The sequence below is a fragment of the Labrus bergylta genome, chromosome 22 (genome assembly GCF_963930695.1).
Source record: "Labrus bergylta chromosome 22, fLabBer1.1, whole genome shotgun sequence".
NCBI lineage: Eukaryota > Metazoa > Chordata > Actinopteri > Labriformes > Labridae > Labrus > Labrus bergylta.
The window spans coordinates 20,102,902-20,163,585 of NC_089216.1; the positions used below are offsets into that span (position 1 = coordinate 20,102,902).

The 60,684-nt window shown below is 40.4% G+C and overlaps 7 protein-coding genes, 1 long non-coding RNA gene and 1 pseudogene across 10 annotated transcripts; 2 read left to right on the forward strand and 7 right to left on the reverse strand.

The window, feature by feature from the left end:
- Window positions 1–2,534: 2,534 nt before the first annotated feature.
- Window positions 2,535–4,226, forward strand: LOC109992805 (prostaglandin D2 receptor 2-like). Its single transcript, XM_020645572.3, has one exon. It carries the CDS (start codon window positions 2,735–2,737, stop codon window positions 3,848–3,850), a length of 1,116 nt encoding a protein of 371 aa, XP_020501228.2. The 5' UTR covers window positions 2,535–2,734; the 3' UTR covers window positions 3,851–4,226.
- A 1,622-nt stretch (window positions 4,227–5,848) lies between these two features.
- On the reverse strand, window positions 5,849–10,920 carry si:dkey-165a24.9 (probable G-protein coupled receptor 132). Its single transcript, XM_020645640.3, has 3 exons — window positions 8,838–10,920; window positions 7,921–8,742; window positions 5,849–6,825 (listed from the first exon to the last, which is right to left on the reverse strand). Exons 2-3 carry the CDS (start codon window positions 8,526–8,528, stop codon window positions 6,417–6,419), a joined length of 1,017 nt encoding a protein of 338 aa, XP_020501296.2. The 5' UTR covers window positions 8,529–8,742; window positions 8,838–10,920; the 3' UTR covers window positions 5,849–6,416.
- A 1,782-nt stretch (window positions 10,921–12,702) lies between these two features.
- Window positions 12,703–18,628, reverse strand: LOC136177400 (UDP-glucuronosyltransferase 2B15 pseudogene; annotated as a pseudogene).
- Window positions 18,629–19,730: 1,102 nt separating this feature from the next.
- Window positions 19,731–24,393, reverse strand: ugt5g1 (UDP glucuronosyltransferase 5 family, polypeptide G1). Of its 2 annotated transcripts, none has more exons than XM_020645631.3 (2): window positions 23,979–24,393; window positions 19,731–22,841 (listed from the first exon to the last, which is right to left on the reverse strand). In XM_020645631.3, exons 1-2 carry the CDS (start codon window positions 23,991–23,993, stop codon window positions 21,258–21,260), a joined length of 1,599 nt encoding a protein of 532 aa, XP_020501287.2. In that variant the 5' UTR covers window positions 23,994–24,393; the 3' UTR covers window positions 19,731–21,257. The 2 variants fall into 2 exon arrangements, with proteins under 2 accessions (XP_020501287.2, XP_065806708.1); XM_065950636.1 differs by lacking the exon at window positions 23,979–24,393 and adding an exon at window positions 22,938–23,949.
- A 470-nt stretch (window positions 24,394–24,863) lies between these two features.
- ponzr4 (plac8 onzin related protein 4) lies at window positions 24,864–28,777 on the reverse strand. Of its 2 annotated transcripts, none has more exons than XM_065950637.1 (4): window positions 28,627–28,777; window positions 27,055–27,171; window positions 25,624–25,778; window positions 24,864–25,386 (listed from the first exon to the last, which is right to left on the reverse strand). In XM_065950637.1, the coding sequence occupies exons 2-4, from the start codon at window positions 27,158–27,160 to the stop codon at window positions 25,267–25,269; spliced, it is 381 nt and encodes a 126-aa protein (XP_065806709.1). In that variant the 5' UTR covers window positions 27,161–27,171; window positions 28,627–28,777; the 3' UTR covers window positions 24,864–25,266. The 2 variants fall into 2 exon arrangements, with proteins under 2 accessions (XP_065806709.1, XP_029135480.1); XM_029279647.2 differs by having other exon boundaries at window positions 27,055–27,168; window positions 28,627–28,739.
- A 173-nt stretch (window positions 28,778–28,950) lies between these two features.
- Window positions 28,951–38,656, reverse strand: LOC109992818 (cornifelin homolog B-like). Its single transcript, XM_065950830.1, has 4 exons — window positions 37,058–38,656; window positions 35,326–35,432; window positions 35,044–35,198; window positions 28,951–30,744 (listed from the first exon to the last, which is right to left on the reverse strand). The coding sequence occupies exons 2-4, from the start codon at window positions 35,423–35,425 to the stop codon at window positions 30,583–30,585; spliced, it is 417 nt and encodes a 138-aa protein (XP_065806902.1). The 5' UTR covers window positions 35,426–35,432; window positions 37,058–38,656; the 3' UTR covers window positions 28,951–30,582.
- A 23-nt stretch (window positions 38,657–38,679) lies between these two features.
- On the reverse strand, window positions 38,680–41,163 carry LOC136177477 (uncharacterized). The gene is made up of 4 exons (XR_010665089.1): window positions 41,005–41,163; window positions 40,802–40,858; window positions 40,445–40,531; window positions 38,680–40,332 (listed from the first exon to the last, which is right to left on the reverse strand). It is a non-coding gene; the product is annotated as an uncharacterized lncRNA (long non-coding RNA).
- Window positions 41,164–43,124: 1,961 nt separating this feature from the next.
- Window positions 43,125–46,641, forward strand: si:dkey-112a7.4 (uncharacterized). Its single transcript, XM_065950480.1, has 3 exons — window positions 43,125–43,421; window positions 43,753–44,106; window positions 45,063–46,641. The coding sequence occupies exons 2-3, from the start codon at window positions 43,926–43,928 to the stop codon at window positions 45,140–45,142; spliced, it is 261 nt and encodes an 86-aa protein (XP_065806552.1). The 5' UTR covers window positions 43,125–43,421; window positions 43,753–43,925; the 3' UTR covers window positions 45,143–46,641.
- Window positions 46,642–49,280: 2,639 nt separating this feature from the next.
- Window positions 49,281–57,761, reverse strand: cldn7a (claudin 7a). Its single transcript, XM_020645616.3, has 4 exons — window positions 57,224–57,761; window positions 54,446–54,610; window positions 51,619–51,703; window positions 49,281–50,418 (listed from the first exon to the last, which is right to left on the reverse strand). The coding sequence occupies exons 1-4, from the start codon at window positions 57,444–57,446 to the stop codon at window positions 50,250–50,252; spliced, it is 642 nt and encodes a 213-aa protein (XP_020501272.1). The 5' UTR covers window positions 57,447–57,761; the 3' UTR covers window positions 49,281–50,249.
- Window positions 57,762–60,684: the final 2,923 nt, after the last annotated feature.

The window sequence follows — 60,684 nt, forward strand, 5'->3', positions numbered from 1 at the left end:
AACAGAGTTTTGACTGAACATGAGTCCAGTTCTGCTAAATGTTGCTTGGTGCTGCTCTTGGTGGATCAATGTCTGGTCTTGGTAAACTTAATAATAAATAGTAGAGTCTACACCTGCTCTTTTCGTTATGTATCTTGAGATAACATTTCTAATGATAATAAATTGGTGCTATACAAATAAAGTTTGAGTGATTGAAGATGATATAAGACCTGACTTGTTACTCCGTGAGGTAACTTCTGTTTTGCTTCATTTCATTTTTTCAAGTATTTTTCTTCCCCTTCACTGTACTACCCATGTTTTAATAACACCATAAACATGTACTCCAGGTTTAAATCTAATAGATAAAAATAAATAGTTACATACTACTCACTACACACAGATGTCTGTTAAGTAGTAGTTAATTCGCCTCATTATGTTCTCTTTTATAATTGCCCCCTGAAGTCGGAATTCTGCCTTGAAAACTTGTGGAACCTTCAGAAGCCCAAGTTGAAATCCAACATGGCTGCTATGTGCATCAACAGTAACGTCTAAGCTGTAACTATAGTGTTTATTAAAAACATTGTTCTCTTTTTGTTTAATAAATCAATCACACTGATTTTGTCATGCAAGTTCTATCTGTGGACATGTTGTTGTGTTATTTCTGTGCACAGAGTATCATGTAGTGTGTTGTTATCACCTGGTGTCAGCTAACAAAACAAAGGTACTCCTAGAGGCGTCCATGTTGCTTGTCTGACTTGTTGCACACTCACAACAAGAACGCGCTCAACTCCGCTGTGACGTCATTACCAGCTCCGACATCCGATTTCCGAGGTAAATGGAACGCACCATCACTCCCATGATTTTGATTGAGAGCCCCCTGGTGGTGGAATGTACAAACTGTGCATTCAATGTCAAAATATACTGTGCATTATACAGTATAATTGACATGTTTCCACGGCAACGATAAACATTTTGTGTCTGTAATGGCGGCTTATCATGGCGGCTGCCGTGACAAGACACTATAAAATTACGGCTTTCCCCGGCTATGATAACTGTTGGAAATATTTGAGGGAATGTACATTTTTAACAAAGAAAAATATAACATAGGTTTAGTCCATTTTTTATTAATTAAAATATTTGAATGTAAAAATTGTTGTAAAATTCTACATATTGTACCTTTAAGAGAGAAAAGTACATATTTTACTGTTATTATTATGTGCTGTCCGTTCTTTACCTGTTGTTTTAGTATCCTCGCTTCAGTGAGTATGTATGCTGTTGACGGTAAATGGTCATCAACACTTTTCTGAAGACAAGCAGCAAAAACTTGTAAAATGTAAAAGGTCGTTGTTTTTTTTTCCAATAAGAATTTTATGGAAAACTACAAAAAACAAACCAAAACAGACAATAAAATTAAAACCAGAAAAGGCAGATAAAGTAGGACATAAAATACCCCATTTCCTCATCATGCTCACTTCAAAGTTTTATTAACCAGCCAGAGTCCATTACATTTAAATCCAGCCTCAGCTTGAATGGGAATGTCCAGTGCCAAAGGTCGTTTTGAGGATTTTGTACTTCTGAAGAAATCACAAGACTAGAGCAAAATAAAGTCAAATCATTGCACATAAAGCTCTATAAATGACAGCACTTGTCTCCTCATACACTTTCTATTCAGAGGCCAACACACCAAACAGGCCTTATTTAAACTAGAAGACTGGTCTATAAGAAGTCTTGTCAGAAGAGGTTGTTTTGACACCTATAGTTGCAGTGTGTTCAAGTTCCCTTGAGGTTTTTTGACTTCCTATTATTGTTGTTAAATGCTCATGAGAATAACACTGGGTTCTGTCTGATTCAGTGACATGAACAAGATCTAAACAGAGACACACAATAAGGTAAGGGATTTAACTTAACAACGAGTGGGGTCTGCATGTTTGCATAAGGGCTTCAGTAAAAGTTATTTTAAGCAAGATTCAGTTTCACACATTTTCTTGAAGGGAGACAGATAAATACACAAGTTTCATGTTAACTCTTTGAACATCTGTTGTGGATTTACTTTAGATTCATCTTTATCCTGCAAAAGGATGATTTGCAGATTTTATTCCAGATTGGTATTTTGTCCATTTCTTTCTGCTTCTACTTTTGTAGATCAGTAGCTATAAATTCTATTATAGTAGCTATAATACACATACTCTTAGAGCTTGTGTAAAGTTCTTGTACTTGTGAGCATGAAGTCGTCAAAAATGATGTCATTTGTCAATTCATCTATTACCTGAGCCTTAGGCTTATTCCTACATGATTGATTATACTAACAATCAGAGATATTAAAGTACAAAATGGCATTATCTGGTACATTATAAGATCTGACAGACTGAACCCTTGTACTAAAAGAGGAAGTGAGAAATGTTAAAGATAAGATCTCTGGTGCTACAAAGACTGCACATACACACAAAAAAAGTTTAATTTGATGCAAGATAATGGCTTTGACACAGACACAAATGCTGTTATTAAACAAGTTAAATGCAATAAAACCCAGTTATCCTTTACGTTTGCAAAGATGGATATTTATGCATTTTATTACACATGTATTTCTAAAGGGACATTTACAGTAATGTGGTAGAAGCAAATGTGGTCACTTTAGAAAGTGCACTTAAGGCGACTAACTTACATGTTGTTATCTATGTTGCAGATCTTTGAGCTTAAGTCTACGTCTTAGGTTACGTTTTATCACCTTGGACGACCCTTTAGTGTTTCCTCCAAGATGGTGTATTGTCCTTTCTACAAGGAGGCAAACTTCAGCGGTATCCCATCCAACCAAACAACCAAGGCCACGTCTATAAATGTGTTCACCATCACTCTCCATGGCTTGTTCTCTTCCGTCGGCATCATCGAAAACCTCCTCATCCTCGGAGTGGTCGGCTTTCACGTCCGCCGCTCTGTCATCAGCGTCTGGATCCTGAACCTTGCCGCCTCTGACCTGCTGGCCACCGCCTCTCTACCCTTCTTCACCCTCTACATGGCCCGCGGCAACACCTGGACGTTGGGCACGACCTTCTGCAGGATCCACTCCTCTATCTTCTTTCTCAACATGTTTGTGAGCGGCTTCCTGCTGGCGGCCATTTCTTTGGACCGCTGCTTGGTGGTTCTGAGACCCGTCTGGGCCCAGAACTACAGGAATATCCAGCTTGTTGGGAAGATATGTGGGGTGATTTGGGCTTTGGCTGTTGTCTTCACTATCCCCTTCTACATATTCCGGGATACCATTGCCCTACCTGATGGCAAGATCCAGTGTTACTACAATTACGCTCGGCTTCTCCCAAACGAGCCCTTTGACCTGGGACACCTGTGTCAGCAGCGAAAGGTGGCCTTGGCCTTCATGAGACTCTTCCTAGCCTTCTTGATCCCTCTGCTGATTATAATCCTCAGCTACGCTGCCGTGAACCAAGGCTTGGCACGCCGAGGCTGCCGACGCCCTTTCCGTTTCGTCCGTCTCGTGGTGGCCGTGGTGGTGACCTTCATACTCTGCTGGGCTCCGTACCACTTATTCATCATCATGGAGGCGGTGGCGCCAAGCAGGCATCCTGCACAGAGATTTGCAGGCGAGGCGCTCCCATACGTAGCGACCATTGGCTTCCTTAACAGTGTCCTTAACCCCATCCTGTATGTGTTCAGCTGCCCAGACCTGCGCAACAAAATCCGTCATTCTCTGGGCGCCGTGATGGAGAGTGTGCTGGCTGAGGATCTGGCAGAATTGGCCCGACGCCGCAGCACCGCTCGGTCCCTTAGCACCAATGAATTCATGTTGAAGCAGAAAAATTCTGTCAATGCCTTGGGTGTGAAAGACAAGGAGACAGAGCAAGAAGAAACTCAGAATTAAATAAACACATGGTAACTTCAAGAGCAGTTTTTGTTTGTTCTGTCCTGCATAGAAGCAGCTTTTCTTTGAAAAGGCCAAGATCTTTATATGTTCAAGAGAGACCTTTAATTGTGATTTCGTTGTCTTCTTACCATCATTTGTTTTTTTAGCTTAACTTGGTTATCGATGCTGATGCAAACCTTGATCCTATATCCTTCAAAAAATGTTTGGACCCAACGCTTCCTGCACAGATGTTTTGGATAGAAATATCTGCAGTCGCTTTAAAATTTTACACCACTTTATTGTGCTTTGCAAATTAGCCAAACTCAACAGCGCTGAGCATACAGTATATATGTCCAAATAAGGCTTGGTGATGGATGAAACAGTCAGATTTCAATCAGACCAAATATCATAGATATTCTGAATAATGGATGTTGAAAGTGACATTCAGAATATATATATATATATATATATATATATATATATATATGTATATATATATATATATATATATATATATATTCTGAATGTCACTTTCAACATCCATTAATTAAAATCTTAACAGCAAACTAGGTACGGGTGTCAGGGTGTTTTAAAGGTCGAAGGGCCAACTGTTAGTAGGTCTTAGATCCAATGGCCTTTTTTTATATGAGGCACTTATCAGTAGTAAGTATACTACGCACAATAGATAACAGTCAGCACGGTCCCTGTTTGGAGCAGCCAGCTGGAGTTCCTACTCTTAAGCCAACCTATCTACCACTACTGCAGAAAGGGTCATGTGCACTTGGTAAAAGTCCCTTCCTGCAGCTAAATGTACAACAGCCCTGTTTTCTATGCCACATATCAAAATAGTTTCTTGCTTGTGTTTTTCCACTGTTCCTGGTCACCATACATATTTCAATGCAGAGTTGCATTGCAGAGATCTGTTCATTCATATTGGCCTCAGATAACAGATAACACTTCACATGCAATTCTGAGACAATTGCATGTGAAGTGCCGGATGCCGGTAGCCTAGTGGTTAGTGCACATAGCCCCATTTATGGAGGCTAGTAGTCCTCTAAGCCAATAGCCTGGGTTCAAATCCAAGCTGTGGTTCCTTTCCTGCATCTCTTCCCAATTTCTGACTCTATTCACTGTCCTTGCTATCTGTTATCTGTTATTTCTTGTAATTAACCCTGACCCAAACAGCTGATCCGTGGTGTGGTTTCCCAGTGGAAAACACTGTTTATGTCAAGTTGTTGTGCTACACGTAGTACTTTCTGTGTGGCTAAAATACGTGGTTCCTGTCACCCTTTCTGCAGTGGTACTTTACATAGCTTCAGTTGTTTGTAGAAACTCAAACTGCTTCTCCAAACAGGTGCCATGCTGACTGTTGTACTATGTACTATGCTGAGTGTACTTGTTAGTGATCACTACCTCCCATATAAACCCTTTAGAAATACTACTACTAATTACTAGTGTGCAAATGTAAATTGTGTTGAGGAAATTCTGTACATTTCAAGAGTTACAGGAATTCCAGGATATGAAAATGTACTGAATACTCACTGTGTTTGTGCTTGGAGTGAGCTCTTTGTCTCCAAATGAGTAACCTGCTGAAAAAAATAATAAAATACAACAGCAAATGTTTTCTTATTTTGACTTCGATGCTGAGTAAATGTACATCATGCTGAATTACCCCTAGTTAATGCTACTATTTAGTTTTCCTTTGGTTAAGAAAGTTTGAACTAATGTAACTGTTTATTACTGTGGTATAAGAAGCTAATTTGTATAAATTGTGGTCTTTATTATAGTCACTAATTTTGCTTACAGTAGAGAAAATGTGTCTTACATATTGTATTGAATTGTATACTTGCTTTATTGTCCATGCATCACTGTGACATTTCCAATCATTAAAACTAAAAAGGAAAGTACTCTGGGTTTTGCAATGTGACACTTGTTGCATGATGAATATACCACAGTCATGTTTGTGTTTCCGTTGCATTTCACACCAATTCTTTTCTCAAAATAAGTGACAGCAAACACCTTTTTACACATCATTTTAATTATCGCAGCAACAAAAAAAGAGTTTGATTGTGAAATGGCCACAATGGTTGTTTTCAGCAAAACTGATTTTATAGATAAATCGGAAGAGTTGTGTTTCATTTCTTTACAAAAAACAATTCTAAGTTTACTTTGTGTTGTAAACAGGCAAGGGACATGGTAAAGTGTATTTTGCAAAATATGTGACCTTTAAGGCAACATTGGATTATATTTCCATATTATAGAAGAGTGGATTTATGACACTTTGGACATAAAAGATTTCCATTAATTTATGTAACAGGACAAGAGTTTGCTTGTTGAGATCTGGGTGCATGTCACACATGAATGTTTCTATTTTTTTTCCTTTTTGTTTTACTCTGAGTATTCAGACCATGAGAAAGTGTAAGCTCACATAGTGGAACCCATTTAGCGCTGAAAACACTATGAGGCAAATGAATGCAACAAAAAAAGAGCATTAGCTCATAATATACAGAGACTAAAAGTGTTTTTCCACTGGGTGGCACAATTTCTCCAGTTGGTGGGGAATCCAAGCTACATTGCTTGGAGATCATTGTGCCCGGTTTGACTCTCCATCTGGTCTTCTGGGTGAGCTCTCGTTCTCAAGAGTTATCTTTTTGGGTGGGTTTTGCCCCCTCCCCAAGCAGGGCAAGGACTTTTGCAGCTCTGTTCGAGCATCCGAGCACAGAAAGATGTAGAAGAGGGGATCCAGCAGGGTGTTGAGGCTGGTCAGACCGTAACAAATGCGATGGATGAGAAAAATGGAACGCTCTAATCCACACGGCTCGTCAGTCAACAGCAAGGACACAAATCTGTATCCGCACACGAGGTGATACGGTCCAAACACAACCATGAAATTGACAGTTATCAAGACTAGGATGCCAACAATTTTATGTCGTTCGTGGTCAGAGAGGGAGGGAGATCGTCGTAGTGTCACCCCGATGTGGGCTGAGGTGTACCTAAGGGAGAAGCAGATTTGGAGAGAAAAATGATGAGCCATCAGAACAAACAAAGTGGTCAGTTCAGCATGACTGAAAATTTATTTTAATCAGCTTTATCACATACAAGTAGCTCAGTGACTCAGTATCACAAAAAGTCCACTAGACTCGTTTCCTCTACACGGTTTTGTTTTTTTTCAATTTGACAAAAAGACATTTGTCAGTTGTCAGCCAATCATAAAAGGACAGCTTTGAGTACATTTTTTCACACCAGTAAGTATGTCTACAGTGATGATCAGATTTAGCTTTTCCACTGTCATAACATTATGACTACCTTTGCAATATAAAGCAATCCAACTGACAAGGGGATAATTGTATTATTTATGCATTCTTGAAGTGGTAGTGGGTTGTGGCTATGTACTGTACTGAAAGGTGTTCCTCATATTTTGCCTCCCTTGTGTATGGTACTGGAGTGGGCAAATGCTATTTTAATATTGCACTCATTTGTTCTTTGATGTTGCCAATTTGCATACACGCTCCCACCTCTAAATGGGATCTTGATTAAAGGACCTAAATGTGTTGAAAATTTTAAATTAGGTATTTATTGGCAACTACAATTGTGTCTTGGAACGTGAATGGAAAATTCATGAAGCATTCTCACACTAGGTGCAAATGGGGTCCTTGAAATGGTCACAATGCATGTTTGATTTTAACTTGAAGTACTTAATTAGTCAGTTTCCCTTTTTGCTGACTTGCAAATGTGCTGTTATTAATTTACCGGTAAAAACTGTACAAGGGTGAAATTTTCTTATGACTGCATACATTTAGGGGCGTGGCTGAGTTGACTGACAGGTGGGTGAATAGTAGCTGTTTACCAGGAGGCTTAAGGGCTACATGAACTTCACCTCTTTGCCTGTGTGTAGATTTATAGACAGTTAGGTTGAGATAGCATTTCCAAACGGCTGATACTATTGTTGGGCATCATAGTGCCTCTTCAGAAACCAATTGGTGACGGCATTGACTATGTCCATGTTTTATACAGTATATGGTAAGACACATTAAATGGCATATATAATAATTATAGGCTGCAGCAGCATTATGATGACTGGCACTCACCCAAGTATGGTGCATGGCAGCAGAAACCCAAGGGCCACGGTGGTGATCTTGAAGCGGGCGTATGAGGGGCTGACAGGGTAGTGCTCTAGACACAGCAGTCTATCTGGATCAAACACTGTGGGCAGCAACCCACTCAGGGAGAACAGGAAGGTGAGGGTCCAAACTGCCACCCCACTCATCGCTGCCACCCTGATAGTCCGCACCCGGCGACTGCTCAACGGGTACACGATAGCAAGGCACCTGTCCAGTGCGATCAGGCACAGGAACATGACGCTGGCATAGATGTTCACATAAAACACGTAGCCCACCAGCTCACAGGTCAGCCGACCGTAGGGCCAGCGGTGAGCACTTTGGAGATAAATGATCCACAGTGGCAGTGTGAGCAGCTGGAGGAGGTCTGACAGAAGCAGGTTGAGGATGTAGACCAGCTGGCAGCCTCCCCCGCTTGAGCGGCCCAGGTGGTACAGTCCCCAGAGTGACAATAAATTGCTCGGGAGACCCAACGAGAAGATCAGGCTGTAGATACAGGTCAGCCCAATAGTGTCTGTGTCCAAAGGGAGGTTGCAGCTGTCATTGGACATGTCTCTATTTTTCCAAACACCTTTCATGGAAAAGTAGAGCTGACTTTACGCAGAGATTCGAGAGATATCTGCAGGATGATGAGTAGATGCATGAATACCCATTCTTTTACACAAAGCAAAAGAAAAATACAAGAAATTTCAGTAATCAGTTTGACAAATCCAATCAGTCATTGGTCCATTGTGTAATACTGATTTCTGCAGCAATAAAGTTTATCCAGGATCCATCAGGGGAAACAAACACCTGCAATGAAGAGCAGAAGCATTTTCAGATGGTTTAGTGTCAGCAGCTGCATGAGCAATCAAACCATAACAATCAAACTTAGACATTTCACTCACCTCTCAGGACAACGAGAATGACAGCTGCCCGCTCTGCAGCTGGGTGACCTGTACTAAAAGAAATGTCGGGAACACCGTGTCTCGACTAAGCCTTGTCTTTTCTGTGATCGTTTCCTCCACAGGAAACCCACTTCTTCAGCTTTAAAGGCAACATCCTGAGGCAGGAGAACGCCTTTCTACCCCAGAAACAAAAACATACACTCTCTCCTTCACTCTGTGTCAGTCTAACTCCAGCAGTAGACAGGATGATGAAGGTGGACAGGGGCTGTGAGGGGAGGAACTGATGGAGGGTGTCCACTAATGCCCTTTAGATTACACGTTGCTGGCTACATGCCATTAAACACATTAACATTACGGCTATTCTTTGGTTAAACATGCGTTTCAACACATCAGAATATTGTTTTACCTTTGTTCCAAGACAAGATTGGGAATGCAAAAATTTGGTTTCCCCAATGTAAACCATGAAATTGGCCAAGCTTGATTGTTGTGTGTTAAGTAAAAGAATACATTCTTTAGTCAGAGGATATATACCTTGAGGGGCAATTGCAAAGGTAAAATAACTATCTTTATGCACCTCTAACTATCAAGTACCTTAAAATTGCATTCATTTGGAACTCAGCCATTGGTGCTCCAAAGTATATGGGTGGGAAACAGAACCATCCCTACCTTCTTTTCCATTCCTGAACAATGCCATGTGTTTTTTTTAAAACCACTGCTGTGACATATAGGTCAAAAAATACAAACAACAATTGTCTACCTTGTCAGGCAAACTGGGAAAAACTGCTATCCAAAGAATCCGACAAAACACATGTATATGGCAGGGATGGGATTTCTCTTGAAAACATTTCCCCCTGAAGTGAAAATGACTTATTTTGTTTGTGCAGTTTACAGACAGTCAAATGGTGCCATTTACCCAGGGTGAACTTTGTTCAGGCACTGCTGGGAGGAAAATATTCTAACACAATTGAAATTGTTTGGGTACAGAATGGTTACATTGAGACAATGGGTGCTAGGCAGTATTTTTAAAACATGGTTTCAAAGGGAGGAGGGTTGAATCACTCACTTTGTTTCCTTTATAATGCCACAAATCTCTGACTTATTAAATAATCCAAGCCTGGATCTAATAAACTGACCAAACCACGAGACAACATTCCTCCCTGTTGCTTCAGAATATTGCATCTAGGTTTCCATTAGAATATGTGGCCATATTAAACACACAGGGACAGAAATGAACTACATAAACAACCAATGAGGATGCAGCACTGTTGGCTGCATAACTGGTGGAATTCCATTATGTGATAAAATATGGATTTTGTACAAGACAAAAAGATTGGGAGTAATGTTTAAACTATAATTTAGTTTTTACCCTACCGAAATTAGAAGGTTATTAAGATGTCTCCCCATTACTGGAATCCATTATTTTACTGTTGTAAGTAGTGTAGCATCATGACGATAGTTTTAAAACTGTCTATAACTGTCTATATTTATTTATGATTATGACGATTACACTAAATCCGAGGCCTCTTTGGATAGCTCTTTGTGAACTACTGTCAGTAGTAGATTTATTGCATTAGTCCAACTTAAACTGAACTAAAGAATTGTGTGTAAGCATGTTAGTTCGACCAAAATAATTTTATTAAGTAGGATTAAAACAATGTGGTTGGGGGTTATTTTCTCTTACTGTATGTGGATGTACCTCAATCTGCCAACAGGCCTAGGCAGTAGCGGAGCGAGTGTGGGGGCAGAAGGTACGGCAGCCCCGGGCCCACTGTTGTCTCAAGGAGCCAAATTTAACATGCATTTTGTTATTTAGTTTAATTTTTGAATAAAGTTAGTTTGACTAGCTCTGAGTCTCTCTTTTCTTTTGTCGCAATCAAGACACACAATGTATTTTGTAGAGCAGAGAGTGGCCCCCCTCCACTGCCAAGGGGGTTCTCAACTTCAGCAGCAAACAGCACCAGCAGGGTGCTGTGGCCTGTTTGTAATGTCATTGATTCCACCTCTTAGCACCCCCTTTGCTGGGCCCCCGCTGCTGTCTGGAGTTTTAAAAACCTAGTCATCTGTCTGCTTTATTTCTGTTTACCTCGCAGTTTTTCTAAACTAAATAAAAAAAGTTTTCTCATTGACAACTCAACAACTCAACCTGGCAAGTCTCCTCCCGTTGCTAGCTCCACTAACGTAAACGAAACTAGCCAAGCAAATAAACATGTTAGCGAGGAGCACCCAGCTATCTCCGTGCAGGAAAGCGACAGTGTTGATGAAAACTTAATTGGTAAATTGTTTCATCATGATTTGAGATTATGCTTAGATGCTGGTCTTTTGTTTGTGGGTGCATGTGTTGTAGACCGCCGCGTCTGCTTGGTTATCGTACTGTATGAACGGCAGGCCATTGCTGTCACACTGTTTACAAAGTTTGTTGTAGTGCTTGGGTTGACAATGTGTGGTTTTATTGTATTGTCTGTTTGGCTGTGTGGCTGGATGAGTGTCCAACTTCACTGAATGTTAAACTGTAGTTGCCTTCTATCTTTGGTTTCCCGTCCAGCTAATGAAGTCTGCTTTACTTGTTTAATCGGTGGAATATGCGCACAGACATATCAGCACTTGTTCTGCTTAAACATCAGCAGGTCACTCACTGATAAGTCCCTGTCACTGTAATAGCACCCTTTGTAATCTGCAGCGGCATTTCTCTTCGTCCCGCCCCGTCTTGTATCTCCATACAGCCGATATTATACCATAAATGCTATACTATATTACTATATAGGCTACAGCATATGCTATATAGCCTATAGACAGTTTAAGGGCCCACTATTGGTCCCCGCCCCCTCTGCAATGAGCCATAGGCTCCGCGCCTGGGCCTAGGTGCTCCACAAACTCTTTGCCAAGCTTTAACCCAGAAGTCATGTTGTTGTTTTTTCATTACTTGTTGTATTGGTTATGCTTGTCATCTGGGTTTTATGTAATTTGTTTACCTGTTTACCACCAACCTGCCAAGGGACTACAGATGGAAATTAGCCTATGGCTATAATCTAACACATTTACATGTTTATGTTCATTAATGTGCACTGTCCCTATTTAAATAAATAAATACAAATTAAATGAATACAAAATAAAACTGTATACAATGTGTAGAAGAAAACTGGGGAGAAATTAAAGCGTGGAGTACATACAAAATATGTTTTGTCGATTGTTCAGTATGCGACCTAATCAACCAGAAGAAGGTTTCAATTGAGCAAGTTGACAGGTGACCACAAAGCGGCAACCTCCGGTCTTGAAAAATGAAGCCATTGCGGAAGTGCAAAATTCTGCAGTTTGTCGGGTGTCTGCTTGAGGCTGGCTCCAGGAACCCTGGAAGTCACATACACATGACTGGCAAAAAAGTTTTTACAGCATAAATAAACAGCCTGGTACAAAAAACAAAATAGGTCTGATTAGTTATTGTCATCACTGGCACACACTGTTCAGGGGGTGATTTTTTTTTAATGGCTCAGTTTTGATTTTGAAAACGATATGTGCTATCCATAGTTAGGTGTGTATCTGACATGATTGACAGGTGGGCGTGATGTAACGGTTTGTCAAGAAGCTTAAACCCAGCCTCAGCTCCAGCTCTCAGCCTGTCGTAAGGCTGACTGAAAGTTAGGTTGAGACAGGATTTCCAACATGGCGTCTGCTGCCGATGAGCCCCGGGAACCCCTTGCCTTAACAGATGGCTGACGTCACTCAGGTTTTGTCCATTAATATTACCGGTCTATGGTGGCACTGGCCACCTCTAATGGAGTCAAACATACTTCTGTCAATAAATCAATTCCTCCCTGTGCTTGCATGCTGGGACAAGGAAAGGACTCCAAATGAATGGTGTCGACTTGACTCAACTGTTCATGTAAATTTATTGAGTTTGTACTACTATAGTATGTGCTCACAGGACAAGAATGGCAAAAAACAAAAAACACATACTGCTTGATTCACATGGGTCGCCAAAGTCAACACAAATTAAAGTCCGTAGCAACGTAGCAAAATGAAACTTTTTCAGTTTTAGAGTTCACAATGCAGTACCAGGAGGTCGCTGACCATATGTGTGCCATATCGAAGGGGATTTCATACAATAGTCCAAAGGGTTGCAGGATTTTCTGTTGACATGTTACATGGACAGAACATTATTCTTGCATTCAAGCATTTCAGATTATTTGTGAGAGATTGGGACATTCCACAAACCAGCTGGCTTTTCCTTCCACAGTCAGAATATTTCTCAGGACTCAATATATTTCTTTAGAATATGTTTTACTCTGCTTTCATTTTTATTCTGGATCTTTGGCAGCAGATAATCCTGCAGAATGCGACTGATGCCCAGACAAATACTACAATGAGGATGATAATAAAAAGAGCAATATCTAGGCAGTGATAGGAGTACCAAGGCAGACTAAAACCTGCTGACTGAAGATGAGCAGCTCCCTTGTTTCTAATGACGTACTCAATCCAAAATATGCTGGTGTCCATTAGTGACATTGGCAGGTCCCTGTGCAGCTGAGAAAGTTGCTGCATGTTGTTACGATAAGAGGGGGCCTCAAGGACATCCTGCAGAGTCTCCAGGAAGACTTTCTCTGTAAGTGCTCTTGCCTCAACGTGTCGAGCTGCCCCACGGAACTCAAGCCGGATAACATTATCAAACTGGTCAAAGAGGAGGGGCAGGACCACAACAGGAACTGTTCCTGTAAATGGCCTCATACATGCCATTGGTGCCACCATGGGCTACAAAGGCACGAGTCTTGGGATGGCCAAGGAGGTCGTTCTGAGGGAGCCAGTTCACCAAGAGCGTGTTGTTCCCCAAGAACTTTTCACCAGCAAACTTCCACACCACCTTCTGAGGGAGCTGAGCAAAAGCAGCAGCGATTGCGATTGTGGCCTCACGAGACAGGACTGAAACGAACGTCCCAAGGGACATGACTACCACCCCATGCTCCCCAGAGCTCTGCATGAAGGCCTCCAGCTCAACAGGGAGGGGATTAGCCTTCTTGCACTGGAACCCCCCTATGTAGACCACATTGGGCATTGTGGGGCGAGGGAACTCAAAAACAAAATCTGTTCTAATCAACCATAGATCAGCTGCATACTGCATAGACAACAAGTCAGAACCAGGTGAATAATAATTCACAGTCTGTTTTGCGATTTCATAATTGATTTCATACAGCAGAAACAACCCCCACCTAACAAGGATCTAGTCGTAACTTTGAGGGGAAATTCTTAGAAAAAGTCCTGATTCTAAGAATTTTCTTAGAACTTTGTCACTAGGAACAACTTTTAGTACTTAGGAAGCTTTGTGAATACGGCCCCAGGAGTTTTGTGCAAAAGCCTTCAGCAAACTAAAGGAAAGTATGTCTATCTTGTGCTAATCTAAGTGTAGCTAAATCGTTGTTGATGGTAGCAAACGTATTCATTGTAAGCAAAACTAATGAACTGAGTATTCATTGGAAGTTAAGCTAATGCCTTACCTGTCTTATCTTGTCTATTTATATGGCTAGGTAGTGTTGGTAGTGTTCAAAAAGCCTGTTTTTGCAGCATGCTTTAAACAAACTATGTCCTGATATACATAGAATTTCTAATCACATCATAAGGTGGGACCAAATACTGTCACTTACTGTAGCACAGTGGAGTATATGCAAATGATTTCATGTAAGATACATAGTACTGATGATGAAAAGCAGTGATTGGTCTTGCTCCTAATTCAAACAGAATTGAGCTAGCTTCATCTTTGAGCAGCTCTATGATTGATGCATAATGCCTGATTTCAACAAGTGGCTCCTTTAGCCTATAATTAATGTCATTAGATATACCTACTTCTGTGACTACACAGCGTTATTTCAAGATGTCTTCCCCTCCTGTTGTTGAGTCAGTGTTGAATGCCTTTAAAAAAAAACATATTTCTTTATTGATCGTCCTACTACAAAGTTATTCATCACTTTATCTCCAGCTCAACTTCCAACTGCTGCTCATTTAACTACATCCAGTGTCAGTTCTTTAATTCTGTCCCTGCGATTGTCTTCACATGGCTGGTTTACTGCACAACCTTTACAGTCTGATGGATGTGGAAAACTTTCAGGCAGAACTGGGCCGAAAGCCAAACTGGGACACAGTCAGAGTGTGTGAGACGGGAGTGGCAAGGGAACGAGGGACGGAGGAAGCATGCGAGGTCATACAGTGGAGGGAAAATAAAGTGAGCGCTGGTGATTACAATAAGCGCACAAGTCACAGTTGAACAGTCATATCAGTGAGCTGCAGCCTTTCCCCCTCCTCCCCTCCTCTGCCTCTGTGGAGTTAAACAAACCTGAGCCAGGGAACAACAGCTCTGGACATTACGGGTCATTTAGTACAAGTGTTCACAAAAATATATATTCTAATCAACCTTAAATTTAGTTTAAAAAACATTCATTTACAAGGTGATTGATCTCTTGTTGCCTCGTGCTTTAACAAGAGTCAGTTCAGTTGACATGAGCAAAGTTCATGTTTAGAGTTTTTATTGTACACATCAAGATTTATGTGTGTATCATTTACTATGAGAATAACCATTGAGATCGTCACCTAAGTAAAAATGACAAGACGATATAGCATGCATGCTACTTTTACTTATGGTGAAGCACAGCATAATCTTCAAGAACAGCTTGAAATAGTCATGTTTGCTCAGAGCAGGATTAGCCAATCAGAGATTTAATCTCCAGCACACACACACACACACACACACACACACACACACACATCCCCAGGTCCCCAGGACAAACAATCCATGCATTTTATCAGGGATATGAAGAAAAACCTGTTCAATTAAACCTGTAGATGCCACATTAATACATATAACCAACTGAAAAATTGACATGAATGTATAAGTGAATTGAGAGGAAGTAAGAAAAAATTTAAATGAAAGTCAGACTAGATCAGAAAGAAAAGTCTGCTGCAGATGAAGCACAAAATAAATCCATATATGATCGATTGCACAGTCATTCTGAATGTCACAGAAGTACAATGATTCCCTCTGTGACAATCCAACAGCCATTTGAGACTTTATAGTTTACTTATTATTCACATCAGAGAGCCCAAAACCTTTTCTCGTAATGTATTTCTTACTTAAATAAGATAAGATCAACTTAATTGACCCCACGGAAAATGTGGTTTTTACAACAGCTCAAACAAGGAGGAAAATAGCAAAAAGTTAAAAAAATAAATAAAAATAAACAGGAGCGCCCATAGCCTATTGGTAATGTTGTGTACGCCATGTACGGAGGCTCTAGTCCTCTTGAGCTTGAGTCCGACCTCGGGCGCATAATCCCCCCCTCTCTGCTCCCAACATTTCCTCTCTCTCTTTAGCTGTCGACAGAGGATTAGGGCCACGTTAAAAACATTAAAAAAATTAATTTACGAGAATAAACTCGTAAATTTATGAGTTTAAGCTCTTAAATTTTAAATCTCTTAAAGTTTAAACTTCTGTAGCACACCCACGATATGCCGTAGCCTGCGGTAGCACAGTAGTGCTAAGGTGCTAATGTTTATGCTCCCCTCGGATGGAGCCAGTGGCTGCATTCCCAATATGGTAAAAGAGGCGGGACATTTCCGAGAACCGTGCTGAGCAACTGACCAATAACGACTTGGCCCACGTGGGGCTCTGCAGTGGGGGCTCAATAGAGTGTAGCTGACGGACTCAGAGCGTAGAGGGAGCAAGGAGGAGCAGTACATGAAAACAGACACTTTTTTCGGAATTTATCTATTGTGAACGTACAAAAGTAGGTACATAGATTAAATATACAAACCCCAAAAAGGGCATAATATGCTCTTTAAAGACAAAAATGCCATTTTTTTGTTAAAATTTAAAAACAAACATTTTTAAAGTAATTCAATATTAAGAATAATAATACTGTGGTGGTAAAATAGTACTAGAAATATACACTATGTAACCTTTCACTTTTACAAACTGAGGTATATCATTCATCCTGACTCAGAACAATACTGACATTTAAACACAAGCTCAACACAGACCTACCTCAGAGGCAGACAAAATAACTATTTCTGAACATTTTAACATTCCTCCAGGCAGAAAAAGATTTTATTTGAGGAAAAAAACAAAGGCGATAGAACATCCTGTAATATAAAATGAATGGAGCCGTGCAGTAAAGGGACATGGACTGGAAAAAAATAAAGGAAAAAATAGTTTCTAGATGGCGTCAGAAACCCATTCTCTCAAGAACATTTCTTAGTGGACTCGTGAGAACGTTTTGTGTGTTAATAAGAAAGATTTCTGTGCTCTCGAGAAGGTGTTGAGTGCCCATTAAGAAAGTATAGCATGCACATGTGAAACTCTTTGGGCTATCTTACAGAGAAGCTAAAAGACAAAATGGCAGAAACTTTCAAGGGCACACCAAAAGTTTTCTAGTAATCAAGAGAAGTTTTCTTGTGTGCACACAATATTGTTTATGTGAGCAATAGAAACTAACAGAAAACTATCTCACGCTCACGGGATAGTTAGTGGGACGCACAAGACAGTTTTCCATGCACACCTGGAACTTAATCTTCTTTTTAATGTCTTCTGCCGATGCCAAAAAATGTGATGGATCATGACATCTTTCAGCTCTTGTCAGAAATTGGGCCTGACCTTTAACCCAAAAACAATGAATCACACATGCTTCCATTTCTTTAAAACAAGCTTCTAAAATCCTTCATGACAGAATCCTACAAATGTCTATGACATGTGCTTGCAAATGTTTCTGCTCACTCAAGTTGACAGAGTGTTGATCACATTACTTTGGTTCTGTGATTAAAATAGTTTGAGGCTCTGTGACCCTGACAAATGGGAGTTGCAAAACCTGCTGTAAGGGGCCTTATAATGCTGCCCTGGCTCTGCTCCAAAGCTTTCCTACATCCTTGAAGAGTTTGGATGAAATCCCTTGAAGGGGTGGTTGGGTGGAAGCAAGAACATGGTCAGCTGCCATATCTGTGCAGGAAAACAAAAAATACTAAGAAAGTGTATAGCCATGAAAGTAAAGGAGTGTGACAAGTTTCCGAGTCATTTGTCCAATATACGTACCTTCACACCCCTCCCTCATGGAAGTGTTGTCCTACTCAAAATCCATCTTGGTCTCGACACCACTTTTTGAAGGTCTCGGTCTCGTCTCGGAATCAAAAGCATTTTTATTCGGTCTTGTCAAGACCAGTCAAGACCCCCACTGACAGGTTATTTTTCTACTTCATTACTTTGATATGAAGGAAAACACCCTTTTCTAAAAGAACAAAAAACATTGCAACCTTCCCAGTGTTACGGTCCAAGTGAGTGACATGCCTGCTGTACCCACCAGATGATGATTTGTCTGTGATATTTATAATCTTTGCTTGTCTCGGTCTCGCCCTGCCTCGGTCTTGGTCTTGACTCAGTCTCGATCCCTAAATGTCATGGTCTGGTCTCGGTCTCGAAGCACTCTGGTCTCGGTTAGTTTGGTCTTGACTACAACACTACCTCATGGACATGGACACACAATGTGCATCCTGGGAAGAACACCATCCAATGAATCATTCCCTGTATATCCAGCAGGGGGAGACAAAGGCACTCTTAATGCTCAGTGGTGGTGCAGCAGTGTTCCAATATATTAGATTAGATCTTTTCAAAATGAGACTTTGCTTTTTAAACCAAATGAAACGTTTCTTCTCAGTTATTATAACCAGAGAAATGCTACAACAACACCCCAAACTTGGGATTTGACCACTGCTGCAATTGCATTTTTTGTCATTTATCATATATTTTGCAAATATAAAAAAAATCCTGAATTTTAAATCAACTTCTAAAATTAATTTTGCACAGTTTTCTTTCAGACTAAATCAGACGTTGGATGCAGCTGTACTGTGATTATGATATTTTGGGGAATGTCTCAGGTTGTATTCTTTTTCTCAGCTATCCAAGTCTCTGGTTTTCTAACTCTGTACCTTTGTGTAATCTGTGCATGTGTGTGGCAGGTGTTTCTCAGTGGACATGATTAGAAAGTGTTAACATTTTATTTTAATCTATTGACAGAGAATTCCATCATGTGGAGATGTGTCATCATGGATGAATTCAGGGCTGATTGAAACAATAGATTACACATGAGCCAATTTCCACCATATTAGTACACGTTTCTAGATTTGTAATATGAAGTGCATGGTGCAAAAAAAAAACACATCATAATTGATGTAAAGCAAACATCCACATTACTGCAGAGGAAGCCACTTAGAGTTAAATCATTAAAGGGGCCAGAGCGGCTGGTGTTGTAAGACTGGACAGCATTTAGATGTCGAGGACTCTCTCTGCTTTTTTTTTCACCTTTGTTGCCATGGTGATCAGCTGAATAAGGAAGTGCCTAAAAAACAAACAACAATTACTTCTGATTTTCCTTGTGGGAGTCTTTTTCGACATTCATTGCACCTTTTCGGAGTTGAACTCAGTTCCAAAAATCTGAGCAAAGCCCGCGGGACGCTTGCTGGTTCTGAACCTTTCCTTCCCTCAATTGTTCTGTGTCATGACACGGCTCGTTTCAGTCGTAATGACAGTGTTCACATCCATTGACTCGCATGCCCTGCATGTACTATCACATGTTGACAGCTGTTTACTAATAATCAAAACACATTTTCAAGGTTCTTCTTGGACACACCTTACTTCCTTGCACGCGTTATACAAAACCAGGCCTGAAGAGAGCAGTAATTAAAATGAAGTTACATAAAACCCATCATGCATTCAGATTGAGCTCTGGGACACAAAGAAGTTTCCATCCAAAATGTGTTTGTGTATGAGAAATTATCTTATCTTAAACTGAATGTGAAGAGTTTTTACATGTTATGGTGCAGTTTTCATTCTGATGCCTTTATATGACTGAATGAACCATCAAGTACAAAACTGGTTAAATAGGTTTTATTTTGAATGATTGATATCTGACCACAATCTAACAAAGTGATTTGTTGAAAGATAAAGTTGTTGTTTCCAAGTGTTCACATAGTTTCAGAACAAGCAGCAAATGAAAAGTTGGCTGGTTAAAAAGGTAAAATACCCTTTTTTGGTCTACAGGGGTCGCCAAAATTAACACAACATGAAAGTAGATCTATACATTGATGTAGAGGTCATGATGAAGTGCCATAGGTGGAGTTAACGGGTCTGTTGGTTAAAATTCAATCTCTTCTCATGTGGGTTGCAAGTTTTCCTGAATAGCTACAGGATCAGGCTTCTTTCTTCTTCTTCTTTTTAACCAAACACAAGTAAAGAACCTTAGAATTCAATCTTCACAATTAAATCCACCTTTAGTTTAAACATTGTTCATCTTGTCTTTTCTTGTAATTTTTTTGTTTTCATGGCAGCATGTTCCCGCTGTTTTGGTTTCATTTGATCTGTTTATACTGCTGCTTGATTGGTGTGAACATAAAAATAGTTTAATCAGCCAAAATGGTTCTTTTCGAAACCCAATTCAAACACTTGCTAATAAGCTAAACTAGTTAAAAGATGAATCAAATAAACTGTGTTTCGTGCATTAAATACCCTACAGTCTCAAGTCTGCTTTGAGAATGGGTTGGATTTGGATGTCACCAAAGATTGGATTTATGACAAGTAAGACTCAATGGATTTCCATATTTTTTTTTGTGTTAAGTTAATTTAAGCAACAATTAATACACACAAATATTTCCCAATTTTGTCCTTCTCTGACTGAGTTTTTAGATCATAAGAAACTTAACAGTGAAACTTCAAGAGTGGAGCTCTTTCAGTGCTGGATGTTAAAATACTGTAAGGAAGAAATAATACAATCAGAGGGAGAATAAACTCACAATATATAGAAACTAAACCTGTTTTTTCACTGGGTGGCACAATTTATTTGGTTAAATGACAGGAGTCTGGTCTGAAGTGAATCCAAGCTATATGTCTTAAAGATTATTTTGTCCAGTTTGACGCAAACATGTTGGCTCTGTGTGTATCACCTTTAGCAATGTTTTAGAACCACAACTGGGAAGTTTGAATGAAACAATACAAACCACCATTTTCTTCCATGCCAGACAAGTACGGCTGGAACTGCAGACAAAAAGATGTCTGATGTTAAAGGTCTGCCAGATACGCTAACCCAGATCCAAAGATGGACTATTTCTACAGGCTAGTTACTGTATTCTATTGTCTGAAACTGCGGTAGCCCTTAAACAAGGAGATTAAGCATGCAGCAAAAACAGGCTATGTTTACATGTTTTTCATCAAGAATCACAGTTAGTGATACAACTGTTACTAACTTCTTTCAAGTACGATCCAACTCTAATAATTGAGACAATATTCAGAGGTTCCTTTTTGAGGGACTGTGATACTCCCCATCAATCAGTTTTTCCAACAAAACTCAGAATATACTCAAATATTTACTAAGAAAAAAAAGTCACTGAGCATTTTAAAATCAGTTACTCTGCCTTCCTTTTCCGTCTTGACTTGCAGAGAATCCTGCAGAATGCAATTAATGCCCAGGCAAAAGCGACAATGATAATGATGAAGAAAACAGCCACATCTAGACAGAAATAGGAGTACCAAGGCATACTAAAACCTGCTGACTGAAGATGGGTGGCCCTTTTGTTCCTTAGGACATACTCAATCCAAAAAATGGCGGTATCTATTGGTGATATTGGCAGGTCCCGATGCAGCATTGAAAGTCGCTGCATGTTGTCACGGTAGGAAGGATTGTTAAGGACATCCTTTAAAGTCTCTAAGAAGCCTTCCTCTGTAAGTGTTCTTGCCTCAACGTGTTGAGCTGCCCCGCGGACCTTAAGTCGGTGAACATTGTCAAACTGGTCAAAGAGAAGGGGCAGGCCTACAACAGGAACGCCATGGTAAATGGCCTCATACATGCCATTGGTGCCACCATGGGCTACAAAGGCACGAGTCTTGGGATGGCCAAGGAGGTCGTTCTGAGGGAGCCAGTTCACCAAGAGCGTGTTGTTCCCCAAGGATGAAGGCTTTTCACCAGCAAACTTCCACACCACCTTCTGAGGGAGCTGAGCAAAAGCTGCAGCAATTGCGTTTGTGGCCTCACGAGACAGGACTGAAACGAACGTCCCAAGGGACATGACTACCACTCCATGCTCCCCAGAGCTCTGCATGAAGGCCTCCAGCTCAACAGGGAGGGGATTAGCCTTCTTGCACTGGAACCCCCCTATGTAGACCACATTGGGCATTGTGGGGCGAGGGAACTCAAAAACAAAATCTGTTCTAATCAACCAGAGATCAGCTGCATACTGCATAGACAACAAGTCAGAACCAGGTGGGTAGTGCCGCTGGAGCAGATCTGAATAATGAGGATTCAGTATAAAGTGCAGCTGATAAAAGCTTTGTAGATAATGTAAAATATTCTTGGTCCTTTCCAGAAAATTCATTTGATCATGAAGTTCACTTCCAGGCACCGGTACATAGGACAGAGGCGAGGGAGCTATGGTGAAATGGGCCTCACCAGTATTAATCCAGCGAACGTTAAAAACCATTGGCAGCTTGAGGTAACTACCCAACAGAACCCCTATAGTCAGGGCAGGGTCTGTTAACATCAGGTCAAACTTGGCATCTTGCAGCTCCTTGATAAAAACAGTGTCATCTAACATTTCAGCAGTTGCTCCTGCAAGGATTTTGTGGCCCTTATCCAACATGGATCCTATTAAGTTGTTTTGACAGAAGGTGCGTATAAAGGGCATCGACTTGCGGCATTCCATAACATCTAAAAGCATTCGATTGTAGGCATTCTTGTCCGTATCATCCTCCATCATACGTCTAGTAATTGATGTGAAAAATGTAGAGTTTTTAGGGATGTACCAGCTCTTGGCAGAGTACAGGACAGTGATATCATGGCCTCTGGAGTGCAGCTCTTTGAGGAGGACCTCCATATTGAGCCAATGGCTGCCATCAACAGGTACTACCAGAATCCTGCTGCCATCACAACAAGTGGGCCTGAGCAACAGGAAGCAGAGCCCTATCAGGAATACTGGGATTATCTTCGACATTCCCTATGAGAGACAGAAGACAGAAATGGTTAAAATTGTAAATCCCAATGATCTTTAGGTATTATAGCTCATATGTCTTGCCTATCATATCATAATTACATCTTGCCCATGGACACATCAGGCATGTGTCTGCAGAAGCTTGGGATCTAACCCCTGGCCTTCTGGTTGAGAAACGACCATCTCTTCCATTGAGCCACCATTAAAGTAGTTGACACAGGCCAAATTACATCGCACAAATGTGCAACAAATTTGGAAATGATGTAAACTCTGAAACACACCCAAAAATCCCAAAACAAAGGCAAACACACAATACCTACAAAACATAGCTAAACAGATATACTTATTTATATTTTACTATTTTATAAGCATCACCAACTGGTACCAGGCAATAAACCTTGTGTGACAAACATTCGATTAACATGTAGTTTACACATGATTTACAGGTATATTATTCATAATTATAATGCATGTTTTCTATCTCCAGGTAGGAATGCAGAAAGTGATTTTACCTTTTCCTCCTTCATGCAAAGTCTAATCCACAGTCATATGCAGAGGACTGTCAGAGGTTTGATGTCTTACTAAAAGACCAGTGTCCAGTTGTGAATGAACAACATAAAAGTCGTCTGACCAAAAAGCCTTGTACAAATAACCACAAAAGAACTGACAAAAAAAACCCAACCATACGTATCTCAATCTAAGAAAAGTTCTACTACAGTATTTGGACTAAGAACTAAAAATAGACCTACTTCAGCGCTTACTCACACTGCCGCCTCAACAGCAGATTTTATTTAAACAACAGAAACATCAAGTCAAGTTCATTTCTACATCTTTAGCTTTATCAGGAGTTTTATATTGTACTTGTTCCGAAGGCTCAATTGTGGCAGATAAAGAGGGGCGAATTACACATATTGCATAATTTATATATGAAAAACAAACTTCTTACACTCAGTTATCAAGTTATCTCCCACAATGAAATCCTGAAAGCTTAAAAACATCTGGTGTATTCTGCCTGTCCTCAGTTAACCACCACTCTCTTATCTCTTGTTGACTGTTGCCTAACTCCAACAGGCCAAGATCAATGTTTGATACAGGTTTCGCAATGCACAATTCTTCAATTAAAAGGTTAATGCAATGCCTCACCTGGTTGGTGTACATCCAGAAGTTTGGCTTTTGCTCCAGAGCTTGAGTGAGCCAGGACGGTATGTGGTATGTGAGTTTCCACAAGGCTTTTACACAGACCCTACTCTAACAGTCCAAAGTCCAGTATATACAGGTTTCGCATTTGGGACAAAGGTCAATGTGAAAAGCTCTTCATGAACATGGTCTAGTACAGATCAAGCATTGAGTAATTACTTGAGTTGCATTACATTAAGAGCATTAGGGTTCAAGTCCCAAAGGAGCACAACCTTATTAGGATGGTTTATGAGAATGTTTTGTTTTTGTCTCAAGCTATTAGCTGAGTTTGCGAAGAGCTAGAAAGATTACATTTTCCACAGCTGGAGGATTTTGATCCCGATTGGGCCAGTGGTGGAGCTATAATCAATTATCTAAATTGTGAAGTTTGGAAGGCCAACAAATTAACCCTTGAATTTGATAGACCAAAAAATTGACACATATGCATCTGAACTGCTGTTGCAAAAAACCTCTTTGAGCATTAAACCCTGTACCTCAATGCAGGATTATTGGTCCAGACCAGTCCAAAACCATGAAACCAATCAGAGACAAGGAGATCATCTAGAGTTGTTTCTGGAAAACAAAATGTATGCATTGTCTCTGCAACAAACCTGGTTTAATTAAACCGATTGAAAAATGCTAAATCTATAAAATGGTTTTATTTTACAGCCAGTGTAGCATCCTCCTCCATTCTCTTTTGTAGTTTAAATGAGTGACGTGGGGCATGGAACGTCCCCTTGATTAGCGGATCATTTGGCCTAAATTCATTCATTCTTTCGGCCAAAGACTTTTTACCAATGACAAGACTGTAGTATAACAGAGTAAAGCCCCTATGTATACATACTGTATATATACACACATATATTGTCTTCTTTATTTATATTTGGCTTCACAACAGAAACATCCCCTTGTATATTGCTGTGCAATCCAACATCCACAAACTGCAGCATTAAATTAGCACTAAGTCGATCGACACCTCGTTATAATAATCGTAAAAAACAACTTAGGAAAGATTGAATGCAGGATTTTCATAAAAGACAGCCTCTTATCTCTGTTAGTGATGCAACATTTACGACCCACATGTTCTGATCTGTAATCAGTTACTCAGTGACATTCCTCAGGCAGCCTTACAACAGTTTACAAAGAAGTCTAAGTACCCCTCACCCTTTTACTGTTAAAAAAAGCATTTTGATCTTGAAGTCTTGATGAAGCTTCAGAGGACTGTGATGACATTTTTGTGAATAATGATGATGTTTTATTTTCCCACATTCACGAGGGTAATAGGACTCATCCTTGTTTTGATTTCTCTTGCTATTTGGCACCAGGAGCAGGGCCCGCAGCAGCAGGCGTACACACAGTCCTTGAAAACCGTACCCTGTGAAGAGAGACACAGTTAGGCATCATCTTATTTTTACAGTCATTAATTAATGTGTGACCTTACAAAGGAACATAGTGCACTCTAAATGTGACGTTGGAAACACAATGTTGAGAACATGACGAGACTAATCAGAGATCACAGATACGTTTGTGTTGACTTCTATGCAGGTAAGCACTGACGCAGTTGAGGCCCACTTAATTTATTATCGTGAAAAGGATAGCATTTTGTCCATACCTCAATGCCATAGCGTTGGCGCACTGAAACCCTGAGGGCTGTATTGATGGGTGGTATGAGTCCACAAGCGTCAAGCAGAGGTAAACACAGACACTCTCCGGCCTCATGTGCCGTCTTACAGGCGAAGCAGGGAGAACACCAACAGGAAAGGCAACCTGAAAAAAACAGCAGCAGGAGTGAGCTTAACGTCGAATAAATATGCAACAGTCTGAAAGGTCAAAATCAAAGGAAACAACAGAATAGACTGTGTGCTGTAAAAGGAGAAGATGCTGTCTATTCAATTTACAAGTTAACAGATGTGGAGGTGCCTTAAGTCTGCATCTTTTCACATCACATATTGCCAATTTGACCTCTAAACTTAAGGTGAAGTTGGGATTTTATTATAGAAATAAATCCAGCTTTTCCCTCAGAGCAAGGAAACTTTTGGTTTCATCAACCCTCCTTCCTTTGTTGGATTATGGAGATGTACTGTACATGGGTGCCTCGGCCAAATGTTTACAGTCATTGGACACCGTGTATCACTGTGCGTTGAGATTTGTTACTGGTTGTAGACGCTTCACTCATCACTGTGACCTGTACACTAACTCAGATTGGCCATCTTTGAAGGTTCGCAGGCATATACACTGGCTGAAGTTTATTTATAAAGCTCTTCTTAGTTTGGTGCCTTCTTATTTATGTTCAGACCTTCAAAGAACCAGAAGCCACTATGCCTTGCGTTCCTGTGATGTCTTTAAACTGTCTGTGCCTCGTGTCCGCACGGAGCTCGGGAAAAGAGCGTTTAGTTTTGCTGCTCCCACCGCATGGAACTTTCTCCAAAATGACTTGAAAATGGCGGAGCTCATTTCGCTTGAAACCTTTGGCTCGATCTTAAAATATAAAATACGCGAGACAATTGGACAGTGCCTGTGTTTCTGAATTGTAATCCTTGATCAAGATTCTGCACTTTATCTGTAAATCAATTTGCACATTGTAAATTGTTGTTCTCTCCTAACTTATTGTCTCTTTATCATGTAATGCTTTTTATGACGTGTGCTGCTGCCCTCTTGATCAGGTCACCCTTGTGAAAGAGATCCTGATCTCAATGAGGTTATTTTACCTGGTTAAATAAAGGTTAAATAAAAAAATAATCATAATCCTTTCTAATGCCCTTCAGAAAGGAAGCAGGCTGCAGGATCCTTGTCTAATTGGACAACACGACTGGTTCCAAAATAGAACATATGCAAGTCTACAAAATCTGTTTTTTTAAATCTTCTTCTATACTGTTATGATGTTCATTTGGCTGATTATGGTCACAGAGTAAACATATGGTGGATTATACTTTATGTTGTTGATACAGGATATCTACACTCGTGTCCAAGAACAGATAAACTCCGCAGAGAGGTCGTTCAAAAGTCGAAGGGCCCAGATGAAATACTGTCACTGTAAACTCACACTGGGGAAGGTCTTGAAGGCAGTCACAGATGCCAGACGTCCATTGGTTGGAAACAGAGTCCATGATGAAGGGCCTTGGTTGTGTCACAACCATCTTCACAGACATGGCTTTGGCTTCTGACAGAAAACATAGATCACAGTAACTGTTGCAAAGAAACTTTGCTTTGTGTTGAAACTTGGTGGGTTTAACATATAGGCGAAGACTTTTCTTGTCAAAAATATTTGTACTGTGTGTTACATATATTCTTTGTCTGAAGTAAAAGGAAGCATCCTTAGAAGGACCCAGCCTGTGTACCCTGTGTAGACTGCTCAGGTCATGCTGAAATTACACAATCCTGTCTACGGAGGATATCCTGTTTTCATCACCAGCTGTTCCTGCCCTTACCCAATGGTTACCAAAGAATGCCCCGGTTGCCTAGCAACCTCAAAAGCTGCTTCAGAACTACCTGACATAACCATCCATTCTCTTTTACCACTTTTTCCAGTTTGGGGTCTGTGGAGGGGGGGGGGGCTGATATATTACATGATTAAATTATTGTATTATTGTAAAGATAATTTAAAGTTTCAAGGCCCCTTTCATTTTTAACGTGAGTACTGCTAGCTTTTTGACTGAGTTTATACCAGTTAGTTAAAATTTAAAAAGAAGTTGTCGCTTCAAAGTCTACCTCTTTGTGTAAATTGGTGCACAATGAATCTCAGGATATGTAAGACCTTGAACATTTAACTAGATGAAGTCCCTGCTATAGTCAGTGACAGCTGGTGCAGTGTTTTCCAGAATGGGCACAATTTAACATAAATAGACCGTGATGCATATCTTAGTTAGTTAGCTTGATGCTAACACTTACTGGGAAATGCAATGAACTGGGTAGCAGAATTAGCATCATGATAATTTTAATTTACGTTTCGATCTATTTTATCTCACAAACAAAACCACAGGCCCTCGTACTGACAGGCCCAAACACAAAAAAATCACAGCTGACTCACTCTAGCCTGGTCTGCTGCTCTGATCTATCTATGCTCTGATCCAGTGCCACTGCACAACTCGCTCTTTATGTCTCAGTTAATGGGACGTATCCTCTGCTGCCTCCATTTGGGTGGCTGAGTGTAATGCGTCCATGCACTCATTTTTTCCTGCACTCCTCGAAGCTCCTATCTCCTTTCTCAATATCTCTCTAACTTCCTAAAATAAAATATCATTTTTGATATGTAAATTGATATATAAAGTAGCTCTCTCTTGGGGCACCGGTGCCCTAATGGTTATTTTGTACCCAATGTGCAAAGGCGCAAAATAACCACTAGGTTACTAGGAACGTGGTCCGTCCTTGAATCTAACCTGTGTCTCCTTTCCCGCATGTCATCCCCCACTCTCCCTGATTTCCAGCACTATTCACTGCCCTGTCTCTCCAATAAAGGCATACAAAGCCCCCCCCCCCAAAAAAAAGTAACTGTCCCTTGGAAAAATACAACCCTTAAGCATAAAATCACAATCATGAGCTCTGTCCTACAGCAGATTTGCATGTTCGCAATATTTCAATGAATCTTGCATAATTGCAAGTTTCTCTCATGTCCTACCTGTTTTTGTGTTTTGAGGAAGAAGGATCAGCTATGAATGGATTTGTAGAACAACGATGGATCTTATAGACTATCTGCAGAGAAGTGAACGGATGCTTGTCACTGACTCGTCCATCCAGTCTGACTTGTGTCAGACATCACATCAGACGTCAGTCGGACATCCCTCTTTAAATGTGTGTTATGGTGAGACGCACGTTTGAAGAGTACAATTGTTTGGAGACATGTGTGTGATAAGAACTTAAAAGAATGTATGACGCTTACTTTACAGTAACATACAGTATGTCCCAAGGCCTTCGTTTGATTGCATTCACTGAGATTCTGTATTTTCACAATGTTGCTTTTAGACTCACAGCAACTTTTGATATTTTATTGCAACCGTTCAACTCAAAATATTTGGATTTTAAAACAATTCTGGTACAACATAAAGAAAGTAAGAATAATAAAATATGTTACAGTGAATATTTCTGACTTGATATTGCAGTATAAAATATTGCATTTGCAAAATTCTGACAAATGTCAAATAGTTTGGTTGCACTTTAAGGTAAAACGCAAATGTATAATCTGATGCTCTTTTAATATTGTGCAAAAAAGTTCAAATCCATCAATTTCGATACATGTACAGTATGTAAAAGTTTTAAATTTCATATCGTGTCTGCCAACAAACTGGCAACTTACTTGATCCCTTCTTCTTTTTTTTACCACCTCCAACATGATGAACTTAAAAGACTAAAGAAAAGATAGAAAACAATTTAATTGATAAAGCATAATTCCTTACACATTTTAACCATGTTGCACATTTGATTTGAGAGAAAAACACAGTTTACAGTATCAGCTAAGCCTAAAGTCTAACCCCGTATCATCTCCATGCACACAATTTTCAACTAGAGTCTGCAATAACATTTAAAAATGTCTTGGTGAAGAACTTTTTAGACACAGTTTAGAGAAATTCTTCATTTTTGTTTAAATTGTCGTGACATGCCTGCAAAGCAATCTGTAAATCAAATGCACTGACAGTAAAGACAACAATCTGGTACGTGCAGATGCCACAGGTATTTCAAAAGTCTAGTCAGCCATCCCATCAGGACTGAATGAAATGATCGGCTGGCTTATCTGCCTGTCTACTCAGACTTGTCTGAATGTGCACACTCATACCATGTTAAACCAGCTTTAACTAATGAGCTAGATGTATCAGAATGGAAGAGACAGGTAGCAGGTTAGGTTATTAACAATTTCCCTTTTCATAGTGCAATTCTGCTACAAGGCCATAACGAATCTCTACCGTCAATACGGCTTAGAGAGGCTTCCAACTGTCATTGCAAAATTTGCAAATATTAGGCTGCTGCTTTGGTTTAAATTAGGGAGCCCTCAGGGGCCCTCTTCTGGTCTGAGGCCCCAAGCAGTTGCCTGCCTTGCCTGTTGACAAGCAGCGCCTCTGTGTCCGCCTGGTCCTGTTTTGTCCCTCTGGTCCAGTCCTGGTTGTCTTGTCCTCGTCCATCTGGTCGTCTCTCGTCTGTTTGGTCATGTTTGTCTGGTCTGGCCGACTTTCTTTGTTTGGTTTGTCTTACAAATGTCTTTACTTTTGACCGGGGGATGGTACCCCTCAAAGAGGAGCCGTGAATTGAAAGAGTAAAAATGATGTGACCCACCTTCTTGTAAATGTAAAGCAGCAAAAGTGTACAGGAGTACAAAACGAGCATGGATCGGTGTAACACTGACGGCTGTGGGTACACTTTTAACCATGTGTTTTTAAGTTTTTGAATGTACATATTTTTAGACTTTTATCAAACTTCTTTCACTTTATCTGGGGTCAAACTGATCTTTGGCGAGCATTGTGTTAACAATGGTAACAGGGAGTGTCTGTAGGCCAGAGGAAGTGTGATTAAATCAACTCCTTTACTCTGGAGGGAAAGCTGCAGCACAGGCCAGAGAAGAAAAGGAGCGCTGCATGTACTTTATCTAGACCAAGTGCGCCCCCTGCAGGGAGGTCAGAGCAGTGTATCTGGCTGAGGAAGAGGAGGCGGCGTGGGATGCTGCCCTTCTCTTCAGCTCTCTGGAGATCTGGAGCCAAGAAAGCGGATAGCAGCAGCATCCGTACAAGCAGTCGCTCCACACACTCCCCTGTAAGACACAGAGAGAGAGAGAGAGAGAGAGAAAGAGAGAAGCCTGAGCACAGGTGGGAGGCTCGAAACAAAAGATGAACATTTGCATTTAGGTTTGAAAAAAAAAGGCACGTTTTCTGATGTATACAATGCAGCAGTTTTCTTTTCTTTTCTCCTTGCACTCTTGTTTGAGCTTAAATTTAAATCACTTTAGATTAACTGTATTACCTGAGGTAAGTTAGGATACAATTCAAAATTTGCTGAAGTTTTGCTAGAATCATTTTTATTCAGATGTCAGACAAACAACTGTTTCTAAAGATTGGGATACCCAACTTCAATTTTCAAAAAAGTCCAGGAAAGTAAAAACTCAATATAGACAAAGCAGTTGCTTGAAGTAAATAAATAACAGCGTTATTGTCAGGGTAACAGTAAAAAGTGTGTTTATCTGACTCTGTATAAGTACATATGAGAGTTTCTCTGCTTTAGGAACAGCAGCCAGGATACAGAGGTCTTCAGTAATGTTGAGATGGAAACATCGGTGGGTGAGCTTTAATAAATCAATAGTCTGAGAACGACAGAGAGAGGTCAGATTCTAGTTGTTCTATCTGCAGTATGAGCATATGATCCCGTCTCCGTGATACTGAGTCAGCAACGCAACTAAGATATGAGAAGTTTCTGTCAGCTTTGATTGATGACTGGTACTTCTAACTTTGTCACAGTCAAGAACCCAAAATAAATCAGCCTTTGATTTTGGCTTAATAAGAATGATCAACAACAATAATCTACATATTATTTGTTGCACTACAAATCATGCAGTTTTGTACTGAATTCACTGCTCACTGTCCACCTTCAGTTTAGAGTTTTAATTCAATTCTTTGATTCTGACACAAATGTGTTATGTGTGGGAAAAAGTATTGCACGTTTGAGGGTTTACACACTTTTCTTTCTTGAGCAGCTCAGCACTACACTAATGTAGCAAACACTACAATAATGTTTGCTTTGTAAAACATATAAAAGGCTGTTTCTTCAGTGTGCTGTGAAAATCTCATCTGACATTCACCCATGAGCTCTATCCTAATTAATTTAGTTTAGAAAGTCCAATATTAAAAAATAAATACATCCTAATCTTTTACTGGCTGAGATAAAAGTTTTTTTGGGGGGGCTGTCATGAAATGTGGATTATTTTGTCAAAACATTTATAATATTTTTTTCAACACCAGGCTTTAGCCATGCTAGCAGCTCTTGGAGGCACATTGATGCTTTCAGCTAAATGCTGATGTCAGCATGCTAATGGACAAAAATTATGCTAACATGCTGATAGGCATGTAAACTGTAGTTATTGGATGTTAGCATGCTAGCTTTGGCTAGTAGCACTTACCAAATCACCAAAGGCTGATCCAAAAATACATACACATTTCCTGTCTCTCTACATGTGTCAAAGAGAGGCCCAAAATTCCCCGACCCCAAAATATGACCTAGCAGTAAGGTCTCACCCCATTAACTGAATTCCCCCCTTTACTAGTATTTCTGATTCCGATGTACAGTAGCCGCAGATCAGGTTCAAGACCAAACTATGGCTCCTCTCCCGCTTCTTCTATGTATCAATTACGTTTTTAATTATTCTGAGTTGTGATCAATCGACAAAAAGCCTTGAGCCGTGACATTATGGCTGATAAAACTAAACCCAATATCAACTTCTTAAAGTGGAGCCATGGTACGAATTTATGATGTAACTATTCTAAATAAAAAATCTCTACTTAAAGCTTCTGTGAGGAGTTTTTAAGTGTATGTAAAAAAGACTGAAATTCATACTGATAAGACCTACAAAAGCAGACCTGACCATCAGAGACAAGATTGACTACTTCTATATGGTAATTGTACGTGTCTAAAACTAGTGCTGGGGGTAGGTAAGAGACGAAGACTCAACAAAACGCTTCAGGAACAGCCTTTGTTTGCAGTTTTTACAGCAAATAATTACAGTGAGATTTGCAATTGACACAGTATTAAAATTTTCATCTAAAAAACAATTCTTACAGAGGTACAGGAAAAGATCAGCCTAGTAATATGAAGTATCACTTTAACCCTAACCCAAGAACTTAGAAGTTGTGAAAAGAGATATTCAGGAATTTGCATCAGCTTTAGAGCAATCTGCCTGCACGGTGTCATTCTCACGTTACACACTTTTTCAGCACTGTCTCCTCTTCCATCCATAATTGCTTTGCTTTGCAAACAGCCTACATGCTTGGACTTGTTTTCACAAGAACTATTGGCACCTTCCTCACTCCTGCTCTGCAGTATTGACAGCGATCCACTGCCCACTCCACCTACAGAGAAGCCAACATTACCAACCACCTCCTTCTCTCCGATGGCAGCTCTCCAGCCTGTCCTCCAACCACTCCCACCTCTTGTCTTATCTCTCCTCGTCTTCACTGTCCCAGAAAGGATTGGCTTGGCTTAGCATTCATCAAACTCACTCACTTGGCAGCCCGGTATTTGCCGTTTGCATGACAAACATCTGTTTTGTGTTGGTTGTGTACACTCGTCAGTGTCGTGGACCTGATGTCTGTTGAGATCTGTGGTCATGCAGGCAGATATTTGAGTATTAACTAAGTGTGAAAAAAACAGCACCTGAGTAAACGAGTAGGTGGGAAGTCTTAGCAGCTTGCTGTGTATTAAAGGCAGTGATAGTTTCTTGTTTATTCATTAAGTTATGTGTGACTGTAGTAAAGATTTGTATTGCCCTGATTTCACTGCATCACTATCTGCATTTTAATAAGATTGATCTGATGTTGCGTTGCTGAAGTAATAACCAGCGTCATTAAGCACCTCTCCTTGATGTTGCAGCTTTTTCTCCTGTGTGCTGTTATTGTGTTCCATCACTCCATTTCCTGAGCAGTAATTGTAATCTTTCAAAGCTCCTGCAGCTCTGTGTTATTGAGCTGGGGACAGTGTGGCACCAGTGTAAGCAATCTGAACGTTTGTTTTTTTTATCACACCTTCATGACTACAGGGGCCACTTTGCTCGGCTGATACAATACAATCACATCTTTAGCTCTCAAACAACACCACCACTTTAACTAGGAAAATCAACATATTCTTAGACATATTCTGTCAGATCAAAAACAAAATAAATGCCATGAATGCATTCAGGAAGAAGCAACAAAAACCAAAAGTCAGTGTCAGAGCTATTAAACCGTTTACTACGATTGCAGTTTTCTTCTTATTGGCCAAAAGCTTCCCTGAAATTGGCTTCACATGTTTTACAGTAAATGATATTGGATGGGTCCAAAGTTGGCTACATTTTACTCATATGGGCTCTATGTGGAGCCCATCAACATTTACTGTACCAGGGCCAACTAATGTGGGGCCCCCATCGACATTCTGGTCATTGATTGGACTTAAGTTGGGTATCCCAGATGGGCCTAGGTGCAACTCATTTTGAGCCAACTTGGATGTTTGGCTGTCATTGGCAGTAATACTCCTCATTGGAAACAATGGAAGTCAATGGTGAACAAACCACATCTATTGAGCTCTCACTGTCAGCAGGACACATTTTAGGCTTAACTTAGGCTATAAATGCTGTGGTGTTTGGCATGGATGTACATCATAAACCTGTCCCTCTACAAAGAAACGTTGATAAACTAAGATGTGTAAATTCCCCCCAAATTACATGAAACACAAAGTCAGGTAACAAAAGAAAATCTCAATCCAACACTTCCAATTCCAGTTTGATCAAAATTTGGACAAAAATTGAAAACAAAAGTCCACCCTCTGGACTGAAGACTAAGCCCTTACTAAATCAGCACACCATCAGCACACCATCAGCACATCACTTCTATGTGTGAGACTGCATGACTACATGAGCTGCTGTCAAAGAACCCCTGAACATACAAGTAAAAATGATGAGTGTGGATGGACAGATACCTCACACAGCAGCCTTTATTGGGGTGTAGATTGGTTTTAAACTCTGCAATGTGCTTACCTTTAGAAAACACACTTAATCACCATTAATGATACATTAAATCAGAAAATATGGCTGAAGTTTGATGCCTCCAATCCATCCAATACATTTCAGTGACTTGGAAAATCTAGACCAAGGAGTCTTGGGGGACTTGTGCAGGAACTACCCCTTCCTAAACCCTCCCTAACCAATGGAGCTTTTTGAATCTCAAGTGTGTTGATCAAAACTTGGATCTAATATCTTATCTTATAAAAAAAATGATCCCAAAACTATGACTTGGCAAAAAGTTGAGAACATAAAAACAAATGGCTATTTATAGAATTTCAACTGGAAACTTTGTATCTGAGCTGTGTTCACCTTTATGCCGTATCGTTCTCTTACAGATGCCCTCATGGCGAGAGAGGCCGGAGGAACACAGCCTATACAGTCCAGCAGAGGCAGGCAGGGACATGCACCCACATCATGGGTCACCTTACAGGTGAACACTGGGAGGCAGCACAGAGCAAAGCAGCCTGCAAACACACAACCAGACACACACAGCAGATCAACCTCAGCACACATCAACATGACTGTCAGTGGTAAAGTCTCTCAGACTGATTTTAAAGTTCATCATATTAAAAAAAGTTTCTCAATACTTACAGTCTCCCACATCTTTATAGCACTCACACAGGCCAGTGCTCCACTGACCTGCATCCTGAACCCTGCTCTCCGGCTGGACCTGGACCACCTGTTTGGACATAGCCGAGCTGGATAAGGTCGGACAAAAAGCTAGATTAGTACCACATATAACATAAAGTGTCATAAAGAGAAGATATGGGACATGGTTACACCAAGTTGCAACATCTGGTGGCAACAGTTTTTAGTCTCTATACTTTGTTTCTTTATTTGTGAAAATGGTATAGGAGGTGTATCTTTTTCATTAACTTTTATTATTTTAAGGGCAGGACTGATGCATGCAGTTGCAGGGGCTGATCTTACTGACAGGTGGGCGTGTTGAAGCTGTTTTCCAGTAGGCTAAAGGCCTGCCTAAGTTTCACCTCTATTACTGTCAGAGGTGCTGCTTGTCAATAGGCAAGGCAGGCAACTGCTTGTGGCCCAAGGCCAGTATGGACAGTAGGAAACCTCCTTATCTGACAGCATTCACTCTAGTTGAGCTGCTTAATGTTGCATGCATTAATTCTGTTGAAATCAAAGTGGACAATGAAAGTCATTGAAGGGAAATGAAGTGGAATCATCTATCGGGGAGTGAAAACAGAAAGAGGAGTAAGCATCAGGACACGTTGGTTGGAGGGTCCCCCAATACATTTTTTCCTAGGGTCCTTATGGAGTCTAGAATCCCCACTGATGACTGTTACTGGAAAGATCAAAAGTTGTGTAAAGATAGAATTGCCAATGGGGACCACCAATGCTTCAAAACAGCAGTTCAGCTACTAGTTGGTGATGTCAATGAGACTACGTCCATGTTGTATACAGTCTATGTGTTACACTGGGGTTTGGATCAAAATAATGAATTTCCAATCAACAAATACAAACTTTTTTTTCTGTGTAACCAGTCTGGCCTCGGTCACATGTGCTAATCTTATCCTTTTGCTTCATCCTATAAAGCTAAAAATCTAAGCCAGATCTTTTAACCGTCCTGTTTTACATTCAGAGCAATGTCAGAAACTGTAAGTTTTAATGTGATCTTTCTAAATGTTCAGTTAATAAAATATAAGCCTGTTAGAAAACAATCAAGCTAACATGAAAATGATCTGTTTTTTGTGTCAAGGAATTGGTCTTTGTCCTTTATTTAAATATAATGTAATAGTGCCATAATAATGATTTAAAAAACATGATGGGCTCTGTAGTAATGTGTGATTCCTCCAAACGTATTTGGCAAAACAGAAAATTGAGGGCGATTGGCGAGTCTTCTGAAGTGCAAATTTGAATGCCAATGCAACTCTGAATTTCTACTTTCCCAGTCTCACAACTCTACAGATAAGCATCTCTTAAAACAAAGCATCATATGCTGTACCTGTGGCTGATATTCCTGTCTATAACCAAAGCCCACTTCCACCACTATCTGAGTGAAAAGATAAGCTCAACAAACCAGTGAGCTGCTGGCTGAGAACAAAAGGTCTACGCCCCACTCTTACTGAAGATTAAACACGGCTGTCTCCGGACCTGAGTTATTCTTTAGCTCGGCTCCTCTTGACACATACCAAACTCTGAGGAGAGAAAAGATTCCACCAGGGCTTTCTCTTTTTCTGGTACACGCATGGCTCAGAGCCAGACTCTGTGGAATGATTTACCTTTCACCTTTCTCGGCAGAGTCAAAGTATAACTGAAAATATCTAACCAGGCTTGCTGTGATGGAGAATACAGGACTTACCTGTCGATGTTCCACTCTTTAAATCCCAAGAAAACCAAGAACTGGACACAGATTTGTTATGTAGTGTGTTTGACTTTTTCCTTTCTTTACTTTGACTCTCACATGGTTGCATGACTGCAGTGTTTTGGTGTAAATATGAAACACAACCCTCTGCTGACCTGCAGTGTTTTGACAGTTTACTTAGAGATCTCAGTGACAGATAAGTTTTTGCCTTCACATAATTTCAGTCAACCTGGCTTTATATTGTTAGCTCTCGGTGTTAAGGTATATTCCACTTAATCAGGAATTACCCTGCAGGTGTGTCACCAGGAATTCCTGGCCTCATGAAAAGATAACATACCGTGCCCCACCACCACACGCTCAAACCAAACCTGCAGAAATGCTATAACCACACCTTATGCAACTGACCCATAAAAGGTTAAATACATGTGTTAAACCTCAGAATTCAGTATAACCATGAAAGACAAAGTGTGATATTTCCTCAACAACATCTGCAGTCACATTTATTTTTACAAACAAAAAACATTTTACACATGAACTCATGTACATGAAGGAAAAGTTTGAACATTATTTTAGATTCAATAACTTAACCTGCAAGACAGAGTGCTACCGCAGGTCGTTCATCCCATCTGCAGTCAGACTGTTCAACAGTACTACAACCTGACTCTAACAATGTTCACAATCAGTAATTCTACACACTGTGTGTGTTTTTTTTTAATAAGAACTGTCCTCTGTCTTTCCACAAGTGAAAGTGTTTATAGTATATGCCTAGTATTATTTTATCTCTATTGTAATTTCTTGCTTTCTTTAATTAATGTAAATATGTTTGTTTTTTAACTTTTTGCTATTTTTTACTAATTATACTACTGTTTTTGATCTGTTGTAACAAAGAAATTTCTCCCAATGGGGGATCAATAAAGTTTATCTTTATCTTTAAATGGCATAGTGAACTTATTCGGTTGACAAAACGACTTAAAAATGTGTAGGACGAAAATATAAACTCAATTTCAGTTCAAATGAAACTATGTAATATATGAAATCATATAAACATTTGGCATTAAGCTAATTTTATTCCTAAGATTTTTGAATTAAGAAAGAGTTAAGAATGATGTTAATGAATTCAACTATTTTAAACCAACCAATGATGCAAAAACATATTCTTTTTTTCAGGCTCATCCAGAGCCCCTTCCTCCACTGGGACCCTGCGAGTCAGTACCAAACTCAACCCAACCCAACCCAACCTCAACGCCCACCACACCCTTTTATTCTTCTTTTACCAGGGTGACAGCTACGGACACCCATGCCACTTCAGTAGAAAGAAGAATGAAAGTTACACCCCTGGACTTAATACAACATGTCATCACAGAGAACTTGTTTTTATGTATCACTTAGGGTAAACATTGGAAAGGCCTAACACTGTGATGTAAATGTGAGCTGTGCTGTTGATCTGCTTCTTAGAGTTTCACCACTTTAAATTGCACCACAACTTCTAGAGACTGATTTACTGTATATGAACAGTGAAGCGTAAAAAAACGCTGATTCTCTGATAACTGATGTCTGATTATCCTGATTGAGGTGAACTAAACTGGAAAGTCCTACTGGAGTGAATCCTGCCCCTCTAAAGCAGATCTTGCCTCCTCTTCCATGAGGGCTGCAGCTGACACAGATGATCGTACACAGGATTAGCAAAGGTCACATTTATGCTAGGTATGGTATCACATCCAGCCAAATATGTACAAACAGTCAACCCTTTTCTTCAATATACAGTAGTTAATGTTCAGCTTTTATCTATATTGAAGATACAACTTTTTAAAGGGCTAACAATCTTTATTCAGCTAGACTTCACAATCAGAAAAAATATGGCTGAACACTGAATGTCATGTCCTCACATGTATTGTAATTAGTTTCACAATCGTTTAAGTTAATTCTTGAGGCAACATTTCAACATTTGGGGAAACATTTTCTCAGAGTAAAATGAGAAAGATACATTTATACTGGGTTTACATCTGTACAAGCTAGCAGTGTGTTAGCTAAGTATAGCTAAAGACAGAAGGGTAAAGATTATTAGCTTCTGACATTGTGCAGTTTTTTCTTTCGACATGACATATAAAATAGATGAACTTTGGTAGACTGTAGCAGTCTAAAGGTTTTACCCTTTGTTAATCTTTGAGCTAAGCTAACCTGCTGCTAGCTGTGGATTAGGGATGTCAGCATTAATGCTTAGATCGTGATGCATTTAAATTCAGAAATTAATGCATTAAATTTTGTTTTAATCACTTGCTACTTTTTCCCCTTTAGGCCGACCGTATGAAAGCCATCACAACGTCTCCCTGTGTGCGAGTACTTTACTTGTGGTTTGATTTCAACCCTGCTTTTATAAATTTTAAATAAGGACCTTCTGGTAGATTGAGGGTTATTACATTAACTTAGCTGAAAAATTAACTCATTAAAGATCACAAACTAAAGTCAAAACGTTAAAAGGAACAGTAAAAAAGTGAAATGTTTTAAGTCATAAGGTGAATATTACTTTTGACTCGTCAGCTGAGCTATCTGGGAGTTTTTTTTAAATGAATGAGACATTCAAAGACGCGGCAGTGTCATTCTTTACCATCACTGTGACTACACGGAGACACTGTGGAGTCTTATCTACGGTGCGCCTAAAGGAACAAAATAGCATGGTATAAAAAAAATAATGCTGTAATCTCAGACCTCAATTAATCCAGATTAACTAGTTAATGCTGAAAGCCCTACTTAAAACAGTACAACAATTCAAAATAAAAGCACAACAAAAACAGTTTTGAAATGGGAAAAAAAAAAAAATTCAAACATGCGAGTAATCAAGATTTACAATTGAAATTAAACGATTAATTATAATGAAAGATTATCGTTTGACAGCCCTACTATAGATTAATTACTGTACAGACATTAGTGCTATCAATCTTTTGTAACTATCAGCGTAAAGTGAGTCTATTTACCAAAATATCAAACTAATGCCAAGCTTCTTTTACAGTCTATGATTCAAACATTCATGAACAAAAGCCATCTCTCTGTTTAAAGAAAGTCATTCTTTATCACTTATGAAAAGCTTTCTAAATTTAAATGCACGTTTTTATGTGTGTATAGATGATGGGATGCTGTGGTGTCCTGCAGAGATGTGCTGATTTAACCCCACATGATGTGCAGTGAAAGGATGCAGAATGAGCTACCTATGAGCATCCTTTAAAGTGGGGTGCTGAGAAATGATGATTTGCAGGCAGCTTGAAACTCTGGAAACTCTACAGAAAAATAGAAAAATGGCAGCAAAGTAAACATTTTCACAGATTACTGACAGAAAAAAAAGAGAAAAAAAACCCATCACCCACCCACATATAGTGCCCGTTTACTCACTGCAGAAGCATTTAACACGATCCTGTATCTCAACATATTTTGCACGAAAGAGAGGAGAGCGACACCGTATTTTCCCACTTGGAAAAACTGCAAAGAGAACAGAGACCTTTATAAAACACATCAAACCAAAACTGTCACCAGAACCTATTTTTACATTGTTTCTTTGTCTGCTTTACTGACAAACTGTATTCTTAGTGTTTGCCAAAAAAAAAGGCCTCAACCAATGCTCTCCTGCCAATAGAAGACTTCAATAACGTTTCATAATTGAACAGATGATGATTCAGCACTTTTTCCACCAGCATGCAGATTTTCCTCATATTCTAACACAAATGCATGAAAGACATGAAGGACACTGACCTCTGCACCCACACTTGCGGATGTGCTCTTTGGACACATTATATTTAATGTGTGAAGCTGTGCACAGTGGAAACAGAAAAGTAAGAACTCATTAATGTGGAACAGAAATACATCATCCATCAACTGTGTATTACCGGTTCAGAGTGTGCAGCATGCAAAGTCACTCATTTATAGGATCCACATTAAACTCATCTTGTATTTACCTTTGCTTTCATGGAAGTCGTCCGTTAGAATGATGAGCAGGAGAGCGACACCTACGATCCTGGACATGCTGGCAGCGTTCTCTCACGACAAAGTGTTCAACCCAAGAAGAGAAAATAAGCGATTTATAGCGACATTCATGTGGGTCTGCAGGGTCTGATCTGCAGGTTAGGATCAGTCTTGGCAAGTCCTATGGGGGGATTTTTTTTTTTTATAATCCTTCAGCCGTGCATGGATTCATCAGTAGAATGTGATGAACATGTAGATAACACATCCATTCACAACAACAAGTGTTCAGATGCACAAACATACAGGTCAGGAGAGGGCATGGATTTTAAGCTTAGTTCAAACTTGAATAATCTTATTGTGACTGTCACAGCCCGGCTCGTGTGACAAATGAGCAAACAAGCAAACAGCAGCAAGTGGTCACATGGTCGTCACAGTCACTCAGATTACATTTAATATGTTTGATCCAACACTAATAAGGGGCCACCAGTAGCCTAGTGGTTAGTGTGCACGTCTCAATGTACAGAGGCCTCCAAGTGAGTGACACATTAGAATCCAACATGTGGCTCCTTTCCTGCATGACATTACCCACTCTCTCTCTCTGATTTCTCACTTGATCCACCGTCCTCTCTATCTCTAAATAAAGGCAAACAAAGCCCCAAAATCAACTTTAACAGGGTTTGTCTTACTTTACACTGAAAACATTAAATAGAAGTTCAAGAGTTTTTCATCAAACTTACCTTCATAACAATATTTAACTGCTGGTAGGAGATAATATGTGTATTATTATTTATTAGAAATCTTAAAAAGGTCACTCATTTTAGAGCAGGACTACACAAATTAAAACACAAAGAAGGGTGAGCACTAGCTTTGTTGTTTTGGCTAAGTTTTAAAGAGCATTCATCTGTATTACTCAGTCTCTTAAATTAAGATACAGCAGGGTTAATAAAGTCAGTTATTAGAGTGACCTGCCTTTGCACTCAGATCATCTTGAACACTTTTGGGGATACTGTCTTTTAGTTTTGTGAAGTAATCTCCTGGTTTAATATATCAGGCTTCTTTTAGCACGTCCACAACTTCTTCTTTAAGTTTAAACTGTCTTTTATTTATTTCTCTCCCTCTGTAATAATCTGGTTTTAACTCTGTGGAGGCTAGTCCATGACTCTCAGTGTTTAATCAAATTACATATTAACGACCGCAACATCTAAAATTAATAAATGACTTTCATATTGTATCCATTACACTCAAGCGTAAATGTTAGCATTAGCCGGTGTTAAATATGTTTTTTCACTTATAATACGGCCCGTTGTGTCTCCTGGTTTTCAGTATCCATTGTCTGTTTGAAATGAATACAAGGTTAACATGACTTATATCTGGAGCATAACAGTAAGACGCGAAAACAACATTTTGGCTTCCCACTCTGAGTGTGACTTGACGGCAACATGGCCGCTGTTGCCTAAGTCATATTTTGGCCAAATAGTGATATCTGCCTAACTCTAACTCTGCTGATTCACCGTGCATTAGAGCCTATGTCCTCAGCCAATCAGAATGCTTGTTATATTCCAAAATCACTATCGGCCTAATTCATCTCTTTGACTTTGTTTGTTTGTTTTTTTCTTCTTTCTGAAAACCTTAAAATATGTCTATGCCTATGAGGCTTGATTTTTTTTAATGACTTCTGATGATGCCGGGTATCTTATCTGTGTGTCATTTTATTTAATGAACATAAAGTAGGCTCTCTAGCAGCCTAATTAAAGTTATGAAATATTGACAGAGTAAATGATTTGTGACTTATGTAGCCTATTGGGGTATATATCAGGGAGCGTATAATGTACCTCAAATGTAAACCTGGCAAAAGTGAAAATGGATTCTGCTTCAGGTAGAAGGAAGTGATCCTCTTATTATAATTCTCTAAATATGCGTCAGACATGAATTCTTCATCTGTAACACTCCCTCCAATTAAACTGCAGAGTTGACGTGACCCGCAGCCTCTGACAGAGAGCATTACATGTGTTATGTGTGGGGATTATCCAGCTCCGTCTGCCATTGGCTGGCGCCTGAGTCACTCTCATTACTCCTCGAGGTGCGTAATTACGCACTGCAGCCTCGAAAACTTTGGCACACCTTCGCTGTGTGTAATCCGGAAAGTCAGCAGCACTGTCGCTTATATCAAACACACGGTGACGTCCACCTGCTGCTATGAGTCAAGACACAATGCGAGGAAATCCCCAAGGCCGAGAGAACGACGTGAGGCCCCTTTAAATCGAGAGAGAGAGAGTTAGAGAGAGAGAGAGAGCGAGAGAGAGAGAGAGAGAGCGAGAGAGGGAGGGAGAGAAGACTGATAAACAACAACACTGCTCTCAGAAGCCGCGTTTACCGGATTCAGCGATACTGCGGCCTGGTGAAGGAAGAGGTGAGGTAACACTTAAAATATTTAACAGTATTTTTTAAAAGATTACCGGAACACGGTGAGTTGTTGTTGTTTTTTTTAACGCGGAAAAGCAGTTTGACTGAGTGAGTGGATCAAACTTAAAACACGTTGTGGTGCTATTGAACCACTGTAATGTCCAGGAAATGTATTTAATACACCTGTTAGATGAAAAGGGGGGTGGGGGACATGGAAGAAAACATCGCTTATGTCAGTGGAAACAGCGGAGAAGTGTGTGTGCGCACTCGCCGGACCCACGGCCGGTCCGTGACGTATGAGAGCTATTTTTGACAAACATATTTACTTTCTCTCGCAGGCTACGAGGACTTTCTCCCTGTTCTGTCCAGCGTTCTGTCGTCTGTTTTGTTCATACATTCATTGTTGAATGCCATTGCGGAAGTGAGACGCTTTTTTCGTCACGACACAAAGCTTGAGCAGTGCTGACACCTAGCGGCCGGTCAGGAGAACTGTGCCCCATCAGGCAGAGAGATGTACGGAGCTTCAGGGATCCCGGAGCTCATCGCGCCCAGCGGGCCGCCGAGGCAGCCCGGCCCGGCGGGGCAGTTCAACCCGGGACACCCGCAGGTCAACGGACACGGGGGCGGGGCCAACCCGCAGAGGCTCGGACAGAGGGCTCCGAAGCTGGGCCAGATTGGTCGAACCAAGAAAGGTGAGTGACTGAATATAAACAAAGGAGTCTTTACTTCAAACACTTTATAACACATAGATGTGACTGCATACGACATGTATCCCTATGGAGAAGTTTTTAAAATGATCTTAACACAATGCAGGTTGATGAGTAGTCCTTCAGTCAGATTATCTAAATGATGGTCATGCTAACCCATGGCATGCATAGGAAAGCTTTTTATCAGAACCCAGGAGAGTAGTGGAATTTTTTTTCAAAAGTTTTGGGGGAAGTTTGGGTCAGGCAATCAACTCTAACTCTGGAGCTGTTTTCACTTTTGCATTCCTGAAAAATGTGTGGAGTCCGCTCTCTGTCGCTATAATGTGGATATTTGGCTTTATATCAATGCTACGTGCAGTTTGACAGACTCACAATATGAACAAAAGAGCAGAGAGGAACATACTGGAGAACAGAAAACAGAATTCAGCAGTTTTATTATGTGCACAGAGATCATAGTGGTCCCGAGCAGACAGTTTATGTAGTCGTGAACAGATAGCATTGGAATAAACATCAGCACCCCCTCACACTCGCTCCAGGTGAACTCTCCTCATTGTAATTTCTGCAGGAGGGTGCGTTGACAGGAGAAACTCCGGATGAAGTCCAAGTGAAAAAGTCAGCTGTTTGCGTTCACACATGCAGCGCAACCCGAAAAAGTTCAGGAGTTTTGCAATGTTATGTAGATTTGCAAACATTAGGAGACAATCTAAGATCTGTACTCATAGAAATGTCAGAAAGAGTTTAGAAACAAATGGGGACGAGGTTTCTGTGTTAGGCAGGGTGAAACACATCTCCACCTGGTAGAGTCTGAAAATAACTCACCCTTCTTACTGAATGAGCAACTTTCCTTTAATGTCAAACTATTCTGTTGAGCTAACTGATCCAAATCAATCTGGTATATAAACATCTGTTCTCACTCCTCACTCTTGACTTTTCACCCTCAGTTGATCTGGAGGACGAAGACCTGGATGACATCATGAACAACAACGGCCAGTGTCCTGTCTCCCTGTCCCCCATCTCCTAAACTTCACCGAGAAGTGCCAAAAAAACAACAACAACACAACCCAAGAAAACCCCACCCCCTGGGACGCCAAAAACTCCCCCCCTCCCCTGTCAGCCACCTCTAGGCCTTGAGCGTGTGACGTGTCCTAAAAGAAGCCTCCGATGGCTCGACGAGGCACTTAGCGCCGGCTGAAGCTCTTACTGTACATAGTGTTTATTATTTAACTTAACTTTCAGACTGTGAATGATATGTATCGCATCGCTCTCTACTCTATACCTCGGTAGGCAGTAGGACATCAGGAGAAAGTGTCTGTATGTTTTTGGAAGCTTCTAACAAGGGCTACGTTTCTAAAGTTGCACTAGAACGAGTTTTTTTTTTTGTTCCGATATGAGGAAACACGCTGCCTGTGAATGTGTCCCACACACAGGTGGAAACTTCTTTAAGCTTTTTTTGGTTGTGCAATGACTATCACTCTTTTTCCTCTCACACTGATGATGCAAGCGGTGTCCTATTAACCAATGGATGAACGCTCGCTATACAACACAGTTAAAGGAGAACTACTACTGCGTAATTTATTTATTGTTCGAAAAAAAAAAAAACTGAGATTTTTTTGTTGTGCTGTTATGGCTTCTACGTGTTTTTTAACGCTCTGAAAAATCTCTAAAAAAAAAAAAAAAAAAAAAAAAACGAGAATTTTTTATTTTCTTTCCAAACGGTGCACTTTTGTGGGAATGCTTGTTATGTGCAGTGATATGTTGCAGAATTCTATGCATGGAGTCTGTGCAAGCATCAAGACACGTAACTGGTATCCTGCTTTTTTTTTTTTTTAAAGGGCTATGTAGAAGTATTTTCCCGCCACAGCAACCTCTCGAGATTTGCCGTTTTTTTTTTCTGAATCTCGGCGTCAGACTCGGTGGTTAAAATACCGTATAAAGGATCACAGATGAGAGGGTTTTTGGCCTGTGATGAATGTGTGACATAAGGCATACACAGTCCGAAATGTGTTAATTGAATTGCCAAATATTACTGGATGCTATGCCAGGTGGATTATTTAAAAGCGTTTCTGATTGGCCGACAGACGCGTCATAAGAATGTTACTCGTTTTGTATTTCTTTACACCAGGAATCTGCTTGGGGAAAAAAAAAACAACCCAGATGAAGTCATGTTGTTTCTCAAGCTCAGACGGACTCTGACATAATATCAGGCTTCACTTTGGAAATGACAGTATGTCATTATGAGAGCTTTACACTGCGGTTTGTGTTTTCAGTTGGTGGAAGATGTGCAGTGGTTACTTTTTGAAAACGACATGTTGTCTCATGCTGACGTCATGTTACTTAACAGTAGTTGGCTGTGAAACTGTTTTTTTCTGGGTTCACTTTTGGATTCATGTCGTGTCGTTGAAGCGTCACATTTCACAGATGTGTTCAGGTTTTTTGTGGTTGAACATTTTGCATGGAAATGGTCGACTGTTCACAATGCATCTCTGGAAATAAAACAATGAGTCTTTTCTCTTTTCTGTACCCCGAATCTGTCGTGATTTCAACGTGTTTTCACTCTTATCGATGCACGTTTTCCATATTTTTTTATCTCCACACATTCCTCTTGTAAATGAAACAGCTTTAATAGAAATGGTAAATGGACTTACTGCTGACTATTCAAAGCGCTTTCACACCACAACTTAGGGTTAAGTGTCCAAGGACACATGGGACATGTGGCTGCAGGAGCTGGGAATCGAACCAACGAAACATCCGGTTTAGAGACGACCGACTCTACCAACTGAGCCACATCCACAAAGAGTAGTAGGTTTATGGAGCATTACACAACACAAATTCAGATGTCTAAAGAGTCTTTTTGGCAATAACAAATCCCATTGATAAGCTGATGACGACAAAGCAGCAGGAACAACTTGAGGTTAAGTGTCTCGCCCAAGGACTCATCGGACATGTGGCTGCAGGAGCTGGAGATCAAACGCTTAAAAGACGACCGACTCAACCACCTGAGCCACATCCACAAAGAGTAGTAGGTTTATGGTGCATAACACGACCCGAGTACAGATTTCAAAAAGAGTCTTTTAGTCGATATTCTTGTAACCTAAGAAACAATAACCGTTGTGCTGACTCAGCAGTTTTGCATTGATAGATATACAACATAATTCATTTTTGAGAAGAGGTAATGCTAGAGTAAAAAGAATGAATTTAATCAGAAAATTACGAACTGCAGCTGTCCCTTCAAAATAAAATAGCCTCACTGGGGGTCAGGCTGAGATTCAGTTTGTGGAGTTTGAAGCCGGTCATAACTTTGCTCTGTGTACAATGACGCAGCACATCTTACTAGAGAGCACCGTTTTTACAGCTTTAAAGTGTAAGTGTAAGTGTTTGAGAGTCATTTTAATTTATAGACAGTGTTTCCAACTTGACTGTTCTCTGAAACTTGAGTAATAAAAGGAAAAGTAAGCTGAAGTGACCCTATGTCTGTGTTTTACTGTAGCAATGAGTCAATCAGTCTATTTGTAAAGGGACCATTCATAACTAATGTTATCTCAAGACACTTTACAATAGCAGGTCTAGACCTTACTCTTTATGAGCATGGCAGAAAGTAATATTTATCAAAGTTACAGTGGCAAGAAAAACGTCCTTTAAAGAGGAAGAAACCTCGAGCAGAACCAGACTCATGATGATCAGCTGCTGAAACTGTGTCAGGCTCGGAAACTGATAGGCGGAGACGCAGACGGATAGAGACAGACAGAGTAACAAAAAACAATGATGAATACAAAAGATTTATAGCTACAATATCAGTTAGAAAAATGTGTAGTATTAGCAGAAACAACAAAGATAATAGACTGACCAGTCTGATGTTAACATAAACAACTATACTGACAATGACATGGGGAGCACTGATTATGTTAACATGTACATGTGAGGGACAGGTACATGTGAGGGACAGGTACAGGTGAGGGACATGTACAGGTGAGGGACAGGTACATGTGAGGGACAGGTACATGTGAGGGACAGGTACATGTGAGGGACATGTACAGGTGAGGGACAGGTACATGTGAGGGACAGGTACAGGTGAGGGACATGTACAGGTGAGGGACATATACAGGTGAGGGACAGGTACAGGTGAGGGACATGTACAGGTGAGGGACATGTACAGGTGAGGGACAGGTACATGTGAGGGACAGGTACATGTGAGGGACATGTACAGGTGAGGGACATGTACAGGTGAGGGACAGGTACATGTGAGGGACATGTACAGGTGAGGGACAGGTACATGTGAGGGACATGTACAGGTGAGGGACAGGTACATGTGAGGGACAGGTACAGGTGAGGGACAGGTACATGTGAGGGACAGGAACAGGTGAGGGACAGGTACAGGTGAGGGACAGGTACAGGTGAGGGACAGGAACAGGTGAGGGACATGTACAGGTGAGGGACAGGTACAGGTGAGGGACAGGAACAGGTGAGGGACAGGAACAGGTGAGGGACATGTACAGGTGAGGGACAGGAACAGGTGAGGGACAGGTACATGTGAGGGACAGGTACAGGTGAGGGACATGTACAGATAAGGGACAGGTACAGGTGAGGGACATGTACAGGTGAGGGACATGTACAGATAAGGGACATGTACAGGTGAGGGACATGTACAGGTGAGGGACAGATACAGACATTTTGGAGTTCTACATTGTTGAAACCAGAAGCAGCACTGAAGCCAGCAGGGTCCTTACCTACATGAAGACCTGCATAAAGGAGCAGTATATAACTCTGACACCTAGTGTTTGAAATGGATACTGCAGTCAAAATTGTCTGTGTTCTACCACTGAGCGGCCCTATGTAGAGTAGAGCGTAGACATTAATACATACATACATTAATCGCTGTATGCTTTAATCCCCCTGTTGTTTTTTCAAAAATAGCATCCTCTTTTTTATAATAATTTGTCTTTTTTCAACAAAAATGAGAGATCAGTCTTGTTGTTTTCTGCCACTAATAAACTACAGCAGGTGTAGAAGTACAATTTCACACTCTTTGAGTACAAACAGCCTATTCTAATATTTGAAAAATGATCTTTAATGCAAAAGAATAAAGGTTTTGATGTCACAAACAAAGTCAGTTTTCATGACTACAACACAATCCACAATGTTGCATTTTTCTTTTATTGTTAAAGTAGTTGTTGAAAATGTTAAAAACCTTAAAGTCATCTTTCATAACACCAATATTCGCTACAGTGTATAAAACTATGGCATTTAAAAAAAACAAAAAAAACAGCCCACAATGCTCATAGAAGATTAATAAAAATAGGACTTAACATCTCTGAAAGCTGGTTGAACTACCAATTATATAAAACTACACGAGAGCAAAAAAAAGCTTGTCCTACGTGTGGAAAAAATAAATAGAGGCGGCGTTGTCTCACGGTGGCTGATAAAGAGGGCTATTAAGAGCGACTGTGACTACACGATCAAATATTTCATAGGCGAGCAGGGTTTGTAACAGACGGGTGTGAAGATGGGAGGGGGTTTGTAGTGAGTGTTGTAGTAAAATGCCTGAGTGTGATCTGGTCATCCTACACACTGAGCCCCCCCGCCCTTGTGTGTGAAGTCACACCCTGCTCATTGCAGCGTCTAAATTAGAACGAGCAACAGCTCCGATAAAACACTGTATTGTCACCCTGTGTGTCTCTGTTCCCCTGAGCCACCAGCTTAACCACCAAAGCCAAATTAATGACTTTTAATTACATGGCAAATGCTAACAGATGCTAGTTCTAACATGGAAGCGCAAATGTTGGCTGAAATCCCCCTCTTAAGCTACGATTGGAGAAGTGGCTTGTATATAATGTCATGGGATCCAATTATAATGTATTTGTGAAGATCACTTGTAAACAATTGTGGAATGTGTGGATGGGATGAGATACATCATTCATGAAACAATTGAGGTGTGCATGATATAAAGAGGTTATCAAAGGCCTGCAGGGTCAAAAAAAAAAAAAAAAGGGTCCCATCTCAGGAGTGCTGTGCCTCTGTGTATCACATTTTCCCTAAAAGGCATCAGTTGTCTTCCTCCCTATAGTGCTGCGGAAATGGAGGTAAACTTCTTTGTCGGCTCTTGTTGGACTGCCCAGCTCTAGGGGGCGCTCTCACACGTATTCTTTAGTGCTGCTTGGCGGACCGGCACGAGAGCCAGCGATGGACGGGTACTTGGACGCGTGTTTCTTTCGTGGGCAGGAAGCGGCCAGCATGGCACCGCCCAGGACGTCTAGGAGGGCGCCCCCCCAGGCGATGAAGATGGCTGCACCAAACTCAAACCTGATGAAGAGGAGACATTGTTTACATTGTTGGAGTAGACCAATCGTACCTCTGGCACACCCTTGTTCTCATCAATTCAGTTTCAAATGTAAAATTTTAAAGTAGATTTCTGAGTCTTGCAAGACTGTAACATTTTCTGAACTGTAGCCTCTGCAAACCAGTGTCACGTGTCAATGAGACTAACTTTCTGATGTTCTCTAACTTAACATCAAGCTCTATAAGCTTTGGTCAGACCTCACTAAGTAAAAAAAGGCTAACACAACAGTTGTTGTTCCATATGGGCTGGAGAAAATGTTATTTCTTGGGTCTGAAATTACATTTAGCAAGACTATTAAAAAGACACATTTAGACATTTTCAATAGTCAAAACTATACTTAAAGCCGCCATGGGCCGATTTTAACTGGTAATGAAACAAGCTGAATTTTAAAGTGATGTCGTTGTATGAACTACAAAAGCAAAAGAGACCATTATTATTTAGATTCAACATTCCTATAGAGTTATTTATCGTGCCTGTAACCTCTGTCACAGGGTAGGTGTCAAATGAGCCAATTAACAGGAAAGAGAAGAAGCTGTACAAAGATGCATGTGGAGGACAAGATCAGCATAGAGGTAAGACGTGGCAGGGGGCGCCATGACACAAACCAAAGGTTCCTCAAAGGAGATTTAAATTAGAGTCATTTTTGGTCTAATATAAATGATATAAGGGTATGATATTTTATATTATTACATGCAAAAAGGTCATACATTGACAAGAATGGGACCGAACATAGAACATTAAAGGATGTATTTGACAAATTAAAGTATTCACTCTGAACCAACAAATATTCCACATATCCCTTAAGATTTGTATTTTTAAAAAGTTTAATACATTAGTTTGTGTCACCTTTAGACAGAGTCATGCTAGTTTGTTATTTAAACCTGTTTTCTACTCTTTAAGATAAGCTAATCTTAGCTACATTAGCGTTTTGTTTTGTTCATATTTATCTGACTTTTATCTATTGTAATGCTACACTAGCTGTCCTGACGGAAGGTATTTAATTACCTACTGAGCGTTGTTTCTGCTGTTTTGACTTTTTATGCTAAGCTAGTCGTCTGATTTAACCCTTTGATTGCAAAGGAATGAGACATTATCTAAATATGTAACTAAAAAAGTTATTTATGTACATTACTCATGTAGCATGTTTTTTTTTTTTTACTTACTTGGTGTTGACTGGAGTGTATGGATTATAGAAAGCCCGGATCACATTATGAGCAAACCAGGAGCACGCTACGATGGCACAGAGCCCTGAGAGGAGAGAAAGAGGACAACAAAAGATCAATCAGTCCATCAGTAAAGCATTAGAGAGTAGTAATGCCTTTTATCTTCTGTATGTGCACCAGGCGGTTTGCTGACTTCAGCACAATTAGCTTTTAGTGTTTCTGTTCTTTTCAGAGGCAGTTAGACTTCTTTTGTTAGCTGCGGCGCCAGGAGTACTGGACTAAACACCCCTGGAGCAGAGGAGTGGGAGGAAGGCTTTCTGGACGAGGGATCAAACCTCCTCCTACTTACTGTATCATGTCCATGAGATGAGCATGGCTGGTTTGGATATAAAAAAAAGCCTGTATTCATTATCATGGGTCCCAGAGAGGACAAGCTAACTCCCACCCCCTCAGCCAACATGTGTAACAACACCATTAAGTTCAACTTTGTGCTTTTGAGAAACTTCTCTGGTACAATTTTCCAAAAGTCCATAAAGTCAACTAAGCAGAGTAGAAGAGAAGATAATATTTCTTAAGTGAAGCAGCAGCTTTAAGGACATTTTGAATTGTCCATCACATACATTTCCATGTCCCTTCAGAGGAAGTTATCATTTAGGTGTTCTGTTTACCTTCCTAAATAGCTCCATCATCCAATTTGTGTGTGGTTAATACCTGCAATTTTTGATGTTTATTTAGTGTTAGTAAGCTCATGTTCACTTGTTAAAACTCCGAGCTCAGGAAAGATTTCACCAACTTCTCATTATCATGTGAACAATTTCCAAAGACATGTAAGCATGCAGACATTTGCATTGAACGCAGTAAATGAAATAAGATATTCTTGTTTTAAAGTTACAAGTGGGTCAAACACTTGAAACATCATGGAACCAAGTGCTCATATTTCAGTTGAAAACATGTTTAAAGAACGTCTATGGCCAGCGTTTAAAACTTGTTCAAAAAGGGACGTTTTCACCGACTATTTAAAGACAGAAAACATTTAACTAGGAGATCTGCTTGTCCCACATTTACACACATAAGTAACCAGTGATTCTCAAGTTGTACCCCAAATATTTTTCAAGTGATTGAATTGATAAGAGCTGAATTTAAAATCTGCATGTCACTTTCAACTTAATTGTCCCCGAGGGGACATTTTTTTGGCCACCAGGTGAGAAAAGTATGAAAACCCCCCCCCAAAAAAACAGAGGCACATAAACTCAGACAATAGAAACAACAAATACTGTGAACAACATTGAATACCTAAATAAAAGAGTTCATAGTAAGTCCACCGCTCCCCACCTTCTTGTACCAAGTCGTTTCAAACCTCTTTCCCTGCTGTCAGATCATTTATCAATTAAATTAAAACTCTTTCTCTCTGTTAGTCGGAGCTGCACAGATTAAGTACCTGCATATGTGAAGTCTTATTTCTTCTTCTGTGGAGAAAGTTTGAAACTGCCCTCTTTAAAATGCCTCTTCGCCACATTTATAATTTTTGTATGAATAATAGAATGCACTGATGTTAAGTCTTTGTCAAGGCAGGATTACACCAACATCTGGAGTCAGGGCACTACGATCATCGTTTCCACTCACTGGGAAGCCGTTTAAAAGCCTTGTTATCTGCTTCAACTGTTTCAAATGCAAACTGCATTGGTTAGTTCTTATTTCTAAAGGCCCTGACACACCAAGGAGATTGTCTACCGTCGGTCCTTGTTGGACTGTTGGTGAGCGGTCGTCGCCCTAGTTTTTGAGGTGTGTCTAGCTCCGTGGCTTCCTGTCGGCACTCGTCTGCCTTTTTTTGTGCCGATTCGACATGTTGAATCGGCGGTCAGTGAGAGGGATCTCTCTGATTGGCTGTTGGGAGGTTTCATTTCTCTCCAGCTCTCCTCTCAGGTTTAGTAAAGCCCCTTGAGCATGCTGCTGTAGTCTCCATGCTTTCACCCATTAGTGGGGTTTCTCCTTATTTGTCTCCTCCGCCTCTTCTTTTCTTTTTCCACTAAAAGATCAAGAGCTGACAACGCCAGCGCCATTTTCTACTTTTTATCAGACATTATTCTCCATTAGTAGTCTACCTATAATACGAGTTGTGACCGACAGCGGTGTGAAAATTGTCTTCTCGCATCATGACAACAGACTACCACCCCCTGCTGGAATGAAGAGTAATTTCCTGCCATGCATGTGCAGAAAGAACTTTGTGGTTGGCCGTCGGCTGTAGTCTTTGTGGTTTACTCTAGTGCAACTTTTTGGCCAAGACAAATGGCAACAGGAGGCGACCCCACAGGTGGCCTTCGTCACCACTAGTTCTTTGCCGTCTGCTTGGTGTGTCAGGGCCTTTAATGAAATCAGAATCATCTTGGGCGTGGCTTAGACATGGATGAGTCCAGAGGCTTCAGGTGCAAACATGTTTTGGTGTAACACTTGTATGTAGGGAGGTGATTCTTGGCATGACAATAGCTAAATGCCAGAGATCCTCATCTTCCTGTATCTCCCTCCAGTCCAGTTTTCAAGCCCAACAGAGTTCTGACAGACCGCTGATCATCATGAGTCTGGTCTTGCTCGAGGTTTCTGCCACTGACTTTGCTAAAAGTTGCTTAGGGCTCATGATGGATTAACGTTGGGTCTTTGTAGATAACACAACAATGAGTAAGGTCTTTTACTTGCTCAAGTGTCTTAAGGTGACATTTGTTATGAATTGGTGCTGGACAAATAAAGATTGATCAGGAAGTGAATAGGAAGGGCTTCAATGAAACTTCACATGACATGATAATGGTTGAATTAGGATCATATGCATCCTCACCTCCCACTAGCAGGATGATGCCTCCTGTCATTGCAATGCGGGACTTTCTTAGTTTGTCACTACCTGCACAGGTGGTGCACTTCATCCCCATGCAGGCCACACCCAGACCTGCGAGGGACACGATGATACCGACGATCATCAAGGCTCGAGTCGCCTGGAGAGAACCTGTGGCAGACGGAAAGGAGAGAAACAAATAAAGTATGAGAAGAGTGCAGGACAAATGTGTTGCCTCAGTCGGGCTGGGACCTCATGGAGGGTGTTTTTGGTTTTCTGGAATGTAGGAGTGAAGCTCAGAAAGGTAAAACATCAAAAAAGCGGTTTGTGAAATCCACAAAGAGAATATAAAGTCAGGTAATCAATCCAACATTAAATAGGAAATGATGAGGGGAGACTAATAAAGCCATCTCGACCTATCAGAGAGGCTTTATGTGTGTGTCCAGAGGTTGTGAATTACACTCTCATGAGAGCGCCAGGACATTTTAATGTGAGCTTTTTCCTGGAAGAGAAACCATGGGATACACAGAGACACACATCAGCGCACACAAACAAAGACAAAAAACCACTCTTTCTTTCTCTCACTCTCACTCCCAACTGTTGTTGTGAGGGGCCTGCCCGGCTGAAACCCTACTGTAAGGACCCTCATCTATCAGTGACCCCCCTCCCCTCACACTATAAACCTATCACAGGGGCAGCCCCCCACCCCCCCTCTCTCTCTCTTCCCCGCTATCCACCTAGAACCAGTCTGTGCCAGTCTAGGCCATCCCTGCCCAGCCCAAACAAACAAAACCCTCCAGCACAGTAAGAGAGGGATGGAGGGATGGAGGGATGGGGAGAGAGAGGCAGAGGAGAAGAAGTTGTAGAGGAGAGGGAGAGAAAAAATAGAAGGGGGGGGGCTGGTGAGTCTACAAAGAAGGGAAACAGTAGAGTGGATTATATAGTAAGTTCAGAGAGATACAGTGTATCCTGTCCATCATACTGGTTGCATTAGTTCAACAGAAACATCTATGGGAGCTCTGACGTCGATTAAAACACCTGCTGCCTTTCACTGAGAAGATCAGGAACACACTAAAGAAAGTCATGTGTTTGGATATGAACACTTTCCTAGTCTCTGACTCAGTTTTCTGATCATAGAAAGAAATAGAGCTCCTTCCCTTTGCATCTGATTTGTACTGGTGTTATTGTAATAATGGTTGTTGTCAGCAGGGGTGGGAATCGCAGGGTCACTCATGATTCAAAAGGAGAGGATACAATACGATTAGATACAAAAATATATGAAGATACCATATGAAGATATGATATGATAAGATTTGAGACAATGGGATATGATACCATATGTGATGCCTGGCTGAAAGTAACAATAAAAATATCGCCATACAGCAATCTGGGATTTTTGACAATGAAAATAAAATGCTTTTTTGGCTAGTTATGACATACAACTGCTGATAGCAATAAACGTATTCCTAGCTATCATTATGTTAGCAAGCAGAGTTACTACAGTAGAATCTACGTCGCTAGAGAACGCTAAGGTTGCTAACGTTAGCTTATTGTAAAAAAAAAAAACGGTAATCAAATGTTTAACTTGAAATATGACCACGTTTTCCCTTTTGCATTTTACCTGTGCATGTTTTTTTTTGTTTTTCATCCAGCAAGATGCGATTGAATCGTACTGGTTTTTCAGATAGTAAAAGACTTACTGTGAGTTTACCAATAACTTTCTGTTTGTGTCTCAAATGTATGTACTATTTACTGGTTTTTTTTTTGGTTCTTACAAAGAAAATACATTAAATTGGGCTTTTGGGTGACACCACAGTAGGAAATCTAAGGTTATTTTTTCCTAGTTAGTAATTCTCTCTCTTAATGTTGTATCGGTTACACTACAGTCACACGTTATAGTAGCCTGAAAGTTAGTTTTTATAGACTGGTTGTAACTTTCCTTGAATGCTTGAAAATCTCTTGAATGTCATTTTGAGAGGCTGAAAGTCGGCCGGTTTCTTGCAGTCATCTCTGCACGCAGGGCAGATGACTTTAATAACAACATGTATTCAAACCAGAGTTCCCAATATGCAATATGATCTACACTGTGTGCTGGGTGATGTGCATGAGCTGTTGAGATGCCTGTACTGCTGCAGAGGAGTTACCATGGTGACCTTTCCTGTTAAAATCTGACAATAATTATCCTGGCAGCACCTGGTAATAAGTAAAGTGTAGTTTTATTTAAGGGTTATTTAACAGGAAACAAATAGCTCCTGCAGAATCATAAAGGAATATAAAGTATCACTCAGAGTTGAATACCTCTGCACATGACTGTTTGTCCTGTAGTCATCCATCCAGGAGAATTAGCTTTTAGTTAAGGCACCATGTAGTCTACTGTGTGTGTGTCGAGGTGTGAAGAAATGTTTAAAAGGAGGGGTGGGAGGGTTTCTCAGAATGCAACAATGTGAGGGTTGAGGTTTCTAAGAAATACTGAAAAGGAATAAGATGAATCTTTTCAAACTCTTTCACCTGGGACAGCTCAGTGTCCGACGAGACACTGTTCCACTGCAGTGACAGATTACAGTGATTACATGAGGTTAGTAATTGTGGCCTGATGAGCCTGCCATACACTGAGGTATCAAAGTGATACAAGTGTGGTCATTTGAGGTCTCTAACAGGTGAGGCAGCAGGTGGTGAAGCTCAACAAGAGACTTAGTGAAGATATAAGCTTAGAGGATCCTCTTTTAGTGATGAGTGACACTTTATAACATATAACGTCCACACCTGGTGAAGTAGAATACTTACTGTCCAGCTGCAGGATGGAGTCGTAGATTTTACACTGCAGCTGCCCGGTGCTCTGAAAGGCGCAGGACATCCACAGTCCCTGGTACATGGCCACAGCTGTGATGATGTTGTCCCCGATGTAGGCTGACATCTTCCACTGCGGTAAAATAGTCCCGAAGATCAACCCAACGATGCCGATTAGCGAGAGGAAAAATCCAAGCAGCTGGATCCCGGAGTTAGCCATCGTTGTTTTCTACCTTTACTTTTTGTGGTCCCCGTGCACTCTCCTCTCCTCTTCTGCAAACTGCAAAACTTAAATCTATTAATAAAGATCCGGTGGCTGTTCGTACTTATTGCACTCAAAGCTGCTCCGGAGTTGTGTATCGGGGGTCCTCCTCACGCGGGGATGGGCATCAGAGATGTGGCTGATGGTGTCAAGTGGGTGTGTAAATTCTGCTGCCTGCTGATGCATGGAGATGCGATCTCCTGAGGTCGCTGCTGGGAAATGTCCCCTCTGCTTCCAGCAAAGCAACAGGTTGTCCGTCCACTCAACACTTCAGCACTTCACCATTTTCAAACCTTTTTCTACCGTCAAGTGCTGAAGCTTTAAAAAAACTACAAATCTTTAGTAAGAGTTTAAACAAAAGCTGCTGCGTCTGAGAGAAACCCACCAAGGTCCAATCAACTTCAAAGATGGGCAAAAATGTTTTTTTTTGTTCTTTATGCGTCACAGTTACTTTAATGGATAATACTTTATGACATCCACAATCAACTGTAAATTGATAGTTTACTTTGTTAAATACTTATTTTACTAGTTCATTTTGGTTTGTGTCATGCACAATCATTAGTTTATAAATTATATATTGTATTATAACTGATATCGATCACATTTAACTGAGTTTCTGAACAACATCGAGCAGCCACACTGATTATAATAATACATAATTATTAAACACTAAACAAAACATTTGAACAGCAAATATTTGTCAAGATCGCCCACAACCATAAATATATCAGGCAGAACATCCACAGCTAGATGTGTCCACCTCCAAATCAGAGTATATAAGTATAGAGTAGAGGTTCTCAACTGGTGGGTTGCGGAGATGCTTTCAGTGGGTCACGACCAAGCGGCAACTTTCGGTCTTGAAAAAGGAAGCCAATGTGGGAGTGCAAAAACCTTCAGTTAATAAAAGTGTCTGCTTGAGGTTGGCTGCAGAAACACCAGAAGTCACATACACATGACAAAGCTGTTTCTACTAGAAATGAACACGTTTACAGCCTGGTAGAAAAAATAAAATAGGTCTGAATAGTTATTGTCATCATGGGCACACACTGTACAGGGGGTGGATTAAAAAAAAGGCTCCGTTTTGATTTTGAATGCGATAAGTGTTATCCATAGATAGGCTCTTAGCTGACATGATTGACAGGTGGGCGCAATGAGGTTTAAAACCTGCCTCAGCTCCAGCTCTCAGACTGTCGTTAGGTTGACTGAAAGTTAGACTGAGACAGGATTTCCAACATGGCGGCTGCTGTCGATGAGCCTCCAGAGCCCCCTGCAGGAACAGATGGCTGACATCACTCAGGCTTCATCCATTCATATTAACAGTCTCTGATCACGACACACTTTTGCCTGGAAAAATTTTAGTCAAAAAGTCTATGAATCGCTTTCCCTCAGACATCAGTTTAATTTACTACCCTCTGAAGACACTAGGGACAAAAACGTTCACTTCCAAAAAACTGCTATAAAAATAGAACAGATTGATATTTTTTTCTCCTTTTTTCTGCATAAATCCCTTTAACAACTTCAGCCCTGCTCAAAATTATCAAACATTCAATCATTTTTAGGAATTTAACCTTTTAAAAGCCAGTTTGATTACATGATTCTGGCATTTAAAGGGTTAAATAAATTCCTGATAATTATTCAATATTTGACTTAAGAGGGTAGTAAACATGTTTCTCAGTGTTCTATTGATCTATTAAAAAATAAATAATTTGCATTCCAAAATGTGTCAAGAGAGATTCTTTCTTACAAAAAATGTGTGTCATACGCACTAACACAGACAAAATGATGACCAGATGAAGAGGAAACATTTGACCAAATGGACAAAAATGTCCATAATGATGCATGAGGGTTAAACATTTTTGTAAATGTTTTTTCCATTTCTGTTCTGACATGTTTTGTACCTTCTAAAGTTCAAACTGCACAATTATTATTTATTTCTTTAAGATTTATTTTTGGGCTTTTTGTGCCTTTAATGTAGAGATAGGACAGTGGGTAGATTCAGAAATCAGGGAGAGAGAGAGAGAGAGAGAGAGAGAGAGAGTGGGGAATGACATGCATGCATGTACATCTACATACATGGGACGCGCACTGGTTAAAAAATATTGTAAATATCGAAATTGATTTTTCATGAAGGATTTAGCGGTGGATCCTGAGGCTAGACCAGTTCAAAACCACTGGGATAGATAGTTTCAATAAATACCCCACTTTGATCTCGTTAACTTTAATCTAGTTAACATTATTGTTTCCTTATTGATGAACAATGAGCAGGGGTTAAAGTTTTTTTCATTTCTTTTCCACTTAAACCAACCAAAATGAGCGACCAGGAAACATAAAAAGTGTTAAGATATCCCAGCTGAAACATCGCTTTGCTTAACCGTCACTTATGGATTTGACCTTTAAGCTCTTTATTTGTTTACGTTTTATCTTCTGCTTTGGCCTAGAAATCCTGTCTACACTGTAAATACAGTCCACATACACAGACTGACCCAGATTGATGCTATAAGTCAGGAAGCTGTCACTGTACAATGTAGACTAAACCCCTTCCCTCCTGGTTCCTCAGATCACCAACCACCAGCTCCGGGCAGATTCATGACTCCCTGCTGCATCTGCAATGGTAATGAGTTCAACTTCAGGGTCAGTATGGGAAGGCAAAATGTTGAAAACATAAAAAGAAAGTTGAAGATGTATTTTTAAAAAAATGCATTAAAGCAGCTGGAGGAGCTATGAAAACTGAACTTAGTCAGAGGGACTGTTTTGTTTCACGCAGTTGACCTGTTAGCTAGTTTTAGTACCAGGAGCTTTCATTATGATGTCGATTGAAATAAATGTTCATTTCAAAAGACGAAATTTTTTTGTTTCTGGCATTTTGTTCAAAAGTAATATCAAGTCCCATCGATGGCGGTCTCCATGCTGGAAACCCTGTTTCAGCCAAACGACAGGCTGGTCGTCGAGAGCTGAGGCGGGTTTTAAGCCTCTTGAAGAACCGTTACATGGCGCCCCAGGCTGTCAATCAGGTCATCTACGAGCCTTATTAATATAGTTTGACAACATGTTAAATGTATAACAGTACAGTAACTTTTTTTTGTATGTAACTAGTTGGCTGGTTGGTGAGCGCCACCATTGGATAGTCTGACAAGAACAATGCATTTTAGGGCGGTTTAGTACCCCCAGTGAACTCTGATCATACTTTAAAAAGTTT

Bases quoted from the DNA above. Each gene is read 5' to 3' on its own strand.
- si:dkey-165a24.9 (XM_020645640.3), bottom strand. From the start codon at position 8,528: ATGAAAGGTGTTTGGAAAAATAGAGACATGTCCAATGACAGCTGCAAC. The intron at 6,826-7,920 runs GTGAGTGCCAGT...CTTCTCCCTTAG, and splicing joins CTGCCATGCACCATACTTGG to GTACACCTCAGCCCACATCG.
- LOC109992805 (XM_020645572.3), top strand. From the start codon at position 2,735: ATGGTGTATTGTCCTTTCTACAAGGAGGCAAACTTCAGCGGTATCCCA.
- cldn7a (XM_020645616.3), bottom strand. From the start codon at position 57,446: ATGGCTAACTCCGGGATCCAGCTGCTTGGATTTTTCCTCTCGCTAATC. The intron at 51,704-54,445 runs GTGAGGATGCAT...CTCTCCTCTCAG, and splicing joins CATCATCCTGCTAGTGGGAG to GGCTCTGTGCCATCGTAGCG. The intron at 50,419-51,618 runs GTAAGTAAAAAA...CCTCTTCATCAG, and splicing joins TACACTCCAGTCAACACCAA to GTTTGAGTTTGGTGCAGCCA.
- LOC109992818 (XM_065950830.1), bottom strand. From the start codon at position 35,425: ATGTCCAAACAGGTGGTCCAGGTCCAGCCGGAGAGCAGGGTTCAGGAT. The intron at 35,199-35,325 runs GTAAGTATTGAG...GTGTGTTTGCAG, and splicing joins CTATAAAGATGTGGGAGACT to GCTGCTTTGCTCTGTGCTGC. The intron at 30,745-35,043 runs GTGAACACAGCT...TGTGTCTTACAG, and splicing joins GAGAACGATACGGCATAAAG to GGGAGTGTGTGGAGCGACTG.
- ponzr4 (XM_065950637.1), bottom strand. From the start codon at position 27,160: ATGTCTGTGAAGATGGTTGTGACACAACCAAGGCCCTTCATCATGGAC. The intron at 25,779-27,054 runs GTGAGTTTACAG...TGTTTTTTTCAG, and splicing joins CCTTCAAGACCTTCCCCAGT to GTTGCCTTTCCTGTTGGTGT. The intron at 25,387-25,623 runs GTATGGACAAAA...CTCTCTTCACAG, and splicing joins GCCAACGCTATGGCATTGAG to GGTACGGTTTTCAAGGACTG.
- si:dkey-112a7.4 (XM_065950480.1), top strand. From the start codon at position 43,926: ATGTACGGAGCTTCAGGGATCCCGGAGCTCATCGCGCCCAGCGGGCCG. The intron at 44,107-45,062 runs GTGAGTGACTGA...TTTCACCCTCAG, and splicing joins GATTGGTCGAACCAAGAAAG to TTGATCTGGAGGACGAAGAC.